The sequence below is a fragment of the Pistacia vera genome, unplaced genomic scaffold (assembly GCF_008641045.1).
Source record: "Pistacia vera cultivar Batoury unplaced genomic scaffold, PisVer_v2 Contig441, whole genome shotgun sequence".
Taxonomy (NCBI): Eukaryota; Viridiplantae; Streptophyta; class Magnoliopsida; order Sapindales; family Anacardiaceae; genus Pistacia; species Pistacia vera.
The window spans coordinates 1,029,378-1,101,466 of record NW_022196270.1 but is presented as its reverse complement, the minus strand read 5'-3'; the positions used below and the strand labels follow the sequence as shown (position 1 = coordinate 1,101,466).

At 34.9% G+C, this 72,089-nt stretch overlaps 1 protein-coding gene and 2 long non-coding RNA genes across 3 annotated transcripts; all 3 read left to right on the top strand.

Moving 5' to 3' along the window:
• Positions 1 to 5,324: 5,324 nt before the first annotated feature.
• LOC116144303 lies at positions 5,325 to 7,136 on the top strand. Its single transcript, XR_004130243.1, has 4 exons — positions 5,325 to 5,581; positions 5,679 to 5,711; positions 6,714 to 6,798; positions 7,049 to 7,136. It is a non-coding gene; the product is annotated as an uncharacterized LOC116144303 (long non-coding RNA).
• A 32,095-nt stretch (positions 7,137 to 39,231) lies between these two features.
• On the top strand, positions 39,232 to 41,327 carry LOC116144304. The gene is made up of 4 exons (XR_004130244.1): positions 39,232 to 39,284; positions 39,540 to 39,625; positions 40,394 to 40,490; positions 41,188 to 41,327. It is a non-coding gene; the product is annotated as an uncharacterized LOC116144304 (long non-coding RNA).
• Positions 41,328 to 54,760: 13,433 nt separating this feature from the next.
• On the top strand, positions 54,761 to 60,610 carry LOC116144361 (RCC1 and BTB domain-containing protein 2-like). The gene is made up of 9 exons (XM_031429812.1): positions 54,761 to 54,935; positions 55,356 to 55,416; positions 55,590 to 55,700; positions 55,817 to 55,910; positions 56,383 to 56,425; positions 56,527 to 56,572; positions 56,657 to 56,703; positions 56,827 to 56,928; positions 59,659 to 60,610. The coding sequence occupies exons 1-8, from the start codon at positions 54,900 to 54,902 to the stop codon at positions 56,923 to 56,925; spliced, it is 537 nt and encodes a 178-aa protein (XP_031285672.1). The 5' UTR covers positions 54,761 to 54,899; the 3' UTR covers positions 56,926 to 56,928; positions 59,659 to 60,610.
• The last annotated feature ends 11,479 nt before the right edge of the window (positions 60,611 to 72,089 follow it).

Genomic DNA, 72,089 nt, shown 5'->3' with positions numbered 1-72,089 from the left:
TTATTTAAAAATAAGGTTAATTTAGTAATCTAGATAACATACCCACTCATTTATTCTCCCAACTAAACATATTATTATAACATACCCACCAATTTATTTTAACTAACCAAACACATTTATCAAAAGATTCCTTGGTAATCTATCTTTCTAGTAGTACAACATTCTCCTGTGATACAATATTCCCTGAACCAAAAGCACCCTAAGAAATATTATTCACAAAAATGGTCACAAGAAGTTTTGAAATTATTGTTTTGATTGGCTAAAATTGTGTATAATTAATTAACCCAAGTTACTAAATTAAAATCTCAATAAAACCCACAAATCCAATTAATTAATTAATTATAACCCACAAATAGGACTACAAATAAACATAAACCCTTTTGTGTATATGTATTTATATATTCTCTCTCTCAATCTACTGCTTCTAGTTTTACATAGAGTTGGGCATTTGGNAACCCAAGTTACTAAATTAAAATCTCAATCAAAACCCACAAATCCAATTAATTAATTAATTATAACCCACAAACAGGACTACAAATAAACGTAAACCCTTTTGTGTATATGTATTTATATATTCTCTCTCTCAATCTACTCCTTCTAGTTTTACATAGAGTTGGTCATTTGGGACCAGGTCCAAAAACCCGGCCCAAAAACCCAGTCCTAGGATTGGTCCTAGTAGGCCTGGTCCAAAAACCTGGATTTGTCATTTTTTCCAAACCACTCAATGCTACATTATAAATATCCCCTAAATTTCTCATTTTTTCCACACCACTCAATCTTTCATTCTCTTGATCTCTCTACTCACTACTCTAAATCTCCAATCAAATTCTCATTCAATTTATATTTATATTTATAATTTTTTTATATTATTCAAATTTTTTTATATTTTTCAATATCTTCTCTTATTTATATTAATTATTTATTATTTTATCATAAATTCATAATGAATTCCCGAAATGATGCATTTGGAGGATCATTCTCAAATGAGTTTTACGTTCCATCCACCGAAGAAATGGAACGGTTTGATCCGTTTTCACCCTTTCCTCTAGAGGTAGCAACTACAATTCAACAACCACATTAGACCAGGACGAGGTGCATCCAAACATAAGCGAGCTGTGACTCAATGGGCACGGGCATGGCCCAGCGCCCCCCCCCCCCCCCCCCCCCCCCCCCCCCCCCCCCCCCCCCCCCCCCCCCCCCCCCCCCCCCCCCCAAAACCGTAAAAAAGGGTCGTGTCCAATGTATGACGACACTTCACCAAATCAAAACGGCCAAAGACAAATGAGGAGGGAGAAGAATCGTGTGGGGTCTGTAATTTCTGTGGAACCATTATTGGTGCTGAGAAGGGGACTTCAACGATGCAACGACACTTGGAGAAGAAACACCCCCAAATAATGCAGCTATCCGGTATATCTTCAATCGAATCAGGTAGACAAATTCAAACTCAAACTTAATTTTAATCTACAATCCTCAACTTTCTCAACATGGCAATACAATGCACATGTTGCACGAGAGGAAATAACAAGATTCATAGTTGCTATGGACTCTCTCATTTGTTTATCTGAAAATCCTTATATTTTATTCACATGATTAAAACTGCATTTTGTCTAGCATATACCCCTGTTAGTAGAAGTACAAGTAGAAGAGATATACTAAAACTTTATAACAAAATAAATAATAAACTTAAAAACGAATTTCAAAATTTTAGAATTATCATTGCATTACATCAGACATATGGGCTTATAGATCAAAATAGATTTTTAACTATCACAATACATTTCCTAGATCATAGTTGGGGTCTATAACCAAAATTGATGGGTTTAAATCATTATATGAAAAACATAGTGCTCACACTATTTATTTTACAATTCTTGAAGTTTTGCAAGAATATGTAGTAATTGATAGAGTTGTAGCGCTAATGCTTGTAATGCAGCTATTAACACCGCGACAATTTTTGTATTGAAAAGGATTGGATCCGCATGATGAAGACAAATTTTTCACCAGAATGTGCTTGCCACTCATCAATTTAATTGTTTAAAGCAGGTTTAGCTCATACATTCGAAGGTAAGAGGTGTAACGGCTATCAGATTTATTGTCGGCGGTTAGCACAAAAGATGACAGAGTACGTCAAATATTGCATGCAAGAGTCCACCGGTTTGACCTTTGAAGTTATTTACGGACATGCCTATCCGTTAGAACTCCACCTACTTGATGTTGGAAAAAGCTTTGCCATCGCAGGATAAATTACAGATTTCGTCAACCGGAAGAACCATCCAGAGAAGTTGTTAGCTACAATGATTGGGTGGTTTGTGACCTTTTTATTAATTTCTTAAATTTTTTTATTCCACTAATACGTTAAGTGGTATTTATATCCGACTACTAATTTAGCATTAGATATTACTTTAAATTCCTAAAACTTTTGCTAAATATAGATATAATGACGTTTTAATGGAATTTTTTAAGATGGAAGAAAATATGAGAAATATTGGTTAGATATTCATTCTTAATGGATTAGGTCTTGTTGTAGATTCTAAGTTTAAATTACACGTAGTTAAATGTATAGTTACTAGATAGGCCATCATTAGGACATGATTATAGTCTAATCGACTGACTTTAGCAAAATTGGAAAGCTTTTTTTCTTTATATCAGAACAGTACAATGAAAGGGGAAGTGGAATGTCTAGGACCCTGATGAACCTCCATCAAGGATCAAGCATGTGGAAGTATATGGAACATGGGAGAAGTAGTAACTCCAGCTCGTACATACATGGACCAATGAGCTTAATTGCTGCCTACAAATGGAAATGTCCACATATGACTAAGAAGGAGAAACGTGAGATGAATGTGCTTCAATAGTGGAATCAACATCAAAGTCGATTTCCCATTGTAGCTCAAATGGCATGTGACATTTTATTTGTGCCGGTTTCTACAATTGCATCCGAGTCAGCATTTTCAACGAGTGGTCGGATTGTTGAAGACAGAAGATGCTTTTTAACCGATGAGATGATTGAAGCGATAACGTGTTTATGGGATTGGACTCATACAGAGAGAAGACTACAACCTTAGCCTGAAGATCCCGAACTCTTTAGGAACACAGATTTTAATGATTTAAATATTGTTGACGATGAAGATGAATAATTTAATTAAAAAAAATTATTTAATTGTTTATTTGTGAAGCGTGAACGTGTAATTGTGTGAATATTACATTTATGTTAAAATTAACCATTAATTTATTTACTATTTTATTATTTTTAAAATTACTTAAACTTTTAAAAACTTACTAATCTACCCCTAAAACTTACATAAACCCCCTTACAAAATTTTATTTAACTCCAAAATATAAAAAAAAAAAAAATAGGGAGGGAAAATGAAATTTTGCAGGCCCATAGGATCAGTCCTATGGGCCCGGGACCAGTCTGGGTCCTAAAATAGCTCATGGGCCTAGGATTGGTCCTAGGCCCATGAGCGACCAGTTTGGGTCCCAAATGGCCCCAGGCCCAGCCCCACTTGGGACCGATCCTTAACCAGCTCTAGACTTTTACACGAACAAATTGTTTCCTACTTTCTCTTTCCTATCTTTTCTCTTCGGGGTTCCTTTCAAAATTATGTTTTTTTAACCCGATTTTGTCAATTCAAACCCCCAAACAAAAACCCAAATTGAGCGTTTTTAAGACCTTTTCTTTTAATATTCTTTTCATTTGACTCTTCTTCTTGTTCTCTTCAATCCCCGCAAACCCATTTTTGTTATACAAGTGTTTGTGGAGGGAGTACCGCACCCGATAACAACAGTAATGTTCTATGCTATAAAAAATAAATCAGTAAGGATATGGAATAGTATTGCATAGGGGTGTTCAAAAGAACCGATTGGAACCGGAACCGGCGGGTCCCCTGAGTTTGATTCCGGTTCTTACCCAAAACTAATCGTTAATGGGTAGATTCCGGTTCCAAATTTTTGGAACCGTTAAGTGTACGGTTCCGGTTCTAGTTCCTATAGTTAGGAACCGAAACCAGAACCAGGAACCAGGAACCGAGACTAATATAAAATAAAATTAAAGATTATGGGGGTTAATAAAAACTTTTGTAGAAAAAGTAATGTGAATACATTTATATTTATATTTCATAACATTTAAAGTAAGTTGTTTTGACTTTTGAGAATCTACCTTTACAAAGTAATGGAGTTTGTAATTTTGAATTTATAATTTGTAATTTTATTTTTGTTAACAAGTGCCAGGTGGGGGGTATTTGTAAGTTTTTAAGGGTTTTTTTGTCATTTTAAAAACTTTTGGGGGGTCATAAATTTTATAGAGTACTCAGAACTGGAACCGGAACCGTTGTTACAGGTTTTGGTTCTGGGTAACTAAGAATTGGAACCGTTGGTTCCAGTTCTAGTTTCAAATTTCAAGGAACCGTTGGTTTCGGTTCTGGTTTCGGTTCCTTCAAAAAGTATAGGGTACCCGGAACCGAACACCCCTAGTATTACATCCACTAATTATTTAATAATTTTTTCCGTTATTTTCTCAATTAAATTAAGTGCTTTAAATATTCTAAAATGAAATAATAACTAGTTAACGGAATTTCTCCCCTTTTTATTTCTTTATGGGCGTGAGGGGGGACCATACACTGCAACAATTGACATGTTCAAACAAAAAATTCAACGGTCAGGATGATTGGATCAAAAACAAATGATGGCCCTAGGAATCGGATGAGTGGGGGCCATCCAACGGTGTTTGTTGAAAGCGTGCATCAGCATCAGTGGATGCTTCACTGTATCATAGTTAATTATCAGCATAGAACAAAAACCTTTTCAACTTAATTCTGAGTTAAATACTTTAATTTGTTTCCTACTTTCTCTTTCCCATCTTTGCTCTTCGGGTTCCTTTCAAAATTGTGTTTTTGTCAATTCAAACCCCCAAACAAAAGCCCAAATTAAGCGTTTTTCAGACCCTTTCTTTTCATTTGACTCTTCTTCTTCTTCTTCTTCTTCTTGTTCTCTTCAATACCCGCAAACCCATTTTTGTTATACAAGTGCCGATACCCAGAACTGTAGAGGAAGTCTTCGGCGACTTCTAGGGCAGACGAGCTGGCTTGATCAAGGCTTTAACTACTGATTTAATCTTTGTTTGTTTATATAATTTATGGGTTTGTTTTTGTCTTTGTGAAATGGGTTCTTTTTTAATTTTAGTTCGGTGGGTTGTTTCTTGCAGATGTTTTTCCAGCCCTTTTGTGCACATTTATTTATATATTCTTTCTCTTTCTCACAGTCTATCTCCTTTTAGTTTTACACAAACAAATCTCAACCCAAAATTGTCTCCTACTTTCTCTTTTCTCTTCCGGGTTCCTTTCAAAATTGTGTTTTTACAGCCCAATTTTGTCAATTCAAACCCCCAAACAAAAACCCCCTTTCTTTTAAAATTCTTTTCATTTGACTTTTCTTCTTCTCGTTCTCTTCAATACCCGCAAACCCATTTTTGTTACACAAGTGTTTATGGAGGGAATATCGCACCCAATACCCAAAACTCTAGAGTAAGTCTTCGTTGACTTTAAGGGCAGACGAGCTGGCTTGATCAAGGCTTTAACTACTGGTTTAATCTTTGTTTGTTTATATAATTTATGGGTTTGTTTTCGTCTTTGTGAAATGGGTTCTTTTTTAATTTTTATTCGGTGGGTTGTTTCTTGCAGATGTTGAGAAGTTCTACCAGCAGTCCGATCCTGGTGGGTTTATTTTTGTTTTTAATTTAATCTTTTTTCTTGTTCTTGTAATTTAGGGTGTTAATGTTGACTGAAAAATTAATTGTTATGATGTTTTGTTTGTGTTGAGTTGACCCTTTTGTTGTTTGGATTATATTAGGTTTGTGTAAATAATTAGCTAATTAACTTGTTATAAATTGTTAAGTTCAAGGTTTGGTGGGTTTCTTTTAGCGTTTTTGATGATTTTATATATGAATTCTTGTTTTGAAGGCTTCTTTGTATGTTTTTCAGAGTTTCTTGTTTCTTACTTACATGGTCATTTTGTGATACAATTCTTGGAAAAACAAGCGCAATTGATTTCTCTTTTGTGAAAACTAGGCCTTTATATAAACACAAAGAGCTACTTCTCTTTGTTGCACTCACAGAAAGTTAGCCCACATAGCCTTCTGGCTCCTGGTTTGTAGAAAAATTCCGAAGTTTAGTACTCATGTTGGTTGGGTACTTGTGGGAAGGGATAGGTATTTTCTGTAGATTACTAGGCATTTTACCTGTAGCTTTTCCTATTATTGGAGGCTTATTGTATCATGTAATATAATGTCGTTTCTTCATTTGTCCAAATGATATGGTTAAGTTTTACTTCACTATTTTGTCAATATGTATCAGCTGAATGCAAAGCTTTGCAATTGTGTGATTCGGTATTAAACAATGGACATTGTTGTTACATCACACCATCATGCAGGCAAACAGGGAAATGGGAACATGAACAAAAATACCCCTATTTGTAAATGGCTCAAATGGCTGCCTGATTGCAAAAAATTGCAAAGTTTAATGGTAGTAATCACATATGTTGGATTCATGCAGTTTGTTTGTGGAAGTTTACGTTATTTTCAGTTTGGATCCTTCGCATATAGTTTCGAGTAGTTGTTCATGTAGTTGTAAGCTGATAATATATTTATGATTTCTCCAAGCTTTGGTGTTTTGGCAAATATGTCATGTTCAGTTCTATTTCTGTCAAGTGGAGTGCAGAGCTTCAAAACTGTGTACACAAGAAAGATACTTTGCATGGGATTGAAGTCCCTGGCAGATGCATTCGGGGCAGTGCCCCTTCATGGTAAGTCCAATTAGTATAAGGATTGTATTAGCTTACTAATATTTGGGCTGGGTCGGGTTAGATTTGAAAACCAGGAAAAAAACACCCATTAAACCTAATCGAAAAATTAGTAATTGGACTTGTTATTAGTTTACTAATGTTATTAATAAAATTAGAATCACGTTTCTTACAAAAAAAAAAAAAAAAAAAAAAAAAAAAAAAAAGAAAAAAAACCTTGAATTTAATAACAATACGCTTTATTTTGCTGTAGAAATTGGATGAGGCTGCTGTGCAGAAGATATTCCTGAAGTCGCTTGATTGCAGCGCTTGATTGCAATGTAATACGTCATATGACGTCCAAACAGTTTATTGGCACCATCTCATTTACAAGAGTTTTGCCCTGTGATGGTGTTTCTGTTCTTATTAAATGTGTGCACATTACTACCCCCTAGCTGCAGCGAGGATCAAATTTTGTTTGCTGAATTAAATATATTATAATTGGAGATGCTCCTTTTTCCGCATGTGCTTTGGTAAGTGAGCATTATAGTGATAAAGACTTTGTAATTTTATTTTAGGAAAATTTTTCCATTTTCATAGTGATTTTAGCTGTTTGGTTTTATTGTGAGAAATTTACAGGAACTAAATAATCCAAAAGAATGAAGAGGAAATTTGAGGTTTTGGTTTCTTTCCGTGTTATGATGACTGATTAGGGGCATTGCTAAATTAAGGTGTGAAGTTATAAATTGTTACGTTTGATATATTATAGTTTGAAATTTAATTGAGCCAGAAGGTTTTGATTATAATATTTTGTCATCCATTAACTTAGATTCTGATTATTAATTATTTGTCATCCATTCAACTTAAATTTACTTTATTTTACAATGTTAGCAGTTAGAAATTTAAATTAGCTAGATTAATTTGATTCTGAGAAAAGTTTTGCAATTTGCAATATAACTGGGGTTGATTTCCTCCAAATAATTGTATTTGTAATATGTGTCCTAGGAGTAAATTGATGATTTATTTTATTTCCAATCAGGGGTAGTAATGTAATTTACTTAATTATTTTATAAATAAGGACTGCATTAATTTTTTCTTTTGATGTGCACATGTGAAAATTAAGTGTTTTATTTTATTTGTAATTATGATGTAATACTAAAATTTCCTAAGGTCAGTGGACTTGACTTCGTTAGAACTTAGTCAAGCCAAGTCATAATGGTAAAAGATATATAAAGACCCATATAGATTTCCTCCCCATCTCATAACGGAATTATGTTGATTTTCTCCTCCTTTCTTTCATGTTAAAGTTCTTTCATAAGTTAGAGGGATTTTCTGAGAATATCTAAAACCTAGACATTGTGATTTTCATCATGATTTCTTGCTGGATTGTTCATCATGTGATTTGCACAACAAGAAATTGCAAGTCTGTTAACAGTGTAGTTTTTTTTTTCTTTAATCTCAAGAATCAGTTTCTTGAAGGAGAAACGGGTTTAAAATCTCATGTAGACAAGAGAATGATGTTATTGTGAAGAGTTATTTCTATATTCAATTCGCATTCTTAAAGTAAAGATACTGTGTTATTGTATATGTTTGTCATTAGATTTTCTCATCCTATTTTTTTGTCCTGATTGGGGGAGTCCTGCACACTTGGACTTGAGATGTTGGAAAGGAGGAATCTAATTGAAACGCTTGGTTCAAGGTTTACTACATGTTCAAGAAATACTGGTTAGTGCAAGGTGGTGGTATGGTCTGTGGATTACTTCTACTTGGAGCAAGTTTTAAGTTTATTTGCTTCTTATTCAGGTTGTGTCATAATGGGGTTTGCAGTTTCAGTGTGGAGTAAGTAAAAATTCTGAGCAGTCCACATCTTCTTTTTATTTTATTTTTTATTATACTTCTCCAATTCTTAATGAGCTAAGCCTGAGTTTATTTTTTTCAGGAACTTTCAAAGTTCTTGACAATGTGGATAACCTTGCACCCAACTGATTGATCTTTGATGATTATTGTTTTCAATGGTTTATTACTCATGTTCTGTGCTGATAATTAACTATGCTTTAATTGAAGCTTTGAATGATTTTAACATTCCACTTTATAATGTTTGTCATCTTTGAATCACGTGTTAGCAATATGTACCCAGGTCAAACACTTAATCAATAATTTTGCCAGGTCCCAGTTTGTTATAGCTCAGTTCTTTTGATTTATTCTATGTGAATAATAGGATAATGGTGAACATTTGTTATTACTATGCCTATAGTTGTTGAACTAATTTTTATTATATTAGTTGATGAAAGCTTAAAGGGTAGTCAGTTTGATATATAGGTTTTTATCCATTTTTATCCATGAAGAATGTCTTCTATGCTTGATATCAGTATATATTGATGGTGAGTAAAGAATCTTTGAATTATTGGTTGCCTAAAGAATTCCTATTCCTGATCCATTGAGGTTTATATTAGAGCATCCTCAGAGGTGTGGCCATTTCTATTAGGCTCAAAGGTTCATGTGTTGGCGATTTACTTATCCTTTCTTTTTACTTACACAAGGAGAACTTTCTACTTATCCTGTTCTTACTGCCAAAAAATTATTTTTCTCGGGACTGCCTCTTTAGGTCTGAGTCAGTGTGGATTCAGCATCCCAATTGATCTTTGGTTTTCATTTTAGTATTCTCACTCGGTCCATGGCGGGTCTATGTTGTTATTAGAAGAAAGCTTAAAGGGCTCAAAGCTTTCCTTAATGATTGGAAATTAGGTAACTTTAGTGATGTTCAGACAGCTATGATTCTGCTTTATTTTGTTTTTCCAAATTTTCTATTATTTCAATTCCATGTTTTGCATTTTACTGCCTACAATTTTTCATTCTCAGGACTGTTACCTTTTAGGTCTACGTCAAAGTGATTCAGCACCCCCGGTATGTGGTGTTTCATTTTGAGGTTCTCATTAAATCGGCTTTCCAAGTTTGTTTTTTCTTACAAAGTGCAAAGGACTTGAAGCTTTCCTTATTGTTTGGAACTTGAATCATATTGGTTATGTTTAAAAAATCAATGAATTGCTATATTCTACTTCCAGATTCTATTATTTAGACCCAGTTTTTTTGGTATTTTCTTTACGGGACTTCTACCTTTTAGGTCTTGGTCAACGTGGATTCAGCACCCAATTTTGATCTTGGTTTTTCCTTTTGGAGTTCTCACTTGAACTATGGTTGTCCAGGTTGAAGCTTAAAAAGCTCAAAGCTATTTTATTATTGGAACTTTAATATTAAAGCAATGAATGCTATGTTTGGTACTTATTTATTTTATTTCAAATCCCTGTTTTGCTTTTGGGAAAAATGCTCTATTTGTTAAAGAAGAAAAGTTTTTTGTATTAGTTTCTTTTGTGATTAGAGGTTGCTTTTGGTGAGGATTCAATTTTTATATATTTTGTTAATTTAAAATCCATTGAATCTTTGTTGTAGCTTTCGTGAAATAGGGAAGGAGATATACAACATGTCATGGTGGTGGAAATGGTTGGAAATAGTAAATAGTTTCTATTTGAATTTGTATTATTTGTCTAATTTGACTAATTTACTATTTAGATAATTCTTGTCAACTCTAGTAGAGTGTAATATTGAGTTGAGATTTTGCTGTATCTATGAAGATTATGTTTGTTATAGCTTTACGAAATGGCTATGGGAATATAAAGAACAATATCACAGTTGGTCTTAAATCTAGAAATGATGTACCTCTTTAAGTGAGGGAACAATATTGACAATATCTTCTTGTTATTCCTCCTGTAGGCATCTAGGCAGAATAGTGGGAGTTGCTTGAAAAAGCCACACAGCTTTAAAGTCTATGCAATAAGGTAGGAAAAAATTGTACTATGGGTTTCTAATGTTCATTTCAATTACTGTACCCTCGGCCTGCTTTCTTAGATTTTCTACTTTGGAATTTAAGTCTTGCTGAATTCATAATTTTGTTCTTCAACTTGCTTTCTTGTTTATATATAGCACTTCCTAAAGGCATCTGGGCAATGAGAGAACTCATTGAAGTTTTTTACTGTATATTGTGGTAAGGATAATAGTGGGATTTGCTTGAAAAAGTCAGTAGCTTTAAAGTCCTAACTGCAATATGGCTGGAAAAACTTTGTAATTTCAGTTTCTGTACCCTTGGCTTGCTTGGTATGATTTTTGAACTTTGGGATTTCAGTTTTTGTAGAATTCATATTTTTTGTTTCAACTTGCTTTATTATATATATCGCTTCATAAAGGCACTAGGCAATGAGAGAATTCATTTGAAGTTTTTAATGAATATTGTGGTAAGGATAATAGTGGGAGTTGCTTGAAAAAGCCAGTGGCTTTAAAGTCTACTGCAATGGTAGGAAAAAATTTGTAACTATGGGTTTTTAATGTTCCATTTTCCTTTCGTACCTCGGCTTGGTTTCTAGATTTTCTGGTTTGGAATTAAGTTTTTGCTAGATTCATAATTTTTTCTCAACTTGCTTTATTTATTATATTACACTTCATAAACCTAAGTGAGTTTGCTTCACTGTCTGATATTCTCTGTATAAAAGGGACAGATTGTAGAGAAATTTTGTGAATGACTAAACACTATTTGCCGCAAGTTTTGTATCTCGATAGAGAAATGAGTTGCAGTGAATCGTGCAACTTGCAACAACAAACTAGAAATTTGATTTGATTTATTTTTATTTTATTTTTTATTTTTTTTGCAGAGATGCATAGTAGCAAGAAAATTGGAATAAAACATTTTTATTATTTTTTTTTTTACTCTCTATTATACAAAAGATTAATTTCTTTTTCTGGATTGGACTTTTTTATTTATTGAATTATCTACTTTTAGTTATCAGGCTTTTGTCTTTTGCAGGAATTGTTGGCCATTTTATAAGTTTTGCTAGAATTCATAATTTTTTCTTCAACTTGCTTTATTTATTATATATCACTTAATAAACCTAAGTGAGTTGCTGCACTGTCTGAATTCTCTGTATAAAAGGGACAGATTGTAGAGAAATTTTGTGAATGACTAAACACTATTTGCCGCAAGTTTTAGTATCTTGATAGAGAAATGAGTTGCAGTGAATCGTGCAATGAGCAACAACAAACTAGAAATTTGATTGAATTTTTTTTTTTTTTTTTTTTTTTTGTGCACAGGCGCATAGTGGCAAGAAAATTATATTATCTTTTTTTTTGACTTTTTTCTCTATTAGACAAAAGATTAATTTTTTTTCTGGTTATTGGACTTTTTTTATTTATGAAATCATATCTACTTTTAGTTATCAGGTCTTTATCTTTTGCAGAATTGTTGGCCATTTATATGTTAATTGCTAGTTGATTTCTTGATTTTTATCAGTTCTTGAAATTATTATATGCTTGTTAAACAATGCTTCCAATGCTCTCCATGCATTCTAGTGAAAAGTATGTGTTTATGATGGTCCAACTTAAATAAATATTGATTTGTAATTGAACATATATCTCCCCACCATTACAATGTACTAATTCTTATTAGTTTTATGAAAAATATTAAACCTGATTGATGTGTTGTCTTGTTTATTGCATATTTATGTCATGATATTTTCTCATCTATTTTGTCATTTATCATTGTATATCAATGGTGGAGTCTTCCACTTGTGCTTGAGCTTGCAGAAAGGTGGAATCTAATTGAAATGTTTGGTTCAAGTATTTAGTAATTTGTTAAAGCGTTTGGAGAGACTTGAATTTAAATTTAATTTTATGGCCACAATGTCTTATGAATTGTTCTTTTTTTTTTTTTCCAAAAAAAAAAATTGATGGATTTAAGTTTGTGCATGGTTCTAGAAGCCGCCCAAGCTTGTGATTATGTTGGAGTATGGTTGATATATGGCATCTATGTTGAGAGTCTAATGATGTACTTATTGTTCTTGTGTGAAGATTGGTTTACTAGTTTAGAAGTAGATTATTGTTTTTATTTCATTTAGTGTAGTGTCTGTTATCTCATTGATTCTCTTCTCTGTCAACACTTTGTTAAATTGACTCTAAAAAATTATTCTTGGAGTCCTTACGTGACTTTTTGGTGAATTTTATGTTGTTCTTGTGATGATGAATCGGGAAACATTTTTCTACAAGCTAAATTTCGTTTGTGGTTTCTTGGTCTAGGGTTATTTAAAGTGGCAAGGTCATATATTTATTTAATCATATATTTATTCCTTCGAAAAAATCTCTGGCCTTACTAGAACTAGTGGTGGTATTTTCTTCTGTATGGATTCAAAGTTTTTGGTGTGTGATTATTAGATATACTATTGGAGAAAATAGTCAGTGTGCATCCTTTTTTTTTTTAAATGTTTATTAGGTTTAGATTATTGATGATGAAGGGAATGCTTAAATTATAAATGGTGGGTAGGACATGGTACCAAATTGGGTTTTTAATAAACCTTCTGGAAGAAGACGTTGAGACCTTAGGAGCCATAAGTGTTTGAAATTCCAATTCTCTTTGGTTCTCCTATCCTTCGTGAGAAAACAATGTGGGTAGAAGTTTGAGTGGAATGATCAAATACATTGCAAAAGGGTATATAAATTCAAGAGAATTATGAGAAGATATAGTCCAGTGAGCCAAAAAGAGATTTGGGCTTGGCGGGGGAATGGAGATTACGGAAGATTAGGTTTAGGGAGCTTGGAGTCTTAGTGGAGGCGTCCTTGGCGTTTGCTGTGCCTTTGAGAATCAGTGCATAAAATCATTGCTTGTGGTGGCGCCCATACCTCTTCTTAACTGTTATGTCTTTCTAACTTCAATTAGTTAATATTATCAGTTTTAGCTCATAAATTAATAATCCTTCATCACAGATAATGGTCACGTTTTGCTACTGGTCTTATGTTGGACAGCTCGGCATATCAAAAATATATGTTGTGAGATAATCATGCAAAATCTTACAGATAGCATGATTAAGTGTATAAATCTATAATAGGATATTAGGATTGTAATCAATAGTAATAGGAACAAATCTGTAAAATAGGAGTGTATAAATCTATAATAGGATATTAGGATTGTAATCTGTAAAATAGGAAGTTAGATTTTTTTTATTCCTAGATTAGTTCTTTATTTCTAATATTGATGTATAATTTGTCAATACATATGAGAAATTACAATCAGTTCTCTGTTTGTAACATGGTATCAGAGCAATTCTAGGTTGTTTTTTTCAATTCGTTTTTTTTTTCTGCTCAAGTGAGCATTATTTGTGAGTCACCCTGGAGAGTGGCCATTTTTTTTCTCACCGCCTGCCTAGGAAGAAGCCTCGTCTGCGATCGACCATTCTTGAAGTCGTCACCAGAAGAGTTCCTCAGTTTCTCTGCCAGGTCAGAACAGTTTTGTCGGTTTCTATTGGTATCAGTTTTGTTGGTTTCTGTTGATATAGAGTTCGTTCTTTGAAGAGGTTTTTTTGTTGGCTATTTTTCGTCTTCTTACCATGGCTGATAAGTCTATAATTGATATGGTTCCTGTAATGTCAAAAATTACGGAACATAAGCTTAATGGGTTTGATAACTATTTTGATTGGAGTAAGACAATTCGTCTTTATTTGCGAAGCATTGGTAAAGATGATCATCTCACCAAAGATCATCTGAAGCGATTCAAAACAAACATGGTGAGAGAGGATGCCCGGTTGTTCTGCAATACGGAACTCCATCAACAGTGAGGTACTGGTTTATTAATCATTGTGAATGTGTGAAGAATTGATAGACTGTCTAGATTTTTTGTATTCTGGGAAAGGGAATGTTTTCGTATTTTTGATGTATGCAAAGCTTTTTATCGAGCGAGAAACAAGATAGGTTCTCTACGGCCTATTTTATGGATTTTAAAAAGATATATGAAGAACTTAACATCTTCTACCGGTGAGTGCTGAGTGAAAGTTCAACAAGCTCAACGAGAGAAAATGGCGATTATGAGTTTTCTAGTGGACTCCCTTCTGAGTTTGAATCTGCTAAATCTAAGGGTCTTGCTAGTCTGAGATCACCTCCCTCCAAGACATTTTACTAGGGTTCTTCGTACAGAAAGCACTCATTTGTTCAATCAGTAGTGCTCTTGTAAGTCAGAATCATGACAAGGGCGTTCATATAACAGGAGCACTAATAGAGGAGGGGGTTCGAATTATGTGAGAATCGAAGTCAGAGTCAGGGGGATTGTGTGCTACTATTGTCATGAACCTGGTATACAAAGCGCACGTGTAGAAAGTTGCAAAATAAGGCCCAGAAGCCTCAGTCAGCTCAGTTGCCACTACTGATCTTCTGAAAAGAAGGTTATGATTTCAGCTGATGAGTTTGCCAGTTTTCTCAGTATCAAGAATCATTGAAGTCCTCATCTACTTCTATCACTGCTCTTGCCGAGTCAGGTAAACCAAATACATGTCTTATTCCTCATCTCCAAATGGGTCATTGATTCTGCTGCCAAGACAATGACAGGTAATCTAGTCTCTTTTCCTCCTATCAGTCACATAAATCCTGTCTAATGTTACTTTAGCTGATGGATCATTCTTGTGTTCTTGGGTCTGGTTGTAACCTACTCCGTTAATTTCCCTATCCTTGTATGAGTCTACACAGTTCGCTTTTAATTTATTTCTGTGAGTAAACTCACTCGTGCTCTTAAAGGTGCATCTTATTTTCCCTGATCATTGCCTGTTTCAGGATCTTACGACGAAGCAGTTATTGGTAAAGGACATGAATCTGGAGGGCTTTACATCTTGACACACAGGTGCCCAGAAACCATTGCATGTTCCAGTATTTCGACCCCTTTTGAGGCGCATTGTCGGTTAGGACATCCTTCTTTACCATTGTTAAAGAAACTATGTCCTCAGTTTAATAAATTATCTTCGTTAGATTGTGAGTCATGTCAATTGCCAAACACCACCTTTTTTCAAGTCCAAGAGTCAATAAACGGGTAGTGTCCCTTTTGAATTAGTTCATTCAGATGTAGGGGTCCGTGTTTAGTATGTTAAACTGGATTTAAATATTTTGTACCTTTGTTGATGACAACTCTCGTGTAACTTGGCTTATTTAATTAAAAATCGTTCTAAGTTGTTTCTCATTTTTGTGCCTTTTGTGCTGAAGTTAAAACTCAATTTATATTCTGTCCAGACAATAAAAGCGATAATGCCAAAGAATATTTTTCGAGTTCTTTTCAGTCTTATATGAGCCAGCATGGCATTCTTCATCAATCCTCTTGTGTTGACACACCGTCCCAAAATGTAGTAGCCGAGAGGAAAAATAGGCACCTTTTTGAAACCGCTCGAGCCCTATTATTTCAAATGCAAGTTCCTAAACAGTTTTGGGCCGATGCAGTTTCCACGGCCTGTTTTCTAATTAACCGCATGCCTTCCTTATTCTGAATGGTTCCACTCCTTACAGTGTCTCTTTCCCGTCTAAGCCTTGTTTCCTATTGCCCAAAGATATTTGGTAGTAATTGTTTGTTCGTGATGTTCGAACCAAGTAACCAAGTTAGATCCCAAATCTCTAAATGTGGTTTTCTAGGTTACTCTCGTCTTCAGAAGGGATATCGATGTTATTGTCCTAGTCTTAATAGATATCTGGTGTCACCTGATGTACTTCTTAGAAAATACCCATTTTCCCCACTTCGTCTACCTATACACGTCAGGGGGAGGACAATGACTTACTAATCTATACTGTCACATCCCTACCAGCTACTCCCACACCTGAGTCTTCCCCACCTACTGTTCCTCCTCAGGCACCACCAACTGTCGTTCCACTAAATCCATTTCGCATTGTCTATTCTCGTCGACAAGAACCTCCTGTACCGGTCCCTTCGTCGTTAAACCCAGTCTCCAGTGATCCCGATACCTGTGTTCCTCGTCAAGAAGACACTCAGACTTCATGTCCTACCCAAGACTCTTCGTCGTTGGATCCAACCTTGAATGATCTTGATCTTCCCATTGCTCTTCGGAAAGGTAAACGTCAATGTACTTATCCTATCTCTTCATTTGTTTCTTATGATCACCTATCATCTTCTTCTTGTTCTTTTGTGGCATCACTAGACTCTGTCTCCCTTCCTGCAACTGTCCATGAAGCCTTATCTCATCCTGGTTGGCGTGATGCTATGATAGAAGAGATGAATGCTTTAGATGTTAATGGTACTTGGAACTTGGTTGACTTACCTATTGGAAAGAAGCCTATTGGATGCAAATGGGTGTTTGCTGTTAAAGTAAATCCTGATGGGTCAGTGGCTAGGCTTAAAGCTCGTCTTGTAGCTAAAGGCTATGCTCAAACTTATGGAGTGGATTATTCTGACACTTTTTCCCCTGTGGCTAAATTGACTTCTGTTCGCTTATTTATCTCTATGGCAGCTACTCATTCCTGGCCATTACATCAGTTGGACATAAAAAATGCCTTTTTACATGGTGACCTTCAAGAAGAAGTCTATATGGAGCAACCACCTGGATTTGTTGCTCAGGGGGAGTATGGGAAAGTTTGTCATCTTCGCAAATCGTTGTATGGTTTGAAACAGAGTCCACGTGCTTGGTTTGGAAAGTTTAGTGAGGTAGTTGCAAAGTTCGGAATGACAAAGAGCAAGTCTGATCACTCAGTCTTTTACAAACAATCGGCAGTTGGCATTATTCTTCTTGTTGTATATGTTGATGACATTATCATCACTGGGAGTGACACTACAGGGATTTCATTACTTAAGTCATTTCTTCACACTCAGTTTCATACAAAAGATTTAGGAGTGTTGAAGTATTTCTTAGGGGTTGAGGTAACAAGGAGCAAGAAAGGCATCTTCCTCTCTCAAAGAAAATATGTACTTGACTTATTAACTGAGACAGGAAAATTGAGTGCTAAGCCATGTAGTACGCCAATGTTTCCTAATTTGCAACTTACCAAAGATGGTGAACTATTTGAAGATCCTGAGAGGTACAGAAGATTGGTTGGAAAGTTGAACTATCTAACAGTCACTCGTCCTGATATTGCGTACTCTGTCAGTGTAGTAAGTCAATTCATGTCTTCTCCTACTGTTGATCATTGGGCAGCGTTAGAACAGATTCTGTGTTATCTGAAAGGAGCTCCAGGACGTGGTATTTTGTACGGAAATCATGGACATAATAATATTGAGTGCTTCTCTGATGCAGATTGGGCGGGTTCCAAGATAGATAGGAGATCCACTACAGGCTACTGTGTTTTTATTGGTGGAAATTTGGTCTCATGGAGAAGTAAGAAGCAAACTGTTGTGTCCCGATCTAGTGCAGAATCGGAATATAGGGCTATGGCCCAGTCTGTGTGTGAAGTAATATGGATATATCAGTTTTTGACTGAAGTTGGTCTTATGGCCTCTTTGCCAGCAAAATTGTGGTGTGATAACCAAGCCGCTCTTCATATTGCTTCTAATCCCGTATTTCATGAACGAACTAAGCACATTGAAATTGACTGTCATTTCATTCGTGAGAAAATACAGCAAGGTTTAATTTCTACAGGATATGTGAAGACTGGAGAGCAATTAGGAGATGTTTTTACTAAAGCTTTGAATGGGGTTCGGATTGATTATATTTGTAATAAGCTGGGCATGATTAACATCTATGCTCCATCTTGAGGGGGAGTGTTGTAGATAATCATGCAAAATCTTACAGATATTGCATGATTAAGTGTATAAATCTATAATAGGATATTAGGATTGTAATCAATACGTAATAGGAACATATCTGTAAAATAGGAGTGTATAAATCTATAATAGGATATTAAGATTGTAATCAATACACAATAGGAACAAATCTGTAAAATAGGAAGTTATATTTTTTTATTTCCTAGATTAGATTATTTATTTCCTAGATTAGTTCTTTATTTTCCTATATATTGATGTATAATTTGTCAATACATATGAGAAAATTACAATCAGTTCTCTGTTTGTAACATATAAGTTATTCTTTGGTATTATATTTTTTAACTCTTTTTTTTTTTTCCATGAATTGAGAGTGTTTTATGTTTGGACTGCTGATTCTAGATTGTTCACTGGCTCATTCTTTATTATCTTTGTTTATCTTTATTTAACTGGTTTGTGCACATCTCAACTGGTTATTATCACTCAGCAGCCATTACAGGTGAGAGAACTTCATATGTTCAAAGTAACTAATGTGGTAAATGCTAGAAATAATTTAATTCTTTATGTTCCTCATTTTCACATTTAAGGCTTCTTGGACAAAGATTACACTATCAATAATTCTAAGCGTATTTTGAGACTGCAACATATCAGGTATCTCTAAAAACCTTGATTGTCATGAGAGGGTTTCCATGAGAATGGATTGAGATAACACTTGGTACTGAATCTAAAGCCAAGTGCGATCCATGTTCTTACATTGATCAGTTGATATTATAGTTTCACATGAGGGATACTATACGGTAAATTTTATAAAAAACTGGTATCTATATGTGAAATGTCAATATGCCAGAGTTTTATCATTGGAAAGCTCAATGTTGTATTGTAGTGCCATGATGCATACTAAATATGAAATGTTTTGAACAACTTCTTCCTCATTATAAGTTGGTATGTTAAGTGATAAACTAATAAGAGCACTTTTAGGGTCAAGACTTGATTATGAGTAAATGAACTTCTACTGTGCATGTGGAGTCAAAGATTGGTCCACTGATTTTCTATTTTATGTGGTAGGTACTGGACAATATTTTTATGTGACTAAGTTAGGCATGACAGAAATATATGTTACTTATTGAAGAGAAATAATAAGATTCAAAATAGATTATATTATTGTCAGTGTGATTTAAGAGTATCTCAGCAAGTCTATTTATATTAGTAAATTTACAAGGAGGCTATTGTAAATTTGGCAGCATAAACTTCATTTTTTCTATCTCTCTCCTATAATATGCATCCTCAAGGGGAGCCTAGTCTAGATAGCTTAATTAAAGTATATACAATATCTTGTTAATTTGTGATGTTGAAGTTCTACTTCTATAATTTGTCACATATGTAGTGGTTGATTTGTAACATTTTGGAATGAGTATGTGGATAACACCAGTAAAACTTGGGTGATGTGATAGAAAGATTAGTCAACAAATTCTTTTATTCATGAATTGTGTATGACTAGTATTTTGTACGGATACAAATAAAGAATCCTTTTTTTTTAATCTAATTCTGAGTTTTCTTGTTTATTTTTGCAATTTCTTTTCTTTCTGTAGCTTTTTTCTTCTTGAGTTGGAAATTTATTCTAAAATTTATAGAATGTGAACTTTTAATTCAACTAAAATTTCAAGTATGTTCACATGCATTGGTCGTTAGGTTCTGTATTGCACAACCAATTTGTACATACTTGAAATTTTAGTTATGTCCAAGAATCATAACTTGGCCACAAGTGGTGGAAATTGTGGTCTTGGAGATATTGAGGTGATCATTATTATTCTGTGGGGGAGAAACTTCCTCATTTCACTTTTGTCTTTTTTTGTTTTTTTCTTTGCCCAACTCTGACAAGGATTTTTTATTCAACAAATTTTCTTTCTTGGGACTGATACCTTTTTGGTCTAAGTCAATGTGGATTCAACATCCCAATATTGATTTTTGGTTTCTTCATTTTGGAATTCTCACTCGATCCAAGGCAGTTCTATGTTTGTTTTTAGAAGAAAGCTTAAAGGGCTGAAAGCATTCTTTAATGATTGAAACTTGAATCACTTTGGGAATGTTGAGACAACAATGATTTACTTTATTTCCTATTGCTTTTGATCCATGTTTTAGTTTTTACTGCCTACAATTTTTCATTCTCAAGACTCTGTTACCTTCTTAGCTCTACGTCAATGATTTAGCACCCTGGTTTGATGTTTGATTTCTTCATTTTGTAGTTCTCAATCAATCCATGGCTTTCCAATGTTTGTTTTTACAAAAAATTGTATGGACTCAAAAGGTTTTCCTTGATGATTGGCACTTGAATAATATTGGTTATGCTAAAAAAGGCAATGAATATTATTGGTTATACTTCCAGATTTTCTATTATTTCAAATCCATGTTTTGCTTTCTACTACTGTCAACTATTTTTCTTTATCAGGACTCTTATCTTTTAGTCTAAGTTAGTGGATTCGGCACCCCGATTTTGATTTGTGGTTTCTCATTTCGAAATTCTCGCTTGAACCATGGCTGTCCAGTGTAGCTTAAAGGGCTCAAAGCTATCCTTAATGATTGGAACATGAATTATTTTGGTAATGTTCGGAAAGAAATGAATTGTCATGTTGTTACTTATATCGTTTCTATTATTTCAAATGCATGTTTTGCTTTATCGTAAAACTGTTCAGTTAAAAAGAAAGTTTCTATATATTTTTTTTGTGATTAAGTATCTGCTTTTGGTGACTATGTAGAATCAATTTTTAGGTATTTTGTTAATTTTAAATGCGTTGAATCTTTGTTGTCGCTTCTGTGAAATAGGGAATATGGATATACAACAATGTCATGGTGATAGAAATGTAGGAAATAGTAAATAGTTTCTATTTTGAATTTGTGTTATTTGTCTAATGTTGACTAATTTACTGTTTAGATCTTTCATGCTAACCCTCGTAGAACGTCATACGATATCTAGTTGAGATTTTTGCTGCATCTATTGAAGATCATGTTTGTTATAGCTTTCATGAAATAGGCGATGCAGATAAATAGCACAATGTCAAGGTGGTATTAAATCTAGAACTGATGATGCGCCTCTTTAAGTGAGAGTAGAATATAGACAATATCATCTTGTTATTTCTCCTGTAGGCATCTAGGCTATGAGATAGCTCATTTGAAGTTTTTTACTGAATTTGCTAGTGAGGATAATAGTGAGAGTTACCTGAAAAAGCAAGATTGGTTTAAAAGTGCCATTGCTCCAACTTCAGTATGGTGGGAAAAAAAATTGTGCTAAGGGTTTTTTAATTTTTTGCATTTTCAATTTTTGTACCCTCGGCTGCTTTCTTACAATTTCCACTTTGGAATTTAAGTGTTCGCGTTCATATTTTCGTTCTTCAATTTTTTTTCTTTTTTAATAATGTGTGAATTCTTTGTATAAAGAACATGTTGTAGAGATTCTGTGAATGACTAAACACTGTGCGCCTTAAGTTTCAACATCTTGATGGGGAAATGAGTTGCAGTGAATTGTACAAGCAACAACAATCTAGTAATTTACTTTGATTTTCTTCTTTTTGTGTGCATAGGTGCGTAGTGTCAAGAAAACTAGGATAAAGCATTTTTCTCAACCTTTTGACTTCTTCATTAGACTTAGGTTTAATGTCTTCTGTTGGTTATTGGACTCCTTTTTGTTTTTTTATTATGTAGACTATCTTATTGTTATTTCTCTTATAGGCATCTAGGCAATGAGATAGCTCATTTGAAGTTTTTTACTGAATCTTGTACTAAGGATAATAGTGAGAGTTGCCTTAAAAAGCTAGATTGGTTTAAAAGTGCCATTGCTCCAACTTCAATATGGTGGGAAAAAAAGTGGGTTATGGGTTTTTTAATTCTTTGCATTTTCAATTTTTGTATCCTCGGCTGTTTTCTTACAATTTCTACTTTGGAATTTAAGTGTTCGCATTCATATTTTTGTTCTTCAACTTTATTTTTTGTAATAATGTGTGAATTCTTTGTACAAAGGACAGATTGTAGAGATTCTGTGAATGACTAAACTCTATGTGCCTCAAGTCCCAACATTTTAATGGGGAAACGAGTTGCAGTGAATCGTACAAGCAACAGCAAACTAGTAAGTTACTCTGGTTTTCTTCGTTTTGTGTGCACAGGTGCATAGTGGCAAGAAAACTAGGATAAAACATTTTTCTCACTTTTTTGACTTCTTTATTAGACTTACGTTTAATGTCTTTTTTTGGTTATTGGACTCTTTTTTGTTTTTCTTTGTTGATTCTGTATACATTATTAGAATCATATCAACTTTTGGTTATGAAGTCTTTTGTATCTTTGATCTGTAATCTAAGGCCATTTCATAAGTCTATTTGCTAGTTGATTTCATGATTTTTAATCAGTTCTTGAAATTACTGTATGTTTGTTGAAGGATGCTTCCAATGTCCTCCTTCATATATTTGAGTGAAAAGTATTTGTTTATAATGGTCCAACCTTGAATCAAACATTTATCTTGTAAATGTACATATATCATTCTTTCCATTGTAATGGTACAAGAATAGGATGTCTTCCAATTTCTTCTTTGTTCTTTTCTGAAAAATATCACACCTTATAGATCCTGTTATTTTCTTTTGTTGCTGTTATATTTTGCATATGTATGTCGTGATATTTTCTCATCCTATTTTTGTCATCTTTTGTTTTAGTATCCAAATGTGGAGTGTTGCACTTGGACTTGAGCATGTTAGAAAGGTGGGGCTTTTATTGAGATGTTTGGTTCAAGCATTTAGTAATTTGTTAAAGTTTTGGGACAGTGTAACTCTTGAATTTAGTTTTAATTTTATGATGCCTTATGAATTGGCTTTTTTTTTTCTTTTTTTCATGGATTTAAGTTTATACGATGTTATCAAGTTAGAGATCTGGATATCAAGGTTAGCTAGTGGTTAATGTTGGAGTATGGTTCGATAAATGGGTTGAGGAGAGTTGCACAATTATTTGGTATGAGTTCTAAGTCTAATTTACTCGTTGTTGTGTGAAGATCGGTTTTATTAGGTTACATTCCAAAAAGATGAATTGGTAGTAGGGTAGATCAGCTGGGGGGAATATAAACTTGTCAAAGACAGTGGCGGGTTAAGGAAATTGGACCCAATGGGATTTCCCTCATGTTGGAATTTTCGGTGAGCTAACTAACCTTTTCCTTTATTTATCATTAACCTTATTTTAACTCATTGCTATGTAACAATACATCGAAGCATCCATTTATGATTTGTTGAAATCGAGAATTTCATCCTCATTATCATGTTAAACTTGTCAAAGATAGTGGCGTGTTAAGGAAATTGGACCCTGGAATTTTCGGTGAACTAATGAACTTTTTCCTTTATCATCATTAACATTCTTTTAACTCATTCATATGTAACAATATATCGAAGCATCCATTTATGATTTCTCGAAATTAAAAATTTCATCCTCATTATCACGTTAATTGCGCAACTATATAGACAAAGTGTTACGATAATAACATCTTTTTTTCATTGAATGTAATCTTTGTTTGTCTCAGATTTCTTTTTTTGTTCTAACTCTAGAAAATCATTATTATGGAGTTCTTTTGCGACTTTTATGGTTTGTTGTCGTGATGATGATCTAGGCAATCGATTTTTTCTATAATTGAATAGAATATAATCAGTGGGGACTTCTTTTTAATTCTGGAAACTTAAAAGGTCTACAATGTGAAGGCAATTATTATAGACTAGGCTCTTGTATATAAAGTTATGTGACGCCCCGCTATCAATTAAAACCATAACCTCTTTGTCCTTAATTTCGCCACTCAACTTCATGGTTTTAGGTCCATTGATCCCAACTATCGAACTAATCGACAACTCAACCTCTTTGGGTATCTCTTCTTCCATTATTTCTTTTTCATTCGTTACCTCTTCCCTCTCTATTTTCCTCTTCATCAATCAACATTACCTGGAATTGCTTTTCCCTGCATTTATGCCCTGGTGAGTATTTTGCATCACATTGATAACACAAGCCTCGTTCTCTTTTCCTCTATAACTCGATCACAGTCAATTTTTTAAATGGAAACTCTCAGCGGAATGCGTTGGTTGTGTTGCTGTTTGAAGCTGTTGACCTTGAGCTGCCGTAGCTTTCAGATGGAATTCTTCGAGTGGGAGTTGTATTTTGGGAGAAGCTGTGGGTTTGGTTATCAGATTTGGGTGAGTTGTATGGGTTATTTGAAGAGTGGGCTTTCAAACTTTCATCTTGTCTAAATGAATTAGAAATAGGTTTAGGCCTAGAAGTTACCTATTCAGCCCAAGTTTGCATGGCTTCTTCCAGGGCAACATTCCTCTCTTCCACGCGTTTGGCCAGCAAGGTCACTTGGGTTAATGAATTGGGTCGGGTTAACAAATCGAGTTGCTACAACTTTATCTCTACCCAGATCTTCGGTTTTAACCCGTTTAGAAAAGTTGTTGTTAGGACGTCTTCTCTCTCCCCTTGTGTTAGCGCTGCAACCTTCTTAAACCGTAGGCGAAAATCCAGCATTGATCCTCCTTGCCTTATCGACATCAACAGCTATAAGGGGCTAACCTCTTGTGTTCTACTAAACCTCTACAGTAGCGCGACCTTGAACATTGGCCATGTCATCGCCGTCGTCCTCAACTCTGTCCATTGGTACAAGTGGAGTGCTTCTCCTTCCATGTAAAGAGCCGTCGACGAAACCTTTTGCTCATCGGGATTGATTTATGGAGAAGTAACGCTCCACTCGGAAGATCCACCCATAAAGGTCTTCATCGGAAAAGAGGAGCAGCTCTAGTTTCCGGCCACCCAAGTCACGACAATTCCACCCTTGCTCGCCTGGGTTCAATCCTTCTCCACCTTGGTTCCCACCTTGGTCTCCTTGTCCTTCGTGAGGCCGTGTTCAATACGTCCACCTCTGTCTCGGTTGGGTTCCTTAGATAAGTTCCTTCGCTGTTCTTCTTCTTCCTCGTCCTTTCTTCACAACCAGTTTTGCATGTCTATTAGAATTTCTCTCATCGAGTTCACTTCTTAGTCACCTTGGCAACTGTTGGAAACTATGTATATGTAAGAGAAATGCTATATGTACAAAGACTCTTACAAAGAGTAGAGTCTTTGTACAAAGTGATATGACAACTATCACATAATTAGTTTGTAAAAAGAAAGAGAAGATTGATGTGAAACTAGTGGTGTGGTAGTTGCCACATCATTTTGTACAAAGACTCTTTGTAAGTCTTTGTACCTCTAGCATTTCCCGTATATGTAAAAGGTATTTATATAATTGTTGAGTGTGTGTATATATTTAGTTAGGTCATACTGCTGAAAGCGAAGAAAAAATAGAAAATGAAACATGATATCAGAGCCCCTGGACGACGTGTGAACCCTTAAACCTTAAACCCATTTCTTTGTTTCTGTTTTTCGGTGACCGATAATCTCTACTGACGTCTTTGTCCATGGTTTCTCTCTCTCCGGCGACATTTGCCCTTAGCTTCCCTTTTCCAGCAACGTCTAAATCTGTTCTTTGTTGTTCTTTGTTCCTCTGTTATCTCCAGCGACACCTCTTTGTTCCTCTGTTATCTCCAGCGACACCTCTTTGTTCCTCTGTTATCTCCGGCGACCTTTGTTTCTCTTTTTCCAGCGAATGCTGATTCTGTTCCAGTCTCTCTTCTCTATTGTTGTTTGGTGCAGTGAACGTGGAGTTATTGTGAATCCTTTTGTGTTTGCTTGGAGTTGTTGTGAATCATTTTGGCTATCATTTTGTGTTGGCTTGGAGTGGTTGTGAATCTTGGTTGTTTGAGATTGGGATGTTGTTGTGTTTGCTTGGGTTGTTGGTGTTGAGATTGTTGCGAATCTGTGGAGTTGGGAGTTATTTGCTAGACAGTATGGTAGATGACGGTAAGAAGATGGTAACTGTAATTGTCACTTCCTCCACGAAAATTATTGATTGGAAGTTATTGGGAAAAATGAATTATATTCAATGGAAGCTGATTATCCGACGTAATGTGTCCAGCATTGATATGGGAGACCATTTAATCGAGAATCCACCTGAGGAAACAGAAATTGATAATAAAACTCGAAAAAAATGGCTCACGGAAGATGATAAGCTCTTCAATCAGATTTAGAACACTCTCGATTCATCCGTGGATGATGTATTTGGTCACTGTGATACCGTCAAGGAATTGTGGGAGTATCCAAAGTTCTTGTATACTGGTAAACAAGACCTGTCTCATGCCCATGAATTGTTATTGAAGATCTATCGAGCAAATATGCAAGAGAAGACGTTGCTCAAATATTATACAGAGATAAAACAAGCCTTTGAAGAAAAAATGGCTATGTTTCCTGTCCCTACTGATGTGAAGATGAGGCAAGCACAAGAAGAACAAGTGGTAGTGCAGTGTTTTCTGGCGGCGTTGAGACTGAAATATGAGATAGCTCGTACATAACTTCTTACCGGTGAGACACTTCCCTCTCTTACAAATGCCTTTGCTCGACTTTTCAAAGTTAGTAAGGGGGAAGATCGAGGAGTGTCTAAGGACAAAAAAACCCTTAAGGATCCTAATGTTGATCATGCGGCCCTAGCTAGCCTGAAGCCTAGTGATGACAAATGTAACAAAGGGACAAGTCGTGATACCGGGAACAATCGTGGTAATGGTCCTTGTACTTGCTTTCACTGTGGTGCTGAGGGTCACGTAAAAAAGAATTGTTGGAATCTCCATGGAAAGCCCCTGAATATGCAAGACACTTAGAAGTTTGCTCATGTTGCAATTTAAGATGGTCTTTTACCCACCCCATCACAAGTTACTATCTTTACAGCAGAATATGCTCGTCTCACTCAGAATTCTTGCTCCCAGTCATCCATCCCATCGACTACCACTACATTAACCTAGTTAGGTAATCCTACAGTCTGTTTGTCCACTTCTAGTAGTAACTAGGTCATTGATTTTGGTGCCACCCACCATATGACGGGCGACACAGGTATTCTCTCCTCATTTACACCTTCTCCCAATTTGTCTTCAATTACCTTAGCTAACGGGCACCTATTACTGGAAGTGGTACTGCCCATCTCAACAAATCTATGCCTCCCTCCTCTGTCTTGTGCCTTCCTCATTTTCCCTTTAATCTTTTATCTGTTAGTCAAATTACTAATGCATTCAATTGTGGTGTTTACTTTTTTCCTACTCAATTATATATTTTAGGATCTTGGGATGAGACAGATTATTTGTAGGGGCCATGTATCAGGTGGCCTGTATATGCTCGATAATGTCCCAACTCCTGTCTCTCAACCTATTGCATGTACCAGTGATTCATCTCTACCCATATTACATGGTCGCCTTGGTCATCCTCCCCTTCCCATTTTGAAAAGGTTGTGTCCTAGTGTAGGGTCAACGTCACACCTTGAGTGTGGGGCGTGTCAGTTTGGAAAACACCATAGAGTGTCCTATAGCCCTAGGATAAACAAAAGAGCCACAAGCCCTTTTGATGTTATACACTCTGATGTTTGGGGTCCTTGCCTTGTGTTGTCTAAGTCTGGATATCGATACCTTGTTATTTTTGTGGATGATTTTTCACGTGTAACTTGGTTGTACTTTTTGAAAAATCGTTCTAAATTATTCTCATATTTTGTACCTTTTATTCTAAAATACAAAATCAATTTACTTCATCTATTAAAATTCTCAGAAGTGATAATGCCAAAGAATACTTTTCTGCTATTTCTCCTCTTTTCTGTCTACTAGGGGTATTATTCGTCAATCATCATGTGTTTATACACCTTAGCAAAATGGAGTTGCTGAATGCAAAAATCGTCATTTATTAGAAGTCGCTCGTACTCTCCTTTTTCACATGAAAGTCTCTACAGAATTTTGGGCAGATGTTATCTCTACAGTATGTCATTTGATCAATCGCATGCCTTCTTCTGTTTTGGGTGGTCAAATCCCGTTCTCGATCTTTTTTCTATCACATCCTCTATTCTCTCTTCCTCTTAAAGCGTTTGGGTGCACATGCTTTGTTCAAGATGTTAGACCTCATGTATCCAAATTTGAACCCAGGTCCCTCAAGTGCATATTCTTGGGTTATTCCCGATATCAGAAGGGTTATCGTTGTTTTTTTCCTGTCCTAGGTAAGTATCTTATCTCAGTTGATGTTTCTTTTTTTGAAACCACTCCTATGTTGCGTCCTCCATTTCATCTACTTCTCTTGAAGCACTCCCTAATGATCTTCTTGTTTACAAAATTACCCATCATAGTCATCTACCATCTCGTCCTCCTATCACCCAGGTATACTCTCGTAGGGTTCACCAGCACCATGAGACACCTGCAACAACATCTGATCCACTGCCTCTATCGACTGCCTTGCCCTCAGATCCGGTTCCTCCTTCCCCTGACCATGATCATGATCTTCCTATTGCTCTTGGTAAAGGTAATCGCTCTTGTACCTATCCTATCTCCTCACATGTTTCCTATCACTCTTTTGTCTTCATCTTCCAAGTCTTTTATTGCCTCTTTAGACTCTGTGTCTGTTCCTAACTCTGTGTCTAAAGCAATTACTCATGATGGGTGGCGAAGAGTTATGGAAGAGGAGATGTTGGCTCTAGAACATAATGATACATGGGTTCTAATGGAGTTGCCTGAAAATAAAAGGCTATTGGGTGCAAATGGGTTTTCACAGTGAAGGCTAATCCCGATGGGACTGTGGCTCGGTTGACAGCCTGATTGGTTGCTAAGGGTTATGCCTAGACGTATGGTATTGATTATTTTGAGACATTCTCCCCAGTGGCTAAAATGACCTCTGTCCGACTATTCATCTATCTTGCAGCTTCATATTGTTGGCCTCTTCACCAACTTAATGTAAAAAATGCTTTTTTATATGGTGATCTTCTTGAAGAGGTTTACATGGAGCAACCTTCGGGGTTTGTTGCTCAGGGGGAGTCAGGAAAGGTATGCAAACTGAGAAAATCTTTATATGACTTAAAACAATCTCCACGGGCTTGGTTTGGGAGGTTTAGCAAAGTGGTGACTTAGTTTGGTTTACATAGGAGTGCTTATGATTATTATGTCTTTTATAAGCAATATATTTCTGGCATCATTCTTTTGGTTGTTTATGTTGATGACATTGTAATCACTGGCAATGATGATGTTGGCATTCAGAGTTTGAAAAACTTTTTGGCATCCAAATTTCACACAACAGATTTGGGCACTCTAAGGTATTTTCTGGGAGTCGAGGTTTCTCAGAGTAAGAAAGGGATTTTTCTCTCTCAACGCAAGTATGTGTTAGATGTGTTAACCGAAATGAGTCTAAGTGAGGCTAAGCCTTGTGACACTCTTATGGTTCCTAATGTGAGACTGAATGTTGAGGATGAAGAGATGTTTGGTGATCTAGAGAGATATAGATGGATAGTTGGAAAGTTAAACTGTCTTACAATAACTTGTCCAGATATTGCTTTTTCAGTGAGTATGGTGAGTCAATTTATGTCACCTCTTAGGACATCCCATTGGGATGCGGTCCTCCATATTTTGAAGTATCTAAAAGGAGCCTTTGGACGTGGGATGTTTTACAATGATCATGGTCATAATAAGGTAGAAGGTTTCTCAGATGCAGACGGTCTATGACTAGGTTTTGTGTTTTTGTTGGAGGAAATCTTATTTCTTGGAAAAGTAATAAGCAACCGGTTGTAGCTGGGTCAAACGCAGAGTCTGAGTATCGAGCTATGACACAAGTTACGTGTGAGCTTATATGGACAAGACATCTTCTTAGAGAAATTGGGTTTGGTGACCCAGGGACTATAGACTTGTGGTGTGACAACCAAGCAGCTATACATATAGCAAACAATCTAGTCTTTCAAGAGAGGACTAAGCATATAGAAGTGGATTGTGACTTTGTACGAGAGAAACTTGAACAAAAGCTAATTGCTACTAATCATGTTAGAACAGGGGAACAACTAATTGACATTTTCACGAAGTCTCTCGTTGGTAAAAGGGTAACCTATATTTGTAACAAGCTGGACATGATAGATATATATGCTCCAGCTTGACAGGGAGTGTTGGAAACTATGTATATATAGTGTAAAGGGTATATATGTAATTGCTGAGTGTGTGTATATATTTAGTTAGGTTGTACTATTGAAAGTGAAGAAAAAATAGAAAATGAAACAGCAATGTCTCTTTGAACCACTGCCATATCCTTCTCGACACTGTCAACTCTTTTCTCCATTCTAGTATCAACCATACCCCAGATAATCCGCGAGCTCTGATACCAATTTGATGGAATGATACTATTTCAACTGAAACACTACGCCAATCACACTAAATAGTCGTAACTCAACACAATAATATGCTTCTCAAAATACAAACAAATACAACAAGCAACCCAATAAACAACAATATCTAATAGGGTAATATATTCAGACTTGATTAATAAGAAAAAATGGAGAAGATGACATTCAGTTTTGGAATAAAACAGTATTGCCAGCTGGTCTTCGAGGGCCAACACCTCCCAGACTCAATTCATGCACAAAAGCAAAAGATATCCCTTGCCCCTACTATCCCTCCCCTTTATTCTAACACCAGGATTCTAATAACTAATAAGACACCTATCCCCATATGCTTTACCCCTTTTGCCCTTTCCTCCCATTACCTGTCTTACGCGAATACCATTTGGATATCTCGGGTCCATCAATTTATATAGGAATTTGCTCTGTAATTGGGTCGTTGACAGTTAGTAATTGTGGCTCCTCACATTTTTGGATCATCCCAATGCGCTTAAAGAACCATGGTTTAATGAGTTTTTTTTTTTTCTTTGGGGCATAGGTTATGAGTATTAAAGCCATTGGCATTGCAATAAAGTTGACATTTGAGGGAATAAACCAAGCCAAATATTTTTAGACATGGATTTTTGCAATGGTTGCAATTACTTGTATCATCACACAATTAAACTATCTAAACATGTTCAGTATCTTATTTATTGTAAGAGTAATATTTAGGGTCATTGTTATTGCTAGCGGCTAAAGTTCTTATTATTAGAAGAGGTAGTTGTTCTATTGTTGTGCTAACTAATTTGCTCTCTAAAGTGATGGATTAGTGCTAGTGAACAGTTGATATCAACTTTGTATGTTGTCTTTTAGGTTGTCATGTGGGACTCCCTTAGGCAAAATGAGGGCATGATTTCTTGTACATTTCTCAAAAATTTCAAATCCTAGTATCTTCCATGATGGTTATGCTCATACTCCCTGGCCTGTGATAACATGATAACATTATCTTAAAGCTTGAATGGTTTGACCCTTGGTTTCCGGCTAAGAAGTCAGAGGGTTTAGATCTCTTTAGGACCAAGTAATTGGGGGATATCATATCTCAAAAGTTTCCTAGTTTCAAGTGTAGAATAACCATTCTCACTACAAAACCTAGACCATCTTTGGTAATTCTAAAGCAATCTTATTCCTCTTTCTTGGCCTTCACTAGTCTATATTTTTATGACCTAAAGTCCTTTTGATTCCCCTACTAAATATAAATTTAGGTATAATCTAAGGACATTGTTTGGAAATATTCTCTGTTTAAAATGTCAATTAATTGGAGAGAGCAACTAGAAAAATGTTGAATCGTAAAAGTGGAGTAGGCTAAAAGACATGTTTTGACATGTCTCAACTTTTAGCTCTTTTCATTTTGTTATCTTATATTGTCATAAGTCCTCCTTATGGTATGTGGTTATAAAGAGTAAATATGGCCTTCATATAAATGGTTGGGATTCTAAGATGGTGGCTAATGGATTCCCTTGAAGCCCTTGGAATCTATATCGAAATACTATTATGTATTTCTTTCTCATTTTATGCTAGACGTAGGGGAATTGGGATATAATTTTCCTTTTGGAATATGCTTGGCGGTAGGATAATCCTTTGTGTTGCATGTTCTATAATCTTTATGGATGTTCGAGATCTCATAATGTCTCTATCAAATCCAGAGTGGTCTACTTGGTTGCCCTCTCCACAGTTGAAGTTTAATTTTGACCTTTTTTGGAATTTGAATGAGAGAGATGTATAAGATCTTTCTGTTCTATTGGTTTCAGTGGATAATGTATCTATTAATGGGCTTAAGGAGGATCGGAGAGATTTGAAGTTGGATTGACCTTGTTTTTTTATGTAAATCTTATTTCTTTTGGTTGATTAATGATCCCTCCTACTCTTCTGTTTTGTTGGATAGAATAATTTGAAAGGCCAAAGTCACTTGTAAGGCTCAAATTTTTGCTTGGGCCTTAGCTCACAATAGAATCAATACAGGTGAAATTTTTCATTGAAGATTCCTTAATATGTTCCTGACTCTCTCTTGGTGTGTTATTTAAAAGAAGCAAAACAAAGACTGTTTATTCCATCATTGTCCCTTGCTATTGGTTTTCGGTTTAAACTGATTCAAATAGCTAAAATTTCTTGGGTCATTCCAGCCTCTAATAAATTCTTTTTCTCAAGCTCTTGGGCTCTTTTGGTAGGATTAATAAAGCTAAAGTTGTGGAAATGTGTTGTTTTGTCATTGTTTTGGGTAATTTGGATTGAGGAATTGAAGGTTTTCTTTATATTAACAGAGAGGAAGACACCCCTTCTTTGTGGGATAGAGATTGAAATTTAGCTTCCCTTTGAGTGTCATTGACAATAATTTAGAGATTCTTCTTTCATTTATAATTCATTTAAATTGGGAGAGAGTTTTGGCGCATGATTACTTTTTTAATTGTACGACCATTTGGTTTATTTTTTGGTCATGTTTTTCTGATTATCATCTTTGGGTTGCCTGGTATACTATACCTTTTATCCTTTTTTCTCAAGCTTGTCTTTCTTTAGAGGATTGCTTATTCACTTTTGTTAGATCTTTCTATAATACATATTTCATAGTTTCTTATCCAATTTTTTTACTTAAAAAAAAAAAAAAAAAAAAAAAAACAATCACGTAAGGATGTTCTTCCCTCAAATTAATAGTTATGTTCACTTAAGCCGTTATGATGTGCAAAAGCTATTTTTCCCCTGGACATGATATTTTTCATTTCTTTAATATAATCAAAGTCACATGGTTATTTTGGTGTAGAGTTTTGAATGTATTCTTAGGGATTATGTGTCATTGTTTTGGATAATAAGAATGGAAAGAAAACAAAGGAATTAGACGAAGAAACAGATTATAGGGGGAGAGATCAAATATTTGTTTTGAACAATCCATCAAGGTCTTACATACAACTATAATATACTTGCAATAGCTCGTTCAGTCTAGCCTAAATAATAAATTCAACTGTAGGGAATCAAATCTAAATATAACAAGTAGTAAATATCTTATTTCCTTAAATTACTAGATCATAGGGTTTCCATGATCCTCTCCTGTTAAGTAAAACTTGACTGCTAAAGCGTTGATCGATAGAGAGGCACCATGTATAAACTGAATGTTATCAATAGACTTGAAAATGCCAAATTTGATCTTACACTAGACATATGAAAGAGATCAACCAAAGTATATGCATAATAATCCAATCGCTTAGGTAGAGGGGATTAGATCTTAGTGTGGCATCAACTTGATTGAGCTATGGTAAATAATCCAAAAAACTCCATTAATGAAACTACTAGAGGCTCAAAAATTCCTTGGTGAGTATACATTGTTTGACAATTAATTACTAGATTGTAAGTTAATCTTGAAGACAAATTAGTGAACATCCAATTAATAAGAGGCTCAACCAATGAAATCAGTATTAATTTCTAGTTTAGGATCAATTTTAGCATGAGATGATTTACTAAGTTTAGTACGGTCTTCAGTTTTAGCATCATATTCACCATCATGTTAACCTTGCTTCAAGCATCATTCTCACTCATAGGACCAGTTTGACTCTTAGGATTCATTTTACGAGTAATTGGTAGACAAGATGGGTAAACTTTTGGAAAGGTGTCTAGGGAAAGAAGAAATCAAGCCATTCTTGGATTAGCCTCAATGGGATGATCAATTGGCTAAAGATGTTTGAATAACTGGGAAAACCTATTGTAAAAGCTCTCAAAAATTATCCATTTTATTTTATAGTTTAGTTAAGTTGTCAGTGAGGGAATTGAAATGGAAAATTAATATAATATGCTTTAATTTCATCCATAGTAATACCACAACAAATGATGAAACCTTGTATATAAACCTTCTCAAATGATGAAAAAGGGGTTACGATTTTCACACAAAATTCTCACTGTAAGCTCTCACAACAAATGCAAAAATAGTGGACGTAGGCTAAAGAGTTTACCTCGCCGAACCACTTTAAAAATTCTTATTGTCATTTATTTTATTGCACTCAATATTTGTCTATCACTGATCACCCGTAATCACACGCACCATTTTGGTCCCATTAAGGTTGATCAGAATTCTCTAGTTGGTGCAAATTTCTATGTCAACATTTTGGCGCTAGAAGGAAGTTACCACCAACATCACGGCAATTCCTACGAACAGTCGCGACAATCTACCCAATCCAAGCCCACAATGGTGCACACCAAATCAAAGACCACCACCTAAAACCTTAAGAAAGTGGAAACCACCTATCAAGAGGTACAACAGGACGTCGTTAGACGTCGACCACCCATGTCGCCAACTCAACATGTTGTGAATAACCAAAGGGCAGGGACGTCAAACCCTGAAAACGGCTAGCTGGTGGAAATGATCAAAATGATGGTTGCATAGGCGATGCAACAAGATGTGGTTGAGTTGAGGAATCAACAACCACTTGTCCAGAATCTTAACCAGCCGCACTTCACTAGCACCACCTCTACAGGTATGAATTCTATAAGTGGCCAGTTTGGTTCATCGACGCCAAGAGGCAGCTAGCACCCCCGACATCGCAAGTTGCACTCCGCTCATGAGCGCTAGTCACAAGGGCAAACTAACCCCGCGAGGTGGCCAGGGAAACAACCATTGGGGTAGAGTGAAGACAATGGTCATCCCTGAGACGCTCGATGATATCCCCAGCGTCATCGTGCCGATATTAACCCATGCCCAAGACAAGATTGATCCCTGCCAACTCACGAGACGAGCCATGTGCGCCAATCTAGCAATGACCAACGTTCTAATTGTAACTGACATTGCGAGCAACGAACCGACGAGCATGATAACACTTATCTGCTTAGCCATCATGACCCAACTTCACACACAATAATGCAGCTTTGCAAGCGACAGATTTGCGAACTCATTTGCTCGAAGTGAGGTTGAACAAAGCCAGGCAAGGCAACCACAATGAAGACTTAGATTATGTGCAGAGAATACTCGACGTTTTGAAAGCCTACCAGAATGGCATAGTAGAGGAAATAGTAAATTCCCCATTTACAGAGAAAGTTCAACAGGCCCCACTTCCGCAAAGATTCAGGGTGCCAAAAACTAAGTTTGACGGGAGAGGGGACCCAAGAGATCACCTCGATAATTTCAACGATCTGATAGGGCTGCAATAGGTCTTTGATTTGGCGAAGTGTAGGTGTTTCACAGTCACACTAGTAGGGGATGCCAAGAGGTGGTATAAGAGGCATAAGGCAAACTCCATCAACCCCTGGTAACAATTCTCCTCGCTATATTTATAGCAATTTTAAGCAAGGAGGTAGTTCACAATACTGCTTAGCTATTTGACCAACATTCGTTAAGAGAGGGATGAAACATTAACCTCGTACTTGACGAGATTCCAAAACGAACAAGCAAAGGTTGTAGATGCACCTGAGGAGTCCATTCGAACTTTGTTGATTACAGGGATCAGGCTGAATATAAAGTTGTGGAAAGAGCTCTAAAGTGAAGATCATGTAAGCTTGGCCAAGTTCTATTAGATGGTCGCAAAACACCAACATGTAGAAAGCTCACTGGAGACATTGGCCAGAAGTTCGATGCGAGAGACCCCGGACAAGCGATAAGATCGCCTATTGGATAAGCGTGGGGGACAAGACCGCAGTGACAAGGACTGCAATAGGTTTTAGAAAAGACAAAAAATAGATAACCATAGAGACAAGCGGCCCTTTCCCAGTATACAGAATACAACCCTTTCACTCAAGACATTGCCCGCATCTACGAAGTCTCCCATGAGGCGAAGAGACTACCCACTCCAGAAAGAATAAGGGGGGCTTCAGGTAGAAGAGATCGACAAAAGTATTGTCGATACCACCGAGATGTTGGGCACAACACAAACAAGTGCCAAGATTTGAACAATGCCATTGAAGACCTGATAAAAAGGGACTCCCATAATAATAAGAGTTCGAACCGAATCTTCTGTTGTATTAGCCACCTTATGAAGCTCCTTGTGGAACCTGTCAATATAAGATTGAAGGGAATCATTCCTCTCATACCGTATGTTGCTTAGATAGCTCAACGACGTTGAGAACTTCCTATTAGCCTAGAAGTGTCTCAAAAATAATGAACTTATTTACTGCCATGAGTTGATAGATCCTAGCAAAAGCGATCTAAACCAAAGCTTAACATGGGTAGTTAGAGTCACTACTAAGCAGCGACATTTCGCCAAGTTTGAAACTTGTTGAAGCTTCATAAGGTCGTTAAACTTAGAGAGATGATCTTGCGAATTAGAATTCTCATCGAATGCTCGCATGTCGGGCATTCTAAATCTCGACGAGAAAGGAGTAGTCAAGATTGCTGGAGAAAAGGGAGACGCCTCAACGACATGGCCTCACTCATTCTGATGAGCTTTAAGCTTATCTAGAGCTCGTTGTAACTCCTCAATCTGAGGAAGCAAAGTCACCTGAGGATCACTTTTAGCAATGTGGGTTTGCTCCCCACGATTGCGATTAAGGAAAAACCGTAAATCAGACTCTTCCTCGCCTCGACCGAAGCCTTTGGCGTACCTTGAAACATGCTAGCTGGAGCCATGTAAAGGCACTGAGTGGCTAGGGGAGTTATCCCAACCTCTGCGATGGTCAGAATCCACCCGCGTCCGATGGGTATTTCCCTCGTGGTGATGGTCTAAACCATCATTCTAGCGATAGTGGGAATGTCCATGCCACGCACTCTTATAGGGGTGCTCATGAGATGTGGCATGAGACAACTCTTGATGTGACATACCACCAAGTCGTAAAGCTATAGGTATTCTACCTGTTTCATGACCAATATTCACTGGCCTTTTTGAACTTTTTGGCCCATCGACAGCCCTTGCTTTCCCTTATTTTTGTGCACTGTAGTGCATAGTATGAGTTTTTGCCCGTTTCCACGCTTTAGAGTGACCTACAAGTGTTTTTGGAAGTGGTACCACCTTATCAGAGTTGGGCAGCATGAACTACTCCAAACGATCTAGCCTTCGGCTATCCATTTGGAGAGTATTATTGAACCTCTCCAAGTAACTCATCAGAGCTAGATCGAGCTGAGAGGTCGAGGGAATATCTGCCGCAGCACCTTGGGGAGTTAAAGGTACTTCAAGGGAAGTAACATCTGTACTCGGGGGATTTCCTCATTGTTGGTGCTAGTTCACTCAGTTTCAAGGCCATAAGCCATTTGTTCACAAGTAGAACTGATTGATCAGAGGTTATGAATGAAGAGAAAATATAAAATATGCCCTCCTTCTAGCACCAAACTATTAATGCTTGATTTTGACACCAACGACTCGCACGTGCAAAGTGTTAAGCTGTTCTTAGAAATTACATGTGAATGATTATAATCAGATACAAAGACTAAACAATAAATGAGATATATCATTTTTAAAGTGGTTTAGATGCTTAAAGCAAATCCTACGTCCACTGCTTCTTTTATATATGAGAGATTATAAGAGGTCGCGTATAACGAATAGCGAGCAGAGGTACAATAACTGAGTATTCAGAGAGAATATCAAGTCGGTCTCTTTCTTGTAGGTTATCTTTGCTTTAAAAATAGAGATTACAATTAGATAGCAGGTTTAGTATCAAAATCTCGAAAATGAGAGGGGGAGCCCTCTATTTATAGTAGAGGAATTCAAGGTAATGATCACAAATCTACAAGTGGGTAGGTGTCGTGCAAGTCCTTCCTTGCCTCCCATTGGCTGATAACTTAGGAAATATCCTCAAATTACCTAGGGTTGGGACAGGTGTGCTTCCCTCAATCACTCATAGACAAAACCTGAATCTGCCAAGTTAATGACAACCATATTCTTTCTGTCATGGAGCGACGTGGCAGCTCCTAGGCGACGCAAAGCCTTCCTGAAATCTGATTGGTACTCACTGACGTAGGCTAACGTCAGCCCTAATTTTTTAGGCATAACAAAACTGTTTCTGGCCATGAAGTCTTAGCTATCTAGTCATGGTGTTTTTTCTTGAATGGATTCTATGATAACATACATCTCAAGGGTGAACGAAATAGAGACAGCAACGAGAACAAAATAACAATAAAACAAATCACAGACAATAAACATAGAGAAAATGACACGCGCGATTTATCCTGGTTCACCCAATATGGGCTACGTCCAGTCGAGTCAATATTATTGCAATACTTCCTCTCCTCTCTCATTTACAATGAATGAATTGCCCTATGATTGCTATCACCCTCATAACAAGAGAAAAATATGTTTATATACTAGGTTTAAAGTGACAAAACCTAGTTTTACAAGGATTCATATTCCTAAGTCCAAACCCAACAAGGAATTAATGACTTAAAAAAATCATACAGCAGTTATACATGGAAAAGGCCCAAACTGCCCCCAGCCACTCACCGGGGAGCAGGGCCCCGCCCATTGACCGGGCAGCAAGACCCCCGAATGCATCTATTTAACCCATTAATGTTGAAGTAGTTGACAACTCCAACAAAGCGAACTAGACATTTGCTGATCTTGACCAATAACATTATGGTTCTTGAAGTGAGGTTGTAAATAGACTATAATCTTATCGTTTTATGATATAGTGATTATTGAAATTTAAGTTGTTTATAAGCTTGGCTGCGATCTCATATGTTTGTTGTCTATTTCAACTTAATAGGTTTGTGCAACATATGTTCAGCTAATTGAAGTCTGTCCATCTTTCTTGGAGGTGAGTTTCTTGCTTGTTTTATTTTAGTATCACATGTTTTCTTTTTTATTACATATATTTCTTTTTGGTCTTATTTTGGCAGGATGTTATGCACTTTTATTTCATCTCTTGTAATCTAGTCTGGTTGAAGGGTTTGAATAGACCCTTTATTATGATTTCTTAGTTTCTATATCATTATTTTGTATTGTTTGTTGTCTTTTTCTATGTATGTCACCCTTCTCCTTTTGTTATTGATGATGACGTGCACTGTTTCAGCCACATCTAAGGAATGTGATTGAATACATGCTACAAGTCAACAAGGATGCTGATGATGAAGTGGCTCTTGAAGCTTGTAAATTTTGGTAATCCTCTGCTTTACAAAAATAAATCTGAATGTCTTGACTAGTAGTTTAATACTCATTATGTTGGCACACGTGGAAATTAAACATCAAGGCAATTCTTTGTTAATCATGTATGTATCTAGGTTTCTATGTTATATACTATAAGATGTTGGTGGGAATATGAAAATGCTATTCTAGTGTGCAATACTATTTTTGAAAACATTTCATAATGATGCAGTGTAAATATGCCAAGAGCTGGTGTCAGTACTTGTTGAATTCTTGTGACATCATTATTTTTATTCTCTTTTGTTGGATGATCTTGATTTTATAATCTGATTGCAAATGGCTTGTATGTAATTGGTGTGAATACAATGCTTAAATCATTTTTTTTTAAAGAAAATTAGAGCTATGCTTAATACCAATTTGTTACATTTATATTCCCTTTTTGATATTGCTTCTGCAGCATTCCTTAATATTTTCGTCTTTTTAATCCATAATTCTTCTTGAAGAAGCCTTTATGTAAAATCTTGTGTCTCTTTCCATGGGTGTTATTTCTCCATTTACTCATGATTTAATCTGCATATTTGAATTATAATACATGTTGCGCTGCTAATTATAAATTATTCATATTTTCTTAGTTTCTCTCCACCCTCTAATGAGTAGTGAGTATTACCTTTGTGCACAAATTGTCCCACAAAATGAAGAATTTTTATTTTCTGGGTCTGGCTACTCATTCGCTGACTCAGAATGTTGAGTTCATCAAAAGCAATACAATTTTGATGTTTGCAGATTGGCGTTTCTTATCCCACTTTTAGATGATAAGTTTCCTCTAATACGGAGTATTTCTTGGTGGACACTTTCTCGATTCAGCAAATGTATTGTTCAGGTGCATTTTTTCAACTATTACTCCTAAGAATGTCTAATTTCCTCTAGTTGTATACATTGTCATTGTTAGTGACCTGTTTAGGATGAATAGTAAATTAAATTGGCAGTTCCTACAAGATCTTGGAATCACTAGTTCCAGAATTTGCAAGATTCATAATAAGTGGATATTATTATCTGCAGCGGGGAAGAAAATGAGGAAAAGGTGATTATTGATGGCTAAGGGAAACCAAATTATGGTTATACTGTTACCATGTTCAACCATAGGTAAATGGATGAAATGGGGTTGTTTTGGATGGAAAAGAATGTATACTTGTCCTACATTAGTGTTGCAATTCCTGATGTCCAAATAGTAACTACTCTCAAGGGTTTATCTGTTATTCCTTAAGTCAATGGCATTCAGTGTTTGCTGAACATATATCATGTAGCTAAAATGTTTTTCCTCAGCGAAACTTCGGTTTGGGCGTTTGACTTGCCACCCATGAAGTGGGTGCAATAGCTTAGTTGTTTACTCGAGTTTAAATAGAGGATAATGTTGTATGCTTATCATACATTCTTGTTGTAATTACTGATGTCCAGGAGACAATTTCATTGAAGGATTTATTTACTACTCTTTAAGTCAATTTTATTGGCGTTTCTTGAATTTCAGACATGTAGCTAATATCAGTTGAAGTAGTGTGCTAATGAAATTTTCTTTGCAGGGTTCATTAATGAGACTCACCATGACTACCATTGCAATCTAGGTCCAGATGGTCGGTGTAGCTGCGTACGAATGCTGATGAGAGCCTTGAAATGTGTAAAGGAACTCTGTAATTGGTCGCTCCAAAGGAATACATGGTAAGTTACAATAGGTTTTAGGTTTTAATTGTGACCTTTTTCTGATTCGTCGTATGATTTTTCTCCTCTTATCATTTGGGACAACTCCTTTTTTGTCGGGTCCTTGTTTCCAATGTCTTTCAGGACACCTATAGAAAGCACTTCCATACGGTACTTTCTGGACTTTTACGTATTTGTCATCTTATTATTATTATTTTTTAATATGTATTCATCAATTTCTTCTATAACCTTATCTTCCTTTTTTTCCCCCTCTTTTGTACTAGAACTTATGAATCTTTTTTGCTTTATTTATTTAGTGTGTTTATATGTGGTCTATTAAATTTGTGTAAGAGAATATAAAGAACAAATAGAATTTAGATCTAAAATTGTTTGGATTTCATCAATGGTGCACATATTGATCTTCTATTGGCGATAGAGTGTTCAACTTGAAAACTTTTCTCTTGTGATTTGTTTTACTTATGAGAAATATAGATTATGGTCTAGATTTGCTCGTAAGATTTTGTCACTAAAACTGCATCCTTTGGCTAATCTTTGCCTCCTACTGTCAGAAGTGATTACTTAATTTCAGCCAAACACTTTGGGGGTTTAAATATCAAGATACTTAATTTTAAGTTTTGAAAATTACTATTTTTTCTTTATTTGTAGAGTTGACAATGTTGTTTTAGTTTAAATGATGCGGTTCTTTGAAATTTTGAGGTGGATTGCGGGTTTGGTATCTTTTCAAATATTTTTGTCACTACAACAAATTTTTAATTTAGAGACGTATTCAGTTTCGTCTCAAAATGGTCATTTTAGGGGACAAAGTTGTAATTTCATCACAAAATGCTTAATACTGAATTTTCACTTTGTGCCAACAATGCCATTTGGAGAGAAGGATGAAATAATATGGAGGGAAATCATCCTGGGACAAAATTTATTATTTATTTAAGAAAAATTTTGTAGCTAAAAACCTTCTTTTTCTGGGACGAAATTTTTTGTCTCTAATTGTACAAAGTTTGAAAAACTTATTAGGGACGAAATGTGATTTTGTCCTCGATTGTAAAAATACATTTTTAGGGACAAAATTTATTATTTTTGGACGATAAATTTTGTAGCTAAAAACCTTTTTTTGGGACGAAATGTTTTTGTCTTTAATTGTACAAAATTTGGAAAACTTATTAGGGACGAAATATGATTTTGTTCTAGATTGTGAAAAATGCATTTTTAGGGATGAAATTTGCAACTACAACAAATTTTTAATTTAGGTACAAATTTGGTTTCGTCCCAACATTGTCAATTTAGGGGACGAAATTGTAATTTCGTCAAAAAATGCTTAGCACTCTATTTGGAAACCCTGCCAACAATGTTATTAGGTGGGAATGATGAAATAATATGGAGGGAAATCATTTTGGGACGAAATTTATTATTTTTGGATGAAAAATTTTGTAGTTAAAAACCTATTTTTTTCTGGGATGAAATTTTTTATCTCTAATTGTACAAAATTTGGAAAGTTATTGGGGATGAAATATGATTTCGTCCTCAATTGTGAAAAATGCATTTTTGGGGATGAAATTTGAAAAACTAATTAGGGAGGAAATATTATTAGTTTAAAAACACCCAATTCTTTTTCTGTTTAATTTGAAACAAAACTCAGACTTGCTTGCTGGTGAATCTCAATCTCCTGCTTTGAAATTGATTGAAACCCAAGATAAAAAATTGAAACCCAAGATAAAAAGTTGAAAATTAAGTGCAAGTGGCAAATGAGGATCGGCTGAAAATGGTAGGAAGGCATGATAGGTACCTTTGAGGATTCCGACATGCTTTAACGGGTTGTCGTTTTCCTCTTTCTCTTTAATTTTGCTCTTTGCTTCACCCATTACAAAAAAAAAAAAAAAAAAAAAAAAAAAAAAAAAAACCTACAGTAACATTAGACAGTAACACTTTTTTGGAAATATTTTACTAATACGTATCTATGGTACCATTTCTTGTGAAAATGTTATGAATATAATTTTGATAAGTAACACTTCATATTTTTATAACTCATTATCAATCAATTGTTGGATATGATTCATATTTTAAGATAACCTAAAACTAGTTAAAACTTTCATCTAAACTCTTTTGGTATACACATCAAATCCGATGTTGCTTGTACCCAACAAAGGAATTGAAAGGATAAAACACCCAATGAGGATATTGAAAGGGTAAATACCCTTATTTCTTGTTTCACAAATATTGTAATTTTTACAAATCCTATAATATTACACGTAAAACTTGTATATATGATGAATTTTTATAAATATATTGCTATTACCAATATCAACGTAACGTTTTCCTTTCTCGAAAACTCTTAAATCATAATCTGAAATCATGTACGGTTCGATAACGTTATCAAGATTTATACATACATGATAATGCTAAGGTTGCGTTTGGTTCGGGGTGATATAAGATTAATCCTGTAACCTTTGTTTAATTTTCAAGATTCCCTCGTTTGGTTGTCAAGTAATAAAATATTATGTATTCTTTTATTGCAAATAGTGTCTATTGGGGGTAATATTGAGGGTAATCAGATTACCTTCCCAAGGGGTGTTAATATAACATTATCGGGGTAATCCTAATTTTGACCCTATTTTTCCCTTAATCTTTTATCATTTCGGACACATTTGCCCTCCTATATCTACCAAATAACAGTTACATAGACCCCCTACATTTGAAAATATAGCTAAACCACAAAAAGTTTAAACCCTAGCCACGCAAGACCACCGTCGGTCGCTAGCCACCACCGTTGGCTGCCGGCGAAACTCATCATATCGAGGCAAGATCGGCGAGATCTTGTCGGTCGTGTGCTGGTAAAGACATTTCTGGCTATGGATTTGTGATCCATGGTTGGAAATGACCAGATCTAGCCGTTTTTGGTAATGAATCTTCGATCCATGGTCGGATTAGGCCTTACCGGCGCATGACCAGCCAGATCTGACAGGTTGTGCACCATTACGGCAGCTTCCAGTAGTGGTGGTTGGCTGCCAACAGTGGCTTGGGGTGGGTGGGGGTGATTTCGAGACAGATTAAGGTTTTATATGGTTGGAGTGTTTTATAAAATTTCAAATATAGGGGGTTAAAAGAAATAATTTTAAAAAGAATAATAAAAAGAATATTTTATTATTATTTAAAAAGGAGGGCAACTTAGTAATCTACATAACATACCCACTCATTCATCCTTCCAACCAAACATATTATTATAACATACCCACCAATTTATTTCAACCAACCAAACATATTTCTCTAAAGATTCTCTGGTAATCTATCTTTAAAATAATACAACATTCTCTCGTAATACAACATTCATTGAACCAAACACACCCTAGGTAATATTATTCACAAAAATGGTCACAAGAAGTTTTGAAATTATTTTTTGATTGGCTAAATTTGTGTATAATTAATTAACCCAAGTAACTAAATTAAAATCTCAATCAAAACCCACAAATCCAATTAATTAATTAATTTTAACCACAAACAGGACTACAAATAAACGTAAACCCTTTTGTGTACATGTATTTATATATTCTCTCTCTCAATCTATCTCCTTTTAGTTTTACATAGAGTTGGGCATTTGGGACTAGGTCCAAAAACCCGGTCCTTAGAGGATCAGTCCTAGCAAGCCTGGTCCCAAAATCAGACCAAGCCTAAGGAAGAGGGCTCAGTCCCTCCACTGGACCCTCCTCCAAGGCCCGGGCCCAAACCCTTTTGGTTTATTTATTTTAGTCCCCTGAACAATTACTAAAACCTCCTGTAAATTTTGAAATAGACAGGAATTGTAGGGGTTAAAAGAAAATTTTATAAAATTAAAAAAATTTGCATTTAATAACCGTTGGCTGCTGCACTATAAATATCCCCTAAATTTCTCATTTTTCCACGCCACTCAATCTCTCTACTCTCTACTCCAGATCTCTAATCAAATTCTCATTCAATTTATATTTATAATTTATTTATTTATATTATTCAATTCTTTCTATTTTTCAATATCATCTCTTATTCATATTATTATTTAATTTTTTTTCATTTTAATTATTTATTATTTTATCATAAATTCATAATAGATTCCCAAAATGATGCATTCGGAGGATCATCCCCAAATGAGTTTTATGTTCCATCCACTGAAGAAATGGAAGAGTTTGATCCATTTTCACATTTTCCTCTAGAGGCAGCAACTGCAATTCAACAACCACATTCGGTCGGGACGAGGTGCACCTAAACACAAGCGAGCTGCAACTTAACGGGCACGGGCATGGCCCAACCCCCCCCCCCCCCCCCTCGACTGTAAAAAATGGTCGTGTTCAATGTGTGACGACACTTCACTAAGTCAAAATGGCCAAAGACAAATAGGGAGGGGGAATAATCGTGTGGGGTATGTAATTTATGTGGAACCATTTTTGGTGCTGAGAAGGGGACTTCGACGATGCAACGACACTTGGAAAAGAAGTACCCCCAAATAATGCAGTTGTTTGGTACATCTTCAATCGAATCAGGTAGGCAAATTCAAACTCAACGTAATTTTAATCTACAATTCTCAACTCTCTCAACATGGATATATAATGCACATGTTGCACGAAAGGAAATAACAAGATTCATAGTTGTTACGGACTCTCCCATTTGTTTATCTGAACATCCTTATTTTATTCATATGATTAAAACTGCATTTTATCCAGCATATACCCCTGTTAGTAGAAGTACAAGTAGAAGAGATATACCAAAAAACTTTATAACAAAATAAATAATAAACTTAAAAACGAATTTAAAATTTTTAGGAATATATCTATTGCACTTACATCAGACATATGGGTTTGTAGATCAAAAACAGATTTTTTAACTGTCACAACATTTCTTAGAACATAGTTGGGGTTTACAAAAAAAATTGATGGGTTTTAAACCATTATATGAAAAACATAGTGCTAACACTATTTATTTTACAATTCATGAAGTTTTGCAAGAATATGTATTAAATGATAGAGTTGTAGTGTTAACGCTTGATAATGTAGCTACTAACACCGTGATAATCTCTTTGTTTGAAAAGAGATAGGATCTGCGTGATGAAGACAATTTTTTTCACTAGAAATGTGCTTGCCACATCATCAATTTGATTGTTAAAGCAAGTTTAGATGCTATAAATTCGAAGATGGAGAGGGTGCGCGCGGTTATCGGATTTATCATCGATGGTAGCAACAAAAGATGATAAGAGTACGTCAAACATTGTAGGCAAGAGGACCTACTGGTTCGACCTTTGAAGTTATGTATGGACATGCCTATCCATTGGAACTCCACCTATTTGATGTTGAAAAAAGCTTTGCCAACCGCCCAACAAATTACAGATTTCGTCAACCGAAAGAACCATCCACAAGAAGTTGTCAACTATGATGATTGGGCGATTTGTGTTCATTTCTTAAATTTTTTTATGATTCCACTAATACATTAAGTGGTATTTATTATCCAACTACTAATTTAGCGTTAGATATTTTACTTCAAATTTCTAAAACTTTTGCTAAATATAGATATGATGATGTTTTAATGGAAATTGTTTTAAAGATAGAAGAAAAATACGAGAAATATTGGTTAGATATTCCATTCTTATATGGATTAGGCCTTGTTGTAGATCCTAGATTTAAATTATACGTAGTTAAATGTATAATTACTCTTATTTGACTGACTTTAAGCAAAAATTGGAAAGCTTTTTTTCTTTATATCAGAACAGGTATAATGGAAGTGGACGTGGAACTTCAAGGAGAGATGATCAGGACCTTGATGAAAACCTCCATCAAGGATCGAGCATGTGGACGTATACGGAACATAGCGGAAGTAGTAGCTCCAGCTCGTACATACATGAATCAAATGAGCTAAATCACTACCTACAAATGGACATGCCCTATATGACGAAGAAGGAGAAACGTGAGATGGATGTGCTTCAATGGCGGAACCAACATCAAAATCGATTCCTCGTTATAGCTCAAATGACATGTGACATTTTATCTGTGCCGGTTTCTACAATTGCATCCGAGTAAGCATTTTCAACGAGTGGTCGGATTGTTGAAGACAGAAGATGCCCATTAACCGATGAGATGATTGAAGTGATAACGTGTTTACGAGATTGGAATCATGCAGAGAAAAGACTACAATAGCACCCCGAAGATCTCGAACTACTCGAACTCTTTAGGAACACAGATTTTAATGATTTAAATATTGTTGACGATGAAGATGAATAATTTAATAAAAAAATTTATTTAATTGTTTATTTGTGAAGCATGAATATGTGAATATTACATTTATGTTAAAATTAACCATTAATTTATTTATTATTTTTTAAAATTAATTAATCTTTTAAAAACTTACGAATCTACCCCTTAAAATTAAATAAACCCCCCTATAGAATTTCATTTCGCTCTTAAAATATATATATAAAAAAAAAAAAAAAAAAGATAGGGGAAAAATAAAATTTTGTAAGCCCATAGGAAGATCCTAAGACCGGTCCAGGTCCTAAAATTGCTCATGGGCTTGAGATCGATCTCAAGCCCGTGAGCGACTGGTCCTAAACTGGCCCAATCCCAAACAAATTGTTCTCTTCGGGTTCTTTTCAAAATTGTGTTTTTTTAACCCGAATTTGTCAATTCAAACCCCCAAACAAAAACCCAAATTAGACCCTTTCCTTTAATATTCTTTTCATTTGACTCTTCTTCTTCTTGTTCTCTTCAATACCCGCAAACCCGCTTTTGTTATACAAGTGTTTATGGAGGGAATACCACACCCGATACCCAGAACTGTAGAGCTAGCTTGATCAAGCTTTAACTACTGGTTTAATCTTTGTTTGTTTATATAATTTATGGGTTTGTTTTTGTCTTTGTGAAATGGGTTCTTTTTTAATTTTAGTTCGTTGGGTTGTTTCTTGCAGATGTTGAGTAGTTTTACCAGCATTTAGGACATGATTATACGTCTAATTTGACTGACTTTAAGCAAAAATTGGAAAGCTTTTTTTCTTTATATCAGAACAGGTACAATGAAAGTGGATGTGGAACGTCTAGGACCCTGATGAAGACCTCTATCAATGATTAAGCATGCGGGCGTATATGGAACATGACAGAAGTAGTAGCTCCAGCTCATACATACATGGACCAAATGAGCTGAATCGCTACCTACAAATAGACATGTCCTACATGACGAAGAAGGAGAAACGTGAGATGGATGTGCTTCAATGGTGGAACCAACATCAAAGTCATTCCCCATTATAGCTCAAATGACACGTGACATTTTATCTGTGCCGGTTTCTACAATTGCATCTGAGTAAGCATTTTCAACGAGTGGCCGGATTGTTGAAGACAGAAGATGCTCTTTAACCGATGAGATGATTGAAGTGATAACGTATTTACGAGATTGGACTCATGCAGAGAGAAGACTGCAATAGCACCCCGAAGATCCCGAACTACTCGAACTCTTTAGGAACACAAATTTTAATGATTTAAATATTGTTGACGATGAAGATGAATAATTTAATAAAAAAATTATTTAATTGTTTATTTGTGAAGCGTGAATGTGTGAATATTACATTTATGTTAAAATTAACCATTAATGTATTTATTATTTTTTTAAATTAATTAATCTTTTAAAAACTTACGAATCTACCCCTTAAAATTATATAAACCCCCCTACAAAATTTTATTTCGCTCTTAAATATAAAAAAAAAAAAAAAAAGATAGGGGAAAATAAAATTTTGTAAGCCCATAGGACGATCCTAAGACCGGTCCGGGTCCTAAAATTGCTCATGGGCTTGAGATCGATCCCAAGCCCATGAGTGACTTGTCCTAAATGGGCACAGTCCCAAACAAATTGTTCTCTTTGAGTTCCTTTCAAAATTGTGTTTTTTTAACCCGAATTTGTCAATTCAAACCCTCAAATTAGACCCTTTCCTTTAATATTCTTTTCATTTGACTCTTCTTATTCTTGTTCTCTTCAATACCCGCAAACCCATTTTTGTTATACAAGTGTTTATGGAGGGAATACCGCACCCGATACCCAGAACTGTAGAGTTAGCTTGATCAAGGCTTTAACTACTGGTTTAATCTTTGTTTGTTTATATAATTTATGGGTTTGTTTTTGTCTTTGTGAAATGGGTTCTTTTTTAATTTTAGTTCGGTGGGTTGTTTCTTGCAGATGTTGAGAAGTTTTACCAGCATTTAGGACATGATTATACGTCTAATTTGACTAACTTTAAGCAAAAATTGGAAAGCCTTTTTTCTTTATATCAGAACAGGTACAATGAAAGTGGAAGTGGAACATCTAGGACCCTGATGAAGACCTCCATCGATGATCAAGCATGTGGATGTATATGGAACATGGCAGAAGTAGTAGCTCCAGCTCGTACATATATGGACCAAATGAGCTGAATCACTACCTACAAATGGACATGTCCTACATGACGAAGAAGGAGAAACATGAGATGGACGTGCTTCAATGATGGAACCAACATCAAAGTCGATTCCCCGTTATAGCTCAAATGACACGTGACATTTTATCTGTGCCGGTTTCTACAATTGCATTCGAGTAAGCATTTTCAACGAGTGGCCGAATTGTTGAAGACAGAAGATGCTCTTTAACCGATGAGATGATTGAAGTGATAACGTATTTACGAGATTGGACTCATGCAGAGAGAAGACTACAATAGCACCCCGAAGATCCCGAACTACTCGAACTCTTTAGAAACAAAGATTTTAATGATTTAAATATTGTTGACGATGAAGATGAATAATTTAGTAAAAAAATTTATTTAATTGTTTATTTGTGAAGCGTGAATGTGTGAATATTACATTTATGTTAAAATTAACCATTAATTTATTTACTATTTTATTATTTTTTAAAATTAATTAAAATTTTAAAAACTTATTAATCTACCCCTAAAACTTACATAAACCCCCCTACAGAATTTTATTTAACTCCAAAATATATAAAAAACAAGGAGGGAAAATGAAATTTTGCAGGCCCATAGGATTAGTCCTATGACCGATCCTATGGGCCCGAGACCAGTTTGGGTCCTAAAATAGCTCATGGTCCTAGGATTGGTCCTAGGCCCATGAGTGACTGGTCCCATTTGGGACCAGTTCCAAATGGGCCTAGCCTCAGCTCGCTTGGGACCGATCCTTAACCAACTCTAGACTTTTACACGAACAAATTGTTTCCTACTTTCTCTTTCCCATCTTTTCTCTTCGGGATTCCTTTCAAAATTATGTTTTTTTAACCCGATTTTGTCAATTCAAACTCCCAAACAAAAACCCAAATTAAGCATTTTTCAGACCCTTTCTTTTAATATTCTTTTCATTTGACTATTCTTCTTCTTGTTCTCTTCCATACCCGCAAAAAACACAAGTGTTTATGGAAGGAATACCGCACCCGATAACAGTAGTAATGTTCAATGCTATAAAAAATAAATCAGTAAAGATATGGAATAGTATTGCAACACTAATTATTTAATAATTTTTTCTGTTATTTTCTCTTTGGGGTTCCTTTCAAAATTATGTTTTCTTAACCCGATTTCAAAATTATATAAGAATGGAATATTGGTTAGATATTCCATTCTTATATAGATTAGGCCTTGTTGTAGATCCTAGATTTAAATTATACGTAGTTAAATGTATAATTACTCTTATTTGACTGACTTTAAGCAAAAATTAGAAAGCTTTTTTTCTTTATATCAGAACAGATATAATGGAAGTGGAAGTGGAACGTCTAGGAGAGATGATCAGGACCCTGATGAAAATTAGAAAGCTTTTTGATGATTTTATATATGAATTCTTGTTTTGAAGACAGTTCTTTGTATGTTTTCTCAGAGTTTCTTCGTTCTTACTTGCATGGTCATTTTGTGATACAATTCTTGGGACAAACAAACAGCAATGTGATTTCTCTTCTTGTGAAAACTAGGCCGTTTATATAAACACAAAGAGCTACTTCTCTTTGTTGCATTCACATAAGTTAGCCTATATAGCCTTTTTGCTTCTGGTTTTTTGAAAATTTTGAAGTTTTAGTTCTCATGTTGGTTGGGTACTTGTGGGAAGTGGATAGTTATTTTCTGTAGATTACTAGGCATTTTTCTTACCCTGTAGCTTTTCCTATTTATTGGAGGCTTATTTGTTATCATGATAATATAATGTCGTTACTTCATTTGTCCAAATGACATGGTTAATGTTTACTTCACTATTTTGTCAATATGTATCAGCTGGAATGCAAAGCATTGCTATTTAGTGTGATTCGTTATTAAACAATGAGACATTGTTGTTACATCACACCATCATTGCAGGCAAACAGGAAAATGGGAACATGAACAAAATTACCCCTATTTGTAAATAGGCTCAAATGGCTGCCTGATTACAAAAAATTGCAAAGTTCTAATGGTAGTAATCACATATGTTGGATTCATGCAGTTTTGTTTGTGGAAGTATATTGTTATTTTTAGTTTGTATCCTTCGCATATTGTCTTCGAGTAGTTGTTCATGTAGTTGTAAGCCGATAATATATTATGATTTCTTCTATGCTTCTGGTGTTTTGGCAAATATGTCATGTTCAGTTTCTATTTCTGTTAAGTGGAGTGCAGAGCTTCAAAACTGTGTAACACAAGAAAGATACTTTGCATGGGATTGAAGTCCCTACGCAGACGCATTTGGGGGCAGTGCCCCCTTCATGGTAAGTCCAATTAGTAATTGGACTTGTTATTAGCTTACTAATATTTGGGCCTGGGTCAGGTTAGGTTTGAAAACCAGGAAAAAAACACCCATTAAACCCTAAACCCAAAATTAGTAATTGGACTTGTTATTAGTTTACTAATGTTATTAATAAAATTAGAATCACGTTTCTTACCCCAAAAAAAAAAAAAAAAAGCTTGAATTTTCATAACAATACTGCTTTATTTTGCTGTAGAAATTGGATGAGGCTGCTGTGCAGAAGGTATTCCTGAAGTCGCTTGATTGTATTTCTGATTTTCAGTAACATTAAATGGTATAGCTACTTGAATATTCAACCTTTTTGGAGCTGGTATGTATTTGTTAATGCTCTCCGTTTCTTTTTATGCTGTGCAGTAAGCTTTTTATTGTTAACGGCATATACAAATTATGGAGAAGCTTTTGGTTTCTTTGTTAGTCCTTTTTGTATCAACTGGTTTTTCCTTGTTTATGTTTGCTATTAGAATTTCCTGACTAAACTTAATGCACAGATGGCAAGGGAAATGGATGAAATTTTAAGGTAGCCCGTTGTAGTTCCGAGGAAGGTGTTTGTTTCCTTGGTCGAGTTATCACTCATCGGTATGTCTTATCATCTGAAATATGCATATAAATCTGCAAACTGAATTGATTTATTAGAGATATGGTGAATAATATTTCTTTTTAAAAATTTTACGTTTACTTTCTTCTGGTTGGGTTATCACTCATCAGTATGTCTTCTGTGAATGACTAAACCCTATGTATCTCAAGTTCCAGCATCTTGATGGGGAAACGAGTGGCAGTGAAACGTACAAGCAATAGCAAACTAGTAAGTTACTCTGATTTTCTTCTTTTTGTGTGCACAGGTGCATAATGGCAAGAAAACTAGGATAAAAGCATTTTTCTCACTTTTTTGACTTATTTATTAGACTTAGGTTTAATGTCTTTTTTTGGTTTTTGGACTCTTTTTTGTTTTTCTTTGTTGATTCTGTAGACATTATTAGGATCATATCTCCTTCTGGTTATGAAGTCTTTTGTATCTTTGAGCTGTAATTGAAGGCCATTTCATAAGTCTATTTGCTAGCTGATTTCATGATTTTTAATCAGTTCTTGAAATTATGTTTTTTGAAGGATGCTTCCAATGTCCTCCTTCATACGTTTGAGTGAAAAGTATTTGTTTATGATGGTCCAACCTTGAATCAAACATTTATCTTGTAAATGTACATATATCATTCTTGCCATTGTAATGGTACAAGAATAGGATGTCTTCCAATTTTTTCTTTGTTCTTTTCTGAAAAATATCACACCTTATCGATCCTGTTATTTTCTTTTGCTGTTTTTATATTTTGCATATTTATGTCATGATATTTTCTCATCCTATTTTTGTCATCTTTTGCTTTAGTATGCAAATGTGGAGTCTTGCACTTGGACTTGAGCATGTTAGAAAGGTGGGGCTTTTATTGAGATGCTTGGTTCAAGCATTTAGTAATTTGTTAAAGTTTTGGGACAGTGCAACTCTTGAATTTAGTTTTAATTTTATGACGCCTTATGGATTGTTCCCTTTTTTCTTTTTTTTTAATGGCTTGAAGTTTATATGATGTTATCAAGTTAGAGATCTGGATATCAAGGTTAGCTAGTGGTTAATGTTGGAGTATGGTTCGATATATGGGTTGTGGAGAGTTAATTATTTGGTATGAGTTCTAAGTCTAATTTACTCGTTGTTGTGTGAAGATCGGTTTTACTAGTTTACATTCCAAAAAGATGAATTGGTAGTAGGGTAGATCAGCTGGGGAGAATATAAACTTGTCAAAGGCAGTGGCGGGTTAAGGAAATTGGACCCAATGGGATTTCCCTCATGCTTGAATTTTCGGTGAGCTAATTAACTTTTTCCTTTATTTATCATTAACATTCTTTTAACTCATTCCCATGTAACAATACATCAAAACATCCATTTATGATTGGTCGAAATCGAGAATTTCATCCTCATTATCATGTTAAACTTGTCAAAGGCAGTGGCGTGTTAAGGAAATTGGACCCTGGTATTTTCGGTGAACTAATGAACTTTTTCCTTTATTCATCATTAACATTCTTTTAACTCATTCATATGTAACATTACATCGAAGCATCCATTTATGATTTCTCGAAATTGAAAATTTCATCCTCATTATCACATTAATTGCACAACTATATATAGACAAAGTGTTATGATAATAGCATCTTTTTTTTCATTGAATGTAATCTTTGTTTGTCTCAGATTTCTTTTTCTCTTCTAACTCTAGAAAATCATTATTATGGAGTCCTTTTGCGACTTTTATGGTTTGCTGTCGTGATGATGATCTGGGCAATCGATTTTTTCTATAATTGAACATAATATAATCAGTGAGGACTTCTTTTTAATTCTGGAAACTTAAAAGGTTTACAATGTGAATGCAATTATTATAGACTAGAGTGGATAATTCATAGTGATTAAAGATGAGAAAAGAAAAATAGTTTTAGTAACTCTTTTATTTTGCCAGATGGCTTTTTGTTTAATAAACATTGGCTTCTGGTGTAACTTTTTCAATTCAACAGGGTTTTACCAATTTTAGCAAATTTCTTGAAGAATTTGGCCTTAGTGTGTTCTCATATCTTGTTATCCTAACTGGTTGTTTAACCATAGTTTTTACTTTCATCAAGTGAATGGACACATCGAATTTTTGTTTTGAATTGGCTCATCTTCTTGGGCAACCATTCAAATATTGTATCAGGGACTGCAGTAACCGTTTGAATGTGCAGCCAGTCTTGGTTCAAAAGGAAACACATGGTGACCATGTCTCTTTTTAGCTAAAATGACCATATAATCAGGGTGCAAGGGAGGGCTCGATACAACTCTTTGCATGACAGATTTTAGCAAAACGATGAGATATCAAATAGATATGCTATACCCATCGGTTCTTTATCCACTAATTTTTTCCTTCATTATGATAATACAATCTTTTAGCGCTTCGAATTGAAAAATTCAACTGTTGTATCGTTTATAGATGTGAGTAACTTGAGCAGAGACGTTTACCATGTCTAACGAAGGTGCTATTTCTTGTAGCTTACATTTTTTCTATATCTCTCTCCTATAGTATGCATCCTCAAGGGGAGCCTAGTCTAGATAGCTTACAGTTGAAATCAAATACTCTTCATAACAACCTTGCATGGGGAAGGGTAGGGTATGATCCATGGTTAAAAGAATATATGCTAGTGTATATACATGTCTATGATGTCCTTGTACATTCCTAATCTTTTCTAATATATTTTCTGAAGCATTGTATTGCTTTTTTTATTATTTATTTATTTTTTTGGTGGTGGATGGGGAGCTCTACATTTGGGGAAAGAACTCCAATGGACAGCTTGGTCTTGGAAAAAGTAACAACTGAACCTCAACGTTATGTTATATGTTTCTATATGTGCTGTCATTTTATGTATTTTTCTGTCGAGAATGTTTTACTTACTGTAGCATTAGTTTTCTAGACAGTGAAGAAATGACATTCTAACTTATTCTCAAACTGATACTATATGGTACTGTATACGATATGCAGAAGCGGCAAAAGTAGTTCCTGCTCTGACGAAAATAGAGTGCTTGAGTAGAATCTGCATAAAACTTGTAAAACTTGCAGCTTTGGATTTTGAGCACTCAGTTGCTGTTACTGGTTGGAACTGAAAAGACAGATTCTATGTTTGATGCTAGTTAGTTGCTGATTTTGTTAATTAAAAAATGCTAGGGTGTAAACTTTGTTTGGCCTTGATTGTTTATATTTTGATCTAGATGAAGGAGAGGTTTTAAGTTGGGGAGGAGGAGGGTCCGGAAGACTTGGTCATGGCCACGAATCAAGCATTTTAGGGTTCTTAAGCTGCTCCAGGTTCATTTGTTGATTTTATAATCTTTAGTGGTTTAAAGTGAAAAAGAAAATTTTTCGTTTATTTTTATTTGCAAAATTAGAACTTTTCACAATTCCACTGCTTGAAAATCTGACGATCTGTTTCTCTTAATTAAAGTACATACAATATCTTGTTAATTGGTGATGTTGAAGTTCTACTTCTATAATTTGTCACACATGTTGCGGTTGATTTGTAACATGGACCTCTTGAAGTTTCACATCACATCTATTATGTAACTTCATTATGTTTAAGGTTAATGGAATCTTAAGTCTCCAGGAAATTCCTGAGGGTGGAAGTTTTATTTTTTGAATGAGATATAGCTACTAGGTGGAAAATTTCGTCTTCCTAGAGACAGCGTTTTACTCCATTTGTCTTCTCTACTTATTTCCTCCGCGGATGGACAGGACTCTTTGTTCCCTTTTAGTTATGAATTAATAGATACTTTTTGAACAGTGAATACACACCAAGACTTATCAAGGAATTTGAGAAAGTCAAGGTATTTTATTTGTGTTGATTCAACTGGTGATTGATGTTGTCAGCACTGAAATGAATGTGTTATTTTCTCTTAACATTATGGCCTTTTGACCTCATCGCTAGATCAAAAATGCAGCTGCTGGGCTTCTGCATTCGGTGTGCATTGATGGTATTTTGATCAACTTTTCTTGTACCTAATCTTCTCCATGATGTCTCTTATCTGACTAAGGTTAAACAATATCTGAAATTCCAGAAAAGGGCTGTGTCTTTATTTTTGGTGAGAGAGCAGCAGATAAGATGGTGAGTTCTAGAATTTGTAATTTGATAGGTTTTGGCAACCACAGTTCAGGTCATTTGTGTAGGCTCTTCTTGTAGCATTTATTTACTCGTCAAATGATAATATTATTAATGAAATGAATGTAGGTCTTTCAAGACAGAAAAAATGCAACAACACCATCCATGATTAGCAAGCTACCATATTCAGATGAAGTTGCATGTGGTGGTTACACATGGGTGTTGTGACAAGTAAATTTTTACCCCCATTTATTTTTATTATTTTTAATCTAGGCTTACATTTCTTAAGTTCCCAATGTTATCATGGTTATGATTGAATGGAGAAGCTTCAAGAGCTTATGAAATATGGATTATGTGATTAGTTTTTATTCCATATTGATGATATATTTAAGTGCAATGTAATACGCATATGACGTCTAAACAGTTTATTTGGCACCATCTCATTTACAAGAGTTTTGCCCTTGTGATGTGTTTCTTGTTCTTATTAAATATGTGCAACATTACCTACGCCCTAGCTGCAGCGAGGATCAAATTTTGTTTGCTGAATTAAAATATATATTATAATTGGAGATGCTCCTTTTTCCGCATGTGCCTTGGGAAGTGAGCATTTATAGTTAATAAAGACTTTGTAATTTTATTTTTTTAGGAAAAATTTTCCATTTATCATAGTGATTTTCGCTGTTTTGGTTTTTATTGTTGAAAATTTACAGGAACTAAAATAATCGAAAAGAATGAAGAGGAAATTTGAGGTCTGGTTTTCTTTCTCGTGTTATGATTGACTGATTTAGGGGCATTACTAAATTAAGGTGGGAAGTTATAATTGTTACGTTTTGATACATTATAGTTTGAAATTTAATTGAGCTAGAATGGTTTTGATTATAATTATTTTGTCATCCATTCAACTTAAATTTACTTTATTTTACAATCTTAGCAGTTAGAAATTTAAATTAGCTAGAATTAATTTGATTCTGAGATAAAGTTTTGCAATGGGCAATATAACTGGGGTTGATTTCCTTCCAAATAATTGTATTTAGTAATTATGTGTATCATAGGAGTAAATTGATGATTTATTTTATTTTCCAATGAGGTTTAGTAATGTAATTTACTTAATCATTTTATAAATAAGGATTGCATTTATTTTTTATTTTTGATGTGCACATGTGAAAATTAATTGTTTTATTTTATTTTTTGTAATTATGATGTAATATTAAAATTTCCTATAGGTCAATGGACTTGACTTCACTTAGAACTTAAGTCAAGCCAAGTCATAACGGTAAAAAGATATATAAAAGACCCATATAGATTTCCTCCCCCATTTCATAATGGTAAATTATATCGATTTTCTCCTCCTTTCTTTCATTTTAAAGTTCTTTCATATATGTTAGAGGGATTTTCTGAGAATATCTAAGCCCAAGACCATTGTGATTTTTCATCATGATTTCTTGCTGGATTGTTCATCATGTGATTTGCACAACAAGAAATTGCAAGTCTGTTAATAGTGTAGTTTTTTTTTCCCTTTACTCTCAAGAATCGGTTTCTTGAGGGAGAAACACGTTTAACATCTCATGTAGACAAAGAGAATGATGTTTGTTGTAAATGAGTTATTTCTATATTCAAATTCGCACTTCGTAAAGTAAAGATACTGTTGTTTATTGTATATGTTTGTCATGAGATTTTCTCATCCTATTTTTTTGTCCTGTATTGGTGGAGTCCTGCACACTTGGACTTGAGCATGTTGGAAAGGAGGAATCTAATTGAAATGCTTGGTTCAAGGTTTACTACATTGTTCAAGAAATACTGGTTAGTGCTAATTGGTGGGTATGGTCTGATGTATTACTTCTACTTGAAGCAAGTTTTAAGTTTAATTTGCTTCTTATTCAGGTTGTGTCATAATGGGGTTCGCAGTTTCAGTGTGGAAGTAAGTAAAAATTCTGCAGTAGTCTCACTATCTTTCTTTTTATTTTATTTTTTATTATACTTCTCCAATTTCTTAATGAGCTAAGCCTGAGTTTTATTTTTTTCAGGAACTTTCAAAGTTCTTGACAAATATGGATAACCTTGCGCCCAACTTGATTGATCTTTGATGATTATTTGTTTTCAATGGTTTATTACTCATGTTCTATGCTGATAATTAACTATGCTTTAATTGAAGGTTTGAATGATTTTAACATTTCCACTTTTATAATGTTTGTCATCTTTGTAATCACGTGTTAGTAATATGTACCCAGGTCAAACACTTAATCAATAATTTTGCCAGGTCCCAGTTTGTTATAGCTTAGTTCTTTTTGATTTATTTCTATGTGAATAATAGTATAATGGTGAACATTTTGTTATTACTATGGCATACAGTTGTTGAACTAATTTTTGTATATTTAGTTGCTATGAAAGCTTAAAGGGTATGTCAGTTTGATATATAGGTTTTTATCCATGAAGAATGTCTTCTATGCTTGATATCAGTATATATTGGATGGTTGAGTAAAGAATCTTTGAATTATTTGGTTGCCTAAAGAATTCCTATTCTTGATCCATTGAGGTTTATATTAGAGCATCCTCAGAGGTGCGGCCATTTCTATTAGGCTCAAAGGCTTCATGTGTTGGCCATTTGCTTATCCTTTTCTTTTTACTTACACAAGGAGACCTTTTTACTTATCCTTTTCTTTCTACTGCCAAAAAATTATTTTTCTCGGGACTGCTATCTTTTAGGTCTGAGTCAGTGTGGATTCAGCATCCTAATTTTGATCTTTGGTTTCTTCATTTTAGTATTCTCACTCGGTCCATGGCGGTCTATGTTTGTTATTAGAAGAAAGCTTAAAGGGCTCAAAGCTTTCCTTAATGATTAGAAATTAGGTAACTTTAGTGATGTTCAGACAGCTATGATTCTGCTTTATTTCGTTTTTCCAAATTTTCTATTATTTCAATTCCATGTTTTGCATTTTACTGCCTACAATTTTTCATTCTCAGGACTGTTACCTTTTAGGTCTACGTCAAAGTGAATTCAGCACCCCCGGTATGTTTGGTGTCTTCATTTTGAGGTTCTCATTCGATCCATGGCTTTCCAATGTTTTGTTTTTTTTACAAAGTGCAAAGGACTTGAAGCTTTCCTTATTGTTTGGAACTTGAATCATATTGGTTATGTTTAAAAAATCAATGAATTGCTATATCTCATACTTCTAGATTTCTATTATTTCAGACCCATGTTTTTCTTGTTACTGCCAGCTATTTTTCTTTATCGGGACTGCTACCTTTTAGGTCTCGGTCAACGTGGATTCAGCACCCCAATTTTGATCTTTGGTTTCTTCATTTTGGAGTTCTCACTTGAACTATGGTTGTCCAGTGTCGAAGCTTAAAAGGCTCAAAGCTATTTTTAATTATTGGAACTTTAATTATTAAAGCAATGAAATGCTATGTTTGGTACTTCTATTTATTTTATTTCAAATCCCTGTTTTGCTTTTTGGGAAAAATGCTCTATTTGTTAAAAAGAAAAAGTTTTTTATATAGTTTCTTTTGTGATTAGAGTTTGCTTTTTGGTGAGGATTCAATTTTTACATATTTTGTTAATTTAAAATCCATTGAATCTTTGTTGTAGCTTTCATGAAATAGGGAATGGAGATATACAACAATGTCATGGTGGTGGAAATGTTGGAAATAGTAAATAGTTTCTATTTTGAATTTGTATTATTTGTCTAATTTTGACTAATTTACTATTTAGATAATTCTTGTCAACTCTAGTAGAGTGTAATATTGAGTTGAGACTTTTGCTGTATCTATTGAAGATTATGTTTGTTATAGCTTTAACGAAATTGGCTATGGGAATATAAAGAACAATATCACAGTTGGTCTTAAATCTAGAAATGATGATGTACCTCTTTAAGTGAGCGAACACTATTGACAATATCTTCTTGTTATTTCTCCTGTAGTAGGCATCTAGGCAGAATAGTGGGACTTGCTTGAAAAAGCCAACAGCTTTAAAGTCCTATTGCAATATGGTAGGAAAAAATTGTACTATGGGTTTCTAATTGTTCCATTTTCAATTACTGTACCCTCGTCTTGCTTTCTTAGATTTTCTACTTTGGAATTTAAGTCTTTGCTAGAATTCATAATTTTGTTCTTCAACTTGCTTTATTTGTTATATATAGCACTTCATAAAGGCATCTGGGCAATGAGAGAACTCATTTGAAGTTTTTTACTGTATATTGTGGTAAGGATAATAGTGGGAATTTGCTTGAAAAAGTCTGTAGCTTTAAAGTCCTAACTGCAATATGGCTGGAAAAACTTAGTAATTTTCAGTTTCTGTACCCTTGGCTTGCTTGCTATGATTTTTGAACTTTAGGATTTCAGTTTTTGCTAGAATTCATATATTTGTTCTTCAACTTGCTTTATTTATTATATATCGCTTCATAAAGGCATCTAGGCAATGAGCGAATTCATTTGAAGTTTTTACTGAATACTGTGGAAAGGATAATAGTGGGAGTTGCTTGAAAAAGCCAGTGGCTTTAAAGTCTTACTGCAATATGGTAGGAAAAAATTTGTAACTATGGGTTTTTTAATTGCTCCATTTTCATTTTCTGTACCCTCGGCTTGGTTTCTTAGATTTTCTAGTTTGGAATTTAAGTTTTTGCTAGAATTCATAATTTTTTTCTTCAACTTGCTTTATTTGATATATATCACTTCATAAACCTAAGTGAGTTTGCTTCATTGTCTGAATTCTTTGTATGAAAGAGACAGATTGTAGAGAAATTTTGTGAATGACTAAAAACTATTTGTTGCAAGTTTTAGTATCTTGATAGAGAAATGAGTTGCAGTGAATCGTGCAACGAGCAACAACAAATTACAAATTTTATTTTATTTTTATTTTTATTTATTATTTTTTTTTTTGTGCACAGGTGCATAGTGGCAAGAAAATTGGGATAAAACATTTTTATTATTATTTTTTTTTTTTTACTTCTCTATTAGACAAAAGATTAATTTCTTTTTCTGGTTATTGGACTTCTTTTATTTATTGAAATCATATCTACTTTTAGTTATCAGGTCTTTTGTCTTTTTGCAGTAATTGTTGGCCATTTTATAAGTTTAGTTGCTAGTTGATTTCTTGACTTTTTTATCAGTTCTTGAAATTATTATATGCTTGTTAAACAATGCTTCTAATGCTCTCCATGCATTCTAGTGAAAAGTATGTGTTTATGATGGTCCAACTTAAATTAAATATTGATCTTGTAATTGAACATATATCTTCCCCACCATTACAATGTCTACTAATTCTTATTAGTTCTTTTATGAAAAATATTAAACCCGATTGATGTGTTGTCCTTGTTTATTGCATATTTATGTCATGATATTTTCTCATCCTATTTTTGTCTTTTATCATTGTATATCCATGGTGGAGTCTTCCACTTGTGCTTGAGCTTGTCAGAAAGGTGGAATCTAATTGAAATGTTTGGTTCAAGTATTTAGTAATTTGTTAAAGCTTTAGGAGAGACTTGAATTTAAATTTAATTTTAGGACACAACGTCTTATGAATTGTTCTTTTTTTTGATAAATTTAAGTTTGTGCATGGTTCTAGAAGCCGCCCAAGCTTGTGATTAATGTTGGAGTATGGTTTGATATATGGCTTCTATGTTGAGAGTCTAATGATCTACTTATTGTTCTTGTGTGAAGATTGGTTTTACTAGTTTAGAAGTAGATTATTGTTTTTTATTTCATTTAGTGTAGTGTCTGTTTATCTCATTGATTCTCTTCTCTGTCAACTCTTTGTTAAATTGACCCTAAAAAATTATTCTTGGAGTCCTTATGTGACTTTTTCGGTAAATTTTATGTTGGTCTTGTGATGATGAATCTGGGGAAACATTTTTCTACAAGATAAATTTCGTTTATGGTTTCTCGTGTCTAGGGTTATTTTAAAGTGGCAAGGTCATGATATTTATTTAATCATATATTTTATTCCTTTGAAAAAATCGCTGGCCTTTCTAGCAATAGTGGTGGTGGTATTTTTCTTCTGTATGGATTCAAATGTTTCTGTTTGTGATTATTTACATATACTATTGGAGAAAATAGTTCAGTGCGCATCTTTTTTTTTTTTTTTTTTTTTTTTTTTTTTTTTTAAATGTTTATTAGGTTTAGATTATTGATGATGAAGGGAATGCTTAAATTATAAATTGGTGGGTAGGACATGGTACCAAATTGGGTTTTTTAATAAACCTTCTGGAAGAAGACGTTGAGACCTTAGGAGCCATAAGTTTTGTAATTCCATTTCTCTCTGGTTCTCCTTATCCTTCTTGTAAAACAATGTGGAGTAGAAGTTTGAGTGGAATGATCAAATACATTGCAAAAGGGGATATAAATTCAAGAGAATTATGGAGAAGATGGATGTCCAGTGAGCCGAAAAAGAGATTTGCAGCTTTGTGGGGGAATGGAGATTATCGAAGATTAGGTTTAGGGAGCCTGGAGTCTCAGTGGAGGCCTATCCCTGTCGTTTGCTGTGCCTTTGAGAATTAGTGCGTTAAAGCCATTGCTTGTGGTGGCGCACATATCTTCTTCTTAACTTTACTGTCTTTCTCACTTCAATTACTTAATATTATCAGTTTTCAACTCATAAATTAATAATCCTCCTCTTCACAGATAATGGTCGTGTTTATGCTACTGGTCTTAATGATTTTGGACAGCTCGGCATATCAGAAAATATAAGTTTTTCTTCGGTATTATATTTTTTAACTCGTTTTTTTTCCATGAATTGATTGCTGATTCTAGATTGTTCACTTACTTACTCATTCTTTATTATCTTTATTTATCTTTATTTAACTGGTTTGTGCACATCTCAACTGGTTATTATCACTCAGCAGCCATTACAGGNTCTTCACAGATAATGGTCGCGTTTATGCTACTGGTCTTAATGATTTTGGACAGCTCGGCATATCAGAAAATATAAGTTATTATTTGGTATTATATTTTTTAACTCTTTTTTTTTTCCCATGAATTGAGAGTGTTCTATGTTTGGACTGCTGATTCTAGATTGTTCACTTACTCATTCTTTATTATCTTTATTTATCTTTATTTAACTGGTTTGTGCACATCTCAACTGGTTATTATCACTCAGCAGCCATTACAGGTGAGAGAACTTCTGATATTTAAAGTAACTAATGTGATAAATGCTAGAAATAATTTAATTCTTTATGTTCTTCATTTTCACATTTAAGGCTTCTTGGACAAAGATTACACTATCAATAATTCTAAGCGTATTTTGAGACTGCGACATATTAGGTATCTCTAAAAACCTTGATTGTCATGAGAGGGCTTCCATGAGAATGGATTGAGATAACACTTGGTACTGAATCTAAAGCCAAGTGCGATCCATATTCTCGCATTGATTAGTTGATATTATAGTTTCACATGAAGGATACTATGAGGTAAATTTTATAAAAAACTGGTATCTATATGTGAAATGTCAATATGCTAGAGTTTTATCATTGGAAAGCTCGATGTTGTATTGTAGTGCCATGATGCATACTAAATATGAAATGTGTTGAACAACTTCTTCCTCATTATAAGTTGCTATGTTAAGTGATAAACTAATAAGAGCACTTTTAGGCTCAAGACTTGATTATGAGTAAATGAACTTCTACTGTGCATGTGGAGTCAAAGATTGGTCCACTGATTTTCTTATTTATGTGTTAGGTACTGGACAATTTTTTATGTGACTAAGTTAGGCATGACAGAAATATATGTTAACTATTGAAGATAAATAATAAGATTCAAAATAGATTATATTGTTGTCAGTGTGATTTAAGAGTATCTTGGTAAGTCTATTTATATTCGTAAATTTACAACAAGGCTATTGTAAATTTTGCAGCATAAACTTCATTTTTTCTATATCTCCTATAATATGCATCCTCAAGGGGAGCGTAGTCTAGCTAGCTTAATTAAAGTATATACAATATTTTTTAATCTACTTTTGAGTTTTCTTGTTTATTTTTGCAATTTCTTCTAAAATTGATAGAATGTGAACTTTTAATTCAACTAAAATTTCAAGTATGTTCACATGCATTGGTCGTTAGGTTCGGTATTGCACAACCAATTTGTACATACTTGAAATTTTAGTTATGTCCAAGAATCATAACTTGGCCACAAGTGGTGGAAATTGTGGTCCTGGAGATATTAAGGTGATCATTATTATTCTATGGGGGAGAAACTTCCTCATTTCACTCTGTCTTTTTTTGTTTTCTTCTTTGCCCAACTCTGACAAGGATTTTTTATTTAACAAATTTTCTTTCTTGGGACTAATACCTTTTTGGTCTAAGTCAATGCGGATTCAACATCCCAATATTGATTTTTGGTTTCTTCATTTTGGAATTCTCACTCGATTCAAGGCGGTCCTATGTTTGTTTTTAGAAGAAAGCTTAAAGGGCTGAAAGCATTCTTTAATGATTGAAACTTGAATCACTTTGGTAATGTTGAGACAACAATGATTTACTTTATTTTCTATTGCTTTTGATCCATGTTTTGGTTTTTACTGTCTACAATTTTTCATTCTCAAGACTGTTACCTTCTTAGCTCTACGTCAATGATTTAGCACCCTGGTTTGATGTTGATTTCTTCCTTTTGTAGTTCTCAATCAATCCATGGCTTTCCAATGTTTGTTTTTACAAAAAAGTGTATGGGGCTCAAAAGGTTTTCCTTGATGATTGGCACTTGAATAATATTGGTTATGCTAAAAAAGGCAATGAATATTATTGGTTATACTTCCAGATTTTCTATTATTTCAAATCCATGTTTTGCTTTCTACTACTGTCAGCTATTTTTCTTTATCAGGACTATTACCTTTTAGTCTAAGTTAGTGGATTCGGCACCCCGATTTTGATTTGTGGTTTCTCATTTCGAAATTCTCGCTTGAACCATGGCTGTCCAGTGCAGCTTAAAGGGCTCAAAGCTATCCTTAATGATTGGAACATGAATTATTTTGGTAATGTTCCAAAAGAAATGAATTGCCATGTTGTTACTTCTATCGTTTCTATTATTTCAAATGCATGTTTTGCTTCGTCGTAAAACTGCACAGTTAAAAAGAAAGTTTCTATATATTTTTTTTGTGATTAAGTATCTGCTTTTGGTGACTATGTAGAATCAATTTTTAGGTATTTTGTTAATTTTAAATACGTTGAATCTTTGTTGTCGCTTCCGTGAAATAGGGAATATGGATATACAACAATGTCATGGTGATAGAAATGTAGGAAATAGTAAACAGTTTCTATTTTGAATTTGTGTTATTTGTCTAATGTTGACTAATTTGCTTTAGATCTTTCATACTAACCCTCGTAGAACGTCATACGATATCTAGTTGAGATTTTTGCTGCATCTATTGAAGATCATGTTTGTTATAGCTTTCATGAAATAGGCGATGCAGATAAATAGCACAATGTCAAGGTGGTATTAAATCTAGAACTGATGATGCGCCTCTTTAAGTGAGAGTAGAATATAGACAATATCATCTTGTTATTTCTCCTGTAGGCATCTAGGATATGAGATAGCTCATTTGAAGTTTTTTACCGAATTTGCTAGTAAGGATAATAGTGAGAGTTACCTGAAAAAGCAAGATTGGTTTAAAAGTGCCATTGCTCCAACTTCAGTATGGTGGGAAAAAAAATTGTGCTAAGGGTTTTTTAATTTTTTGCATTTTCAATTTTTGTACCCTCAGCTGGTTTCTTACAATTTCTACTTTGGAATTTAAGTATTCGCGTTCATATTTTCGTTCTTCAATTTTTTTCTTTTTTAATAATGTGTGAATTCTTTGTATAAAGAACATGTTGTAGAGATTATGTGAATGACTAAACACTATGCGCCTTAAGTTTCAACATCTTGATGGGGAAACAAGTTGCAATGAATTGTACAAGCAATAACAATCTAGTAATTTACTCTGATTTTCTTCTTTTTGTGTGCATTGGTGCATAGTGTCAAGAAAACTAGGATAAAGCATTTTTCTCAACCTTTTGACTTCTTCATTAGACTTATGTTTAATGTCTTCTTTTGGTTATTGGACTCCTTTTTGTTTTTTGATTATGTAGACTATCTTCTTGTTATTTCTCCTGTAGGCATCTAGGCAATGAGATAGCTCATTTGAAGTTTTCTACTGAATCTTGTACTAAGGATAATAGTGAGGGTTGCCTGAAAAAGCTAGATTGGTTTAAAAGTGCCATTGCTGCAACTTCAATATGGTGGGAAAAAAAGTGGGCTATGGGTTTTTTAATTCTTTGCATTTTCAATTTTTGTATCCTTGGCTGTTTTCTTACAATTTCTACTTTGGAATCTAATTGTTCATATTCATATTTTTGTTCTTCAACTTTATTTTTTGTAATAATGTGTGAATTCTTTGTACAAAGGACAAATTGTAGAGATTCTGTGAATGACTAAACTCTATGTGCCTCAAGTTCCAACATCTTAATGGGGAAACGAGTTGCAGTGAATCGTACAAGCAACAACAAACTAGTAAGTTACTTTGATTTTCTTCGTTTTGTGTGCACAGGTGCATAGTGGCAAGAAAACTAGGATAAAGTATTTTTCTCACTTTTTTGACTTCTTTATTAGACTTAGGTTTAATGTCTTTTTTTGGTTATTGGACTCTTTTTTGTTTTTCTTTGTTGATTTTGTAGACATTATTAGAATCATATCAACTTTTGGTTATGAAGTCTTTTGTATCTTTGAGGTGTAATCGAAGGCCATTTCATAAGTCTATTTGCTGGTTGATTTCATGATTTTTAATTAGTTCTTGAAATTATTGTATGTTTCTTGAAGAATGCTTCCAATGTCCTCCTTCATACGTTTGAGTGAAAAGTATTTGTTTATGATGGTCCAACCTTGAATCAAACATTTATCTGGTAAATGTACATATATCATTCTTGCCATTGTAATGGTACAAGAATAGGATGTCTTCCAAGTTCTTCTTTGTTCTTTTATGAAAAATATCACACCTTATCGATCCTGTTATTTTCCTTTGCTGCTGTTATATTTTGCATATGTATGTCGTGATATTTTCTCATCCTATTTTTGTCATCTTTTGTTTTAGTATCCAAATGTGGAGTCTTGCACTTGGACTTGAGCATGTTAGAAAGGTGGGGTTTTATTGAGATGCTTGGTTCAAGCATTTAGTAATTTGTTAAAGTTTTGGGACAGTGTAACTCTTGAATTTAGTTTTAATTTTATGATGCCTCATGAATTGTTCTTTTCTATTTTTTTTTTTTTTTTTTAATGGATTTAAGTTTATATGATGTTATCAAGTTAGAGATTTGGATATCAAGGTTAGCTAGTGGTTAATGTTGGAGTATGGTTAGACATATGGGTTGTGGAAAGTTGCATGATTATTCAGTATGAGTTTTAAGTCTAATTTACTCGTTGTTGTGTGACGATCGGTTTTACTAGTTTACATTCCAAAAAGATGAATTGGTAGTAGGGTAGATAGTTGGGGAGAATATAAACTTGTTAAAGGCAGTGGCGGGTTAAGGAAATTGGACCCAATGGGATTTCCCTCATGCTGGAATTTTGGTGAGCTAATTAACCTCTTCCTTTATTTATCATTAACATTCTTTTAACTCATTGCTATGTAACAATACATCAAAGCATCCATTTATGATTGGTCGAAATCGAGAATTTCATCCTCATTATCATGTTAAACTTGTCAAAGGCAGTGGCGTGTTAAGGAAATTGGACCCAGGTATTTTCGGTGAACTAATGAACTTTTTCCTTTATTCATCATTAACATTCTTTTAACTCATTCATATGTAACAATACTTTGAAGCATCCATTTATGATTTCTCTAAATTAAAAATTTCATACTCTTTATCATGTTAATTGCACAACTATATATAGACAAGGTGACATGATAATAGCATCTTTTTTTCATTGACTGTAATCTTTGTTTGTCTCAGATTTTTTTTCTGTTCTAACTCTAGAAAATCATTATTATGGAGTCCTTTTGCGACTTTTATGGTTTGTTGTCGTGATGATGATCTTGGCAATCGATTTTTTCTATAATTGAATAGAATATAATCAGTGAGGACTTCTTTTTAATTCTGGAAACTTAAAAGGTTTATAATGTTAATGCAATTATTATAGACTAGGCTCATGTTTATAAAGTTATGTGACGCCTCGATATCAATTATAACCATAACCTCTTTGCCCTTAATTTCGCCATTCAACTTCATGGTTTTAGGTTAATTGATCCCAACTATCGAACTAATCGACAACTCAGCCTCTTTGGGTACCTCTTTTTCCATTATTTCTTTTTCATTCATTACCTGTTCCTCCCTATTTTCCTTTTCGTCAATCAACAGTACTTGGAATTGCTTTTCCCCGTATTTATGCCCTGGTGAGTATTTTGCATCACATTGATAACACAAGCCTCGTTCTCTTTTCCTCTGTATCTCGATCACAGTCAATTTCTTAAAAGGAAACTCTTGGTGGAATGTGTCAGTTTTGCTGCTGTTTGAAGCTGTTGACCCTGAGCTGCCATAGCTTTTAAATGGAATTCTTCGAGTGGGAGTTGTATTTTGGGAGAAGGTGTGGGTTTGGTTATCAAATCTGGGTAAGTTGTATGGGTTATTTGAAGAGTGGGCTTTCAAACTTTCGTCCTGTCTAAATGAATTAGAAATAGATTTTGGCCAAGAAGTTACCTATTTGGCCCAAGTTTGCATGGGCTTGTTCCAGCGCAACATTCCTCTCTTCCATGAGTTGGGCCAGCAAGGTCACTTGGATTAATGAATTGGGTCGGGTTAACAAATCGGGTTACTGTAACTTTATCTCTGCCCAGATCTCTAGTTTTAACCCGTTTAGAAAAGTTGCTGTTAGGACGTCTTTTCTCTCCCTTTGTGTTATCACTGCAACCTCCTCAAACCGTCGATGAAAATCCAACATCGATCCTCCTTGCCTTATCGACATCAACAGCTCTAAGGGGCTAACCTCTTGTGTCCCACTAAACCTCTGCAGTAGCGCGACCTTGAACATTGGCCATGTCAGCGCCGTCGTTCTCGACTTTGTCCACTGGTACAAGTGGAGTGCTTCCCCTTCCATGCAAAGAGCTATCGATGAAACCTTGTGCTCATCAGGATCTGATTTATCGAGAAGTAACGCTCCACTCGAAAGATCGACCCATAAGGGTCTTCATTGGAAGGAAGGGGCAGCTCTAGTTTCCGGCCATCGAAGTCACGACGATTCCACCCTTGCCCGCTTGGGTTCAATCCTTCTCCACCCTGGTTCCCACCTTGGTCTCCGTGTCCTCTGTGAGGCCGTGTTCAGTGCATCCACCTCTGTCTTAGTTGGTTCCTCAGTTAAGTTCCTTTGTCACTCTTCTTCTCCCTCATCCTTTCTTCGCACCCAATTCTGCATGTCCATCAGAATCTCTCATCGAGTTCACTTCTTAGTCACCTTGGCAACTGTTGGAAACTATGTATATGTAAAGGGTATATATGTAATTGTTGAGTGTGTGTATATATTTAGTTTGGTTGTACTGTTGAAAGTGAAGAAAAAGTAGAAAATGAAACATCGTATCAGAGCCCCTGGACAACGTGTGAACCCTTAAACCTTAAACCCATTTCTTTGTTTCTGTTTTCCAGCGATCGGCGATCTCCGGTGACGTCTTTGTCCATGGTTTCTCTCTCTTCAACGACGTTTGCCCTTAGCTTCCCTTTTTCCAGCGACGTCTGAATCTGTTCTTTGTTGTTCTTTGTTCCTTTGTTATCTTCGACAACCTCCGTTATCTCCAGCGACCTTTGTTTCTTTTTTTCTGGTAAACGCTGATTTTGTTCTAGTCTTTCTTATCTATTGTTGTGTGGTGCAGTGATCGTGGAGTTGTGAATCCTTTTGTGTTTGCTTGGAGGAGTTGTGAATCATTTTGGCTATCCTTTTGTGTTGGCTTGGAGTTGTTTTGAATCCTGGTTGTTTGAGATTGGGACGCTGATGTGTTTGCTTGGGTTGTTTGGTGTTGAGATTGTTTTGAATCTATGGAGTTGGGAGTTATTTGCTAAACAGTATGGCAGAGGATAGTAAGAAGATGGTGACTGAAATTGTCACTTCCTCAACCAAAATTACTAATCGAAAGTTATTGAGAAAAAGAAATTATATTCAATGGAAGCAGATTATCCAACGATGTGTCCAGCATTGATATGGGAAACCATTTAATCGAGGATCCACTTGAGGCAACAGAAAGTGATAATAAAACTAAAAGAAAAATGGCTCACGAAAGATGATAAGCTCTTTAATCAGATTTAGAACACTCTCGATTCGTCCGTGGATGATGTGACTGGTCACTGTGATACCGTCAAGGAGTTATGGGAGTATCTAGAGTTCTTGTATGCTGGTAAACAAGACTTGTTTCATGCCCATGAGTTGTTATTGAAGATCTATCGAGCAAATATGCAAGAAAAGACGTCGCTCGAATATTATACAGAGATAAAACAAGCCTTTGAAGAAAAAATGGCTATGTTTCCTATCCCTACTGATGTGAAGATGATGCAAGCACAAGAAGAACAAGTGGTAGTACACTTCCCTTTCTTACAGATGTTTTTGCTTGACTTCTCAAAGTTAGTAAGGGGGAAGATTGATGAGTATTTAAGGACAAAAAAAACCCTTAAGGATCATAATGTTGATCATGAAGCCCTAGCTAGCGTGAAGCCTGGTGATGGTAAAGGTAATAAAGGGACTAGTCGCGATACCGGGAACAATCGTGGTAATGACCCTCATACTTGCTTTCACTATGGTGCTGAGGGTCACATAAAAAAGAATTGTTGGAAGCTCCATGATAAGCCCCTGAATATGCAAGGCACTCAGAAGTTTGCTCATGTTGCAACTCAAGATGGTCTCTTACTCACCCCATCATAAGTTACTATCTCTGCAACAGAATATGCTCGTCTCACTCAAAATTCTTGCTCCCGGTCATCCATCCCATCGACTATCACTACATTAACCTAGTTAGGTAATCCTATAGCCTGTTTGTCCACTTCTAGTAGTAACTGGGTCATTGATTTTGGTGCTACCCACCATATGACGGGTGACATAGGTATTCTCTCCTCATTTACACCTTCTCCTAATTTGTCTTTGGTTATCTTAGCTAACGGGTCTACTACACCTATTATTGGAAGTCGTACTACCCATTTCAACAAATCTATCTCTCTCCTCTGTCTTGTGCCTTCCTCATTTTTCCTTTAATCTTTTATTTATTAGTCAAATTACTAATGCATTCAATTGTGGTGTTTACTTTTTTCCTACTCAATTGTATATTTTAGGATCTTGGGACGAGACAGATTATTGGTAGGGGACATGTATCAGGTGGCTTGTATATGCTTTATGATATCTTATCTCAGTTGATGTTTCCTTTTTTGAAACCACTCTATATGTTGAGTCCTTTATTTCATCTACTT

Excerpts from the sequence above, each read along its gene's own strand:
- LOC116144361 (XM_031429812.1), top strand. The coding sequence starts at position 54,900 with ATGACAGATTTTAGCAAAACGATGAGATATCAAATA. Across the intron at positions 54,936-55,355 it reads AAACGATGAGATATCAAATA|GTGGATGGGGAGCTCTACAT; the intron begins GATATGCTATAC and ends ATTTTTTTGGTG. Across the intron at positions 55,417-55,589 it reads ACAGCTTGGTCTTGGAAAAA|AAGCGGCAAAAGTAGTTCCT; the intron begins GTAACAACTGAA and ends TACGATATGCAG.